Source organism: Trichosurus vulpecula, chromosome 9 (genome assembly GCF_011100635.1).
Source record: "Trichosurus vulpecula isolate mTriVul1 chromosome 9, mTriVul1.pri, whole genome shotgun sequence".
Taxonomy (NCBI): domain Eukaryota; kingdom Metazoa; phylum Chordata; class Mammalia; order Diprotodontia; family Phalangeridae; genus Trichosurus; species Trichosurus vulpecula.
The window spans coordinates 144,431,713-144,503,801 of record NC_050581.1 but is presented as its reverse complement, the minus strand read 5'-3'; the positions used below and the strand labels follow the sequence as shown (position 1 = coordinate 144,503,801).

The window sequence follows — 72,089 nt, the reverse complement described above, 5'->3', positions numbered from 1 at the left end:
ACAGCTGAGCTCCCCGCGGCCCGCTCGCGTGCCGGGAGAATGCAGCCCCCAGCCCTAGCCCCCCGCCTCCGCCCCGCCTCTGCGGGCCGCGGGTTTACTTAGAGCCCGGCAGCTGCGGGCCGAGAGCGCCAGGGGCTGCCTGGCACTACTGGGCCAGGCCAGGCCGGATCTGGCCCGGCCTAAAGTCTGAACCCCCAGGCCTGAGTCCCCGGCCTAGCCAGCCACGGGCTTCGCCCTCCCTCCTGCCACGAGGTAGTGGGGAGGATGGGAGGCGGGGGATGCTATCCCAGCGAAGTGGGGGCTGAGGTCAGCCTCGGGGGCAGAGCTCGGTGCTGGGAGTTAGGCCGAGGACCTGGAGCCCCCTGTCCTAGGACATCTGTGGATCGCAGACTTGAGGGCTAGACGGCAGAGATCTGAAGCCCGACGGGTGGGATAGGGTGGGGGACCAGGAGGACCTGGGAGGCTGAGAATGGGTCTGGGGTCCAGGCTGGGAGATTTAGACTAAGGAGAGAAGGGAGGGTGCCTGGCTCCCCGAGGCTGGGCCTTGGGGACTGAAGGCAGGCCAGGAAGGCTGGGGACTAGAGGCCAAAGCAGGGGCTGAGGACCAGGATGGGGACTAGGGAACTGTGTACGGCCGGAGGCCGGAACTAGGAGGCACTGGGTGCTGACCGGCCTGGCCAGACTTAGGAGTCTCGGGCCAGAGAATTGGGCCCGGGGAGCCGGGCCCCGACAAGGCAGCTCTGGGCAGACCTGGAAGCTGGGGATAGAAGCCGGGTGGGCGGCTGGGGGAGATCTCCCTCCCCTTCTTCATCAGGTCCCCTCCCCCTCCTTATCACCCCCTCCCCCTCCTCTCTTATCCCCCTAAATGCTGCCCTTATAGTCGCCGCCTCCCCCCCTTCCCCTCTACGCCCCCCCCCCCACCGCCCCCAGGTTCAAACAAACATCCTGGCGGCCCGGAGGAGGAGGGCGAGGCCAGGCCTTTGTCATGGAGATGCTCGGTTATCTGGGCCCGGCAGATTGTAATCTGACAGGTCATTTGCATACCGCCAGCTGACTGGGGGGCTGGGGGGACGCCGCGGCTTTGCAGCCAAATCCCCTGTCAGTCAGGGAGAGGAGGCGAGGGATGCTCTGGAGCTCGAGCCCTGTTACTGCTTTATTTTACTCAGCTCTAGGAATCCTTGCGATGTCGCGGAACGGGAGTCTGGAGCTCCACGTATAGACCTGGCCCTGCTTTATTAACTCACTGGGGGACCGCAGCTGAGACAAAGCCATTTGCCATCTCTAGGCCTCAGTTTCCTCATGTGTAAAATAAAGGATTTGGACTAGATGATCCCTAAGATCCGTTTCAACTCTACACACACACACACACACACCCCTCTCCCCACTTTCCCAGTTCAGCCAGGCTCTGGACACCATGTGGGCAAGCATCCTTTTCCCCAAAAGCTACACTGAAGGAGGTAGGGAATTTTGTCTGTGAGTCTGAGGCCTTCCATTTCTTTGATGCTGTCCTTTTCCCTCTAAAAAAAAAATCCAGAGGGTGAGGAGTCAGATAAACTCCTTTGCACTGAGGTGTCAATGACTGATAAGGCTGGCTGTGTGACTCTTTCTTAAGAGTTGATATCTTAACTGGGGCAAGAGAGATGAGGCATAGGCAGAAGGGAGCAGTTGGCTGGAGGCATCTGGGAAACTAGCAGAATTTTGTGATCCATTTGGGAGATTGAGAAGTCAGATCTCTCTTGGGAATCAGTGATAGAAGAATTATAGAATGACAGTTTGCATTAGTGTTTAGTCACCGAAGGGTCTGACATACCAAGTAGGCTCCTCCCCCAAGCTAAGGATGGAATTTATCCTGGGCCCTTTGGGGAAAATGACAATGTCATCCACCTAGCTGATGTCCTTCTGAGAATGGAAAAAATGTAAGTGCATTGGGAGGGGGGAGGCTGACCAAAACTCTAATCAGGATGGCCTATGTCCCTGTGAGAGCCCCTCCCTTTCTGGAATAAAGTAGCCAGATCTTTTGGTGTAATGGTTCTTCTAGCACCCTATTCCTAACCAGCATAACTGGGTCATTTAACCCCCACTTGTAGCTTCAGTCCTGGTCTCAACCTCGAAGTTGAATTTTGAAATTTAAAGACATAAAAGAAACCCTAAGCAGCTAGCTCAGCATTGTCAGCCCTTGGTCCTTCTCTGACTGTCCCTGGCTCTAGAAATTGAGCTCCGGCTTTATTCCCTGTGGCCAATATCTCAGCCTGGTACCCCAGTTCTAGTAGCAGGGTCCTTATCTAGTCCATCCTGCCTCATGCCTGAGTCTGATTGATATTCTATGGCTCCTGAACCTAGGATTTCACTCTACTCCACTCCATTCACCAATCCTGCTAGTGATTTGGGCACTGCACCTGTGTCTAGGTGCTCATTATCCATGGCTCCCCAATGCCATCTGCCCACCTGGATGGAGCTCCACTTTTGGATGGAGCCTGCTTGTTGGACTGCATGTCCTTTGACCAACCCCCCACCCAGTCTTTGTAGGTCTGATTGGTCTCTAAATTCCAACCACCTCCAGTTCCTCATCCCCAATCTGTTTTGGCCTATCTCCGGCAAAGCTTTGGTTATGACATTTGGAGCTACAGGAACAAGAACATTTGAGTAGATGAGTGGGATATACTAGATCATTAAGACCCAGAAATAATGAAACAAACTCAGTCTTGAGAAAACCTCAAAATACAAATTTCTGAGGGAGACTATCTATTTTTAAATTATATGTTTTTAATAAACAGAAATCTATTTTCTCTCCCTCCCACCCTTACCCCATTGGAAAAACAAAAACGAAATTCTTGTAACAAATATTCAGTCAAAGAAAACAAATTCCCTCTTTGCCTTGTCCATAAATATATATATGTACATATCTATACATATATATCTATATCTTATCCTACACTCTGAGTCCATCACCTTTCTGTTAGGAGGTGGACAGCATGCTTCATCATGGGGTCCTCTGAAATTAAGGTTGGTCATTGTTTTTATAATATTGATGTTAAATAGTGCAAATTGTTCTGGTTCTACTCATTTTACTGTTTGTTAGTTCATACAAGTTTTTCCATGTCATTTTAAAATCATCCTTTCTTTTACTTCTTACACCACAATAGTATTTCACCATATACATACAGCACAATTTGTTCAGCCATTCCCCAATTACTGAACATTTCCTTAGTATCCAGTTCTTAGTCATCACTCACACAAAAAATTTTTGTTGTACTTTTTCTTCTTTCTTTGATCATTTTGCAGTAAAGTTCCATTTGTGGTATAGCTGAATGGAAGCTAATTCTTTTTTTTAAATTTTATTTTTTTCGATAAATGAAAATCTACCTCTTCTCCCATACCGCCCCCCCCACTATGATAAAACAAGATAAACAATACCACTGCTACAAACACGTATAGCTAAGCAAAACAAACTGCCACATTGGCCATATTAAAAAAAAAAGTCTAATCAGTCCTCTGGGTTCATCACCTTTCTACTTGGAGGTGGGTAGCATGCTTCTTCATGAGTTTCTTTTCTTTTAAGCTCCTCTTCCAGATCTACCCTCTTCAGTTAGGGTTTGTTTTTCTTAAAACTAAACCCTTCCTTAATCTACCCTCTTTGTTCCCCCTTTTCCATTCTCCCCTTTCCCTCCTGTTTCCCTGTTGAGTGAAATATATTTCTGTACCCAGTTCTTTTTGTGTATTCTTCCCTTCTTTGACCAGTTGAGATGAGAACCAAGTTCAAGGATCTCTTACTCCCCCTACCACTTTATTGTTATTGGTATAAACTTTTACTTGCACATTTTAATTATCTAATTTTCCCCATCCTTCTTCTCCCTTCCTCCATCCCCAGTGTTACCTCTTCCCTTTATTTTCTATTCTTCTTTTAAGACCATCAAAACCTAGTATAACCACTCCCAGGTCCTTTGTCAAATTTGACTTGATCTACGATGCCGTGATGATGATAGAGTTCTGAGGATACACATGTATCATCTCCCTATATTAAAATGTAAACAGTTTATCTTTGGTCCCCTATGATTGCATGCTCATTTCTACCTTTTTATGTTTCTCTTGATTTCTGTGTTTATATTTCAAAGTTTCTTTGTAGCTCTGGTCTTCCCATCTGAAATCCTTAGGAGTGATTCATTTCGTTAAAGATCCAATCTTCCCTCTCCATAGGCTTATACTCAAGTTTTACTGAGTAAATTACTCATAGTTGTCAGCCTATATATTTTGCTTTCTAGTATGGGGTATTCCAAGCTCCCTACTCCTTTTTAGTGGTGGCTGCTAAATTGTATGTGATGCTGACTATTGCTCCTTGGTACTTGAATTCTTTCAAAAAGACTTCCTATTCTGAAAAAAAACTTGACATTAGGCAGAAAATTACCTTAGATTAATGACTTCTACCATATATAGCAATAAGCTCCAAATGGATCTGTGGCCTAAATACAAAAGTTAAAAGCAGTTTAGAGAATAGAAGGAGGTAAAAATATACCAACTCTATGATTTCAGGGGTAATTTTTAACCAAATAAAGGTTGCAGGTGGTTATAAAAGATTAAAGTTTATTTCAATTACATAAAATTAAAATTCTCTTGCACCAACAAAATCAATACAGCTATTATAAGAGACAATGTTCGTGGGAAAATCTTTGAATCAATTACTTTTGATATTAGTGATATCCAAGATATCAAGGGAATTGGCACAAAAAAATAAGCCATTACTTAATAGATAAGTGGTCAAAGGATATGAACAGTTTCCAAAAAGATAGATACAAACCATCAACAAGCACATAAAAATGCACCAAATTGCTAATAATAAGAGAAATGCTTATTAAAACAATTCTGAAAGTTTACCTCACATGCATCACATTGACAAAGACGATAAAAGACAAAAATCAGAAATGTTGGTTGGATATGAGAAGGCAAACATACTAATTCAATGTTAATGGAGCTCTGAGTTAATCCAACCTTTCTAGGGGAAAAAATGAAATTATGGAGAGAAGTAAATTGTTCCTATCCTTTGTCTCAGACATCCCACTAGGCATATGCCTTGAGGATGTCAGACAGAAAGAATGTTCTCATATATACCAAAACATTTGTAAGCAGCACATTTTTGGGATAGCAAAAAAATTGGAAACAAAGTGGATGCCTAGCTAAACATATTGCGGTACATGAATGTAATGGTGTATTATTGTACCATGAGAAATGATGAATAAGAACAACCCAGAGAAACATGGGATGATTTGTATAAGCAGAATCAGGAGAGTAATATACTGTAATAATAAGCAATATTAAAAAGCTTAGGCCAATTGCAGTGATTAATCTCCATCACAGAGAACAGGCAATAACAACTATCCTCTATTCAGTAAAGAGGTGAGGGATCTAGAGGACCAGGATGTTGTATAAGCTCTCCTTTTATTGTGAGGTCTAACTTTTAAAAAATTATTATCATAAGGGAGGATTTAATAGGTGGAGACATCTGAAAATGACTGTGTAGTTTTTAAAAAAGGACGTCAATAACTTTTTTTTTAAAGAAAGGACATTTGATCCTCTCCAAAGGAGTCCCACTGAAGAGAGAAATATTTTCTCAATGTCATATCAGAGGAAATTGAGGCACAGGTGGAAAATGACTCATCTGAGGTCACACAGCAAGGCAAAGTTTTTTAATCTCATCTTCTAAACCCAAATGGAAGATAAAAGTGGTAATGGAGAGGTTCACAGATGGATATTTGCCTCCATAATAGATGGGAAACTCAGGAAAGATCTGAATCTAGGCCAGGGTAGCTCAGGCCCTCTTTTTTCCCTATCTTCTGTCCCCCTGATAAATCACACTCAACCTTTGCTTTGCTGCCTGAAGAGTGAAGAGACTTCCAAAATAAATCTGGGTATCATTTGGCTGAATTTAACCAGGTAAGATGTGGGGAGGAGAGGTTCCCTCTGACCAGACCTGAGTAGGCAGGTATGGGAATAACACAATAGAAATAGAAAACTCTCTCTGGGCATCAAGTTCAAGGGTTAATAGTCTTTAGGACTGGAAGAGACCTCAAGCTATCTACCATACCTTCTCCCTTTCATAGTCAAACTTTTTTTAAAAAGCTGTCTATATTCATTGTTCATCTCCTACTAATTTCTCAACCTTTTGCAATCTGGCTTCTAACCTCATCACAACTGAAATCTCTCTCTCTAAAGTGATCTTTTAATGGCTAAATCCAACGATCTTTGCTCAGTCCTTCTCTCTGCAGCATTTGACACTATCGATCACCTCCTCCTCCTAGACTCTGTCTCCTCCCTGAGTTTTCATGGTACTCCTTTCTTTTGGCTTATCCTCTTTGGCCAACCTTCCCTTCTCCTTTGCTGGATCATTATCCGTGACCCTCACCCTCTGTGTGGATATGTGCCAGGACTTTGTCCTTTTCAGTTGATATCTTCTCTCTTGGTGATCTCATCAGCTTCCATGATGAGTTCATTATCTCTGTGCAGATAACTCTCTGTGCCTCCTCAATCTATATATCCAGTCCTTGTCTTTATCCTGAACTGTAGTCTTACATCAAGGTGACCTTTTGGACACCTTCTGCTGGATGGCATCTCACTCCTCATCACCCCTCTAGGAACCCTTGGCTTCTGTGCAAGCTCAGCCCACTTGCCACTTCTTACAGGTAGTCTCTCTAGATATTCCCAGTTATTAGTACTTAGAAATTGCCTTGTATCTAGTTGGTATATATTCTGTATTTAATATTTGGTGTGAGTGATTTCCTACAAATTTTTTTGCCTTTGTATCCCCCAAAGTCTAACATGGTGCCTGGTCCACAGTAAGCACTTACTGAATTTATGAAGTTCTTACTATATGCCAGGGACCATGCTAAGTGCTAGGGATACAAAAAGAGGCAAAATACAATCCCTGTCCTCAAGGAACTTACAATTTAATGGAATGAATTCATTAATCTAGGCGTAATGTTTCAGAATTGCCTAGGATCTCTGAAGTCATCTAGTTCACCCTTTATAGCTGTTGTGCTCTCTGTGACCTTCCTATCAACTGGTCAATTAGCCTTTTATTAACACCAGGAAAGGAAAATGCACTGCCTCCTGAGGCTTCTCATTCTACTTTGGGAAACTTACAATTATTAAGGATTTTTTTGTGTATATTTGGTCTAAACCTGACTTTCTGCTCCTTGTACTATCCTTAGGGACATGGAAAGAAGCCTCTTTCAACTCCACAAGGACTTATTAAGTACCTGCTATGTTCCAGGTTCTGTGCTAGGTACTGGAGAAAAAGAAACAAAACTAAAAAAAAAAAAGGTCCCTGCCCTCAGGGAGAGCACATTCTTACATACCACAAAGCAGTCTTTAGCACACTTAGAGTTAACAAGTCCTCTCTAAATCTTTACTTTTCTGATCCTCTTCTCTTCAATCCTTCCTTATGTATAAGGTCTTATCATCATCTTGGTCATACTTCTATGCACACACACACACACGCACACACACACACACACACACACACTCCTCCTTTTCATTTTACAGATGAAGAACCAGGCTTGGAGAAGTTAAATCACTTGCCCAAAGTTAACAGGAAGTCATTAGCAGAGTCAGGACTGGAACTCATGCCCTTTGACTCCAAATTTTGTTATCTCCCATTACAACATCTTGTCTATCGTTCATCTCATTCCCATTCATCCTATTCCTTTCTATTCCATTGCAATTAATTCCAGTAAAATTATTCTGTCCTATCCCATCTCATCCCATCCCATTTGATCCAAAAGTCTTCACTAAGCATCAAACCTCACTTTTAATACTAAACTTAGTTTCTACCCACTACCCTAACACTAAGCCCTAACCTCAATGTTGGCCCTCAACCAATCTAGCCCCATGTCTGAACAATACCTTTTTACCCCTATCACATAATCCTAACCCTTTGCCCCTGCTCCAAATCTAATTCCAAATTCTTGATTCTAACTCTGTCCAAATGACTCCCAAATCCAGGAATTTCTCTGTGGCTCTTGGATCAGTCCTTTGGACAACCAGGAAAGGGTGTTGACAAGGCTTTAAGCTAAGTCAGGCATATTAGCTAGCATGATTGTATTTCCTTAATTCAAAGGGAGCCAAGAAAAGTGATGGAACTGACCTGGAGACTCAGCCAATCCCTTCAAACCACTATCCCCACTTTCCAAATTTTAGGCACAAGGCTACATCTGACCAATAATAAAATGCAAATGTTCTCATTTTCATGAATTTACATTCTACTGCAATACAATATTAGATTTATCACTTACTTCTATGCACTGTTCTGGTATTCAAAGTCAAAATATTCAAGCAAGCTGACATAGAAACTGCTACATGGCCAGATAATGTAGTAACAGGTCATATGGATGGACTATTTGTGCCCAAACTGTGGTAGAGCCCTTCAAGCTCCTGTTGGTATGATCAGCCACAGCCAGACACACTGTACATTGACCCCAACATCTTGATGTCATTTTGCTCCTCTTCAAACACAACAACAAACAACAACATGGCCAGATAGTATAGTAACAGGGCTACTTGACTGGTAAATCAAGGGAATGGTATACAAAGTATTTGTCAGTCTCTCAGCCTACGTTTTTGGACAAGAGATCTGGGCTGAGTAATCATAGATTTGGAAGTGGTTAAATGATCAGACCCAAAGACTAGTTAGAGAACCATTGTTAACCTGGAAAGAAGCCTCTAGAGGGGCACCGCGCCCCACCCCCATCTGTGCTAGGCTCTGTGCTATTTAATATTTATCCATGATGTGGATGAAAGTACAATGATACATTATCAGATTTGCAGATAACAGAAAGGGCGGAGAGATTGCTACCACATTGGATGACAAGAGTCAGGATCCAAGTAGGTCTCAATAGGATAGAACTGATTAGGCTAAGTCAAAAGATATGAAACTTTTTGGAGACAGAGGGTAACTCCTATGAATGGATTTTAAAAATCAATTGTACAGGAAAAATAAAATGCAATTAAGATGAAAAATCAGTTGTACACATAAAGGGTGGAGAAGTGTGGCTGAACAAGAATTCTTGTGAAAAAATTGGGGGTGCCATTGACAATTTCATTCAAATTTTGCCTCTGGCACACACTGTCTATATCATGCAGGGCAAAACTCTTACCTTCTGGATGTCTACAGGCAGCTAGCTAAGACTATAATTTGAAGCAAAGATGCCTAACTGAATTGATAGAGGTGTTATGCCATCTGGCAGTCACGTGGTATTTCAATGAAATCAGAGGGTACAGCCCCTTTCGCTGTCCCTATTCACGAAGTAGAGCATATCTAGAGAGAGTGTGTGTGTCCAGGATGATGAAGGGAATAGAGACCATGCCAAATGAGGATCAATTGCAGGAACTGGGGAGGGTTTCACCAGGAGAAGGGCATTAAGTATCCAAAGGCTACCATATGGATTAGATTGTTCTGCTTGGCCCCTGAGGGCAAAATGAGGAAAAATCGGTCAAAATTACAAGAGGCAAATTTTGGCTGCATACAAGAAAAATGTCCTAATGATCACCGCTATTCAGAAGTGAAATGGGTTTCCTTAGGAAGTAATGGGTTCCCCAAAACTACAAGTCACCCTTTGTTGGGAATGTTTGGTCAGGAAGGTCTGAGTTCAAATCCAGCTTCAGATACTTACTAGCTGTGTGACTCTGGGCAAGTCACTTCACCCTGTTTGCCTCAGTTTCCTCATCTGTAAAATGAGCTATAGAAGGAAATGGCAAATTACTCCAGTATCTTTGCCAAGAAAACCCCATGGACAAAAAGTTCATGGGATCCCGCAGAGTCAGATACGACTGAACAACAACAATAATGATGGACTAGAGCTCTACCATAGTTTTTAATTCTAAGGCTGTGTGGTTTGAGAATCATTACAGGGGCACCTTTCTAAACAGTAGACATGTATCTGAAGGCATGTGCAAATTAGGGTTTTATAAATCAAATCTACCTTAAGTGCACTGAGGGAATTGGCCATTCTAAGGAACCTTACTCTAAATTCCTTAGGAAAGAAAAAAGAAACCACATCCTTAGTGTCCTTGGTGTCATGATGGATTTTCTTAGATTGGGTTTGCTTAATTCGGGGCCCAGGTCCCGTTTTTAAAAACCACATGCAATCAGTTCCTGATTCTCCATGTCCAGAGAGAATGATCTCAAATGATCTTAAATAGCAGGAAAGGATTAAGTCATTAATACTTGGCTTTAGGATACTCTCCCCTAGCTTCATCCTCTCTCACTCTTTACTGACAGAAGACAGCCCTAGAAAATTGAGAGATGATTCTCGTTGCATTCATGGGATTAAAAGGTACCAATAGACTGGGGCGGGGGGGGGGGGGGGGGGGGGGGGGCCGCAGAGCGAAGAATGGAGAGGAAGGATTGTCTGCAATTACAGAGTCTTCCCCCTTCTTTCTTCCTTCTCATCTTTTCCTTACCTTTTTCTCCTTCTTTTTCCTTACCTCCCTCTCCTCTCCCTCCACCTTTCCCTTTCTCCTCCCATTCCCTACCCATTCTCTAAAGCTGGAGTTTCCTACCTAGGTTACCCATATCCCCAAGGTGGGTCGGTATGACAAATTTGTCAAGAGGGTCTGGGAATATTTGGTAACTAACAATATTATCCTATTCAATTGAATCTCTTTGCTTCGTTTCTTATGTGCATATGCAGAGTCAACTCAATCATTTATTTCTTTTCAGATTGCATAAGGGGTACAGGAAGTTTCGCTGAAATCCAAAAGGTACAAAGCATTTTTTGAAAGATGGGATACCTAATGCATTCCCTCCCTACTGCCACTTTTAAAGTGCCCTCTCTTCCTTTAAGACTTAGGTCAGGCAGCACCTTCTGTATAAAGCCTTTCCTGATTCCCTCCAACTGCTGGTGACCTCCCTTCCTCCCAAACTACCTTGTATTTCACTACTTTGTGTGTGTATGTGCAAAATATGTATAAATATATATATATATATATATATATATATATATACGCACATAAGCATACACAAACTTTATACTTATGCTGCATATATATATTACACATACTTGTGCATTTGAATGCAAGTTCATTGTGAATCAGAATTTTTCCATTCTTTGTCCTTATATCCACAGTGCCTAGCTCATAGTAGGCACTTAATAAATACTTGATGGATGCATGGATTCCTAGCGCCCCCTCTCTTTTCTGTGCTCACCCTCAGTGCCCATTCCTGACCTAGAGACACTATGTGAACCTTATGCCTCACCCTTCCCTGCTTCTGTGGCACAAGGTTCCACTGACCAGTCATCCTGAGCCTTCAACTACAGGGCGGATCCCCTGTTTCGACTGGTACTTTCACCAGATCCATCTAGATTCCCACTTCAAGGCAGTCCAGTGGACTTTCCCTACATCCCTGTGTGTTTAGACAGGAGGCTGGAGTCTTGGGTGGGCCTGGGGCCACAGCATCCTCTCTTCCCTCTTTGCCTTCAGGGAACAAAGCCTTGTACTAGGAATAAGAAAACATCCCCAGTCCTCTCTTTAACTCTGCCACCAACATCTTGTGTCACCTTGGGTAAGTCACCTCCCCATTCTGAGCCTCCGTTTTCTTAGCTCTGAAATAAGAAGATTTTACTTAACAATCTCTACGGAACTTTGAACCCTTCCTTCCTTCTGACCAGCTATGATTCTTATAACACTGTAAAACAGCCCTCAATAAGAGAGGAAAAGGGAGCAGGGGAGGCAGCCATTAGGTCCCACGCTGGCCCCAACAACTTCCCAATGGTGGGGCTCTGGCTCTACACCCAAGTTCTGGTGAGTCTGGGAGGCCTTATCTAATCTTGCCCTGACCTTTTGCTTGGGGGAAGCCTTTATTACCTGGATCAGGTTACCCTAGCTGGGCTAGTTAGCTGGGGCTGGGCCAAGGCTGGGGGAGGGGTCTCTATGTGCCCTGGCAGGCAAGCAGGCAGGCATGTCCAGATCACCCTGGAGATAAAGAGCAGTTGGTGTTTTCTGGGTCAGTTCATCCAAACTCTGCAGCCCAGGGAGCTGGCATCCTAGTCTCCTAGGGACCTCGTTGCTCTTGGGAGAATATGGCAACTGGGAGCCTGTTCTGTTTGTAGTCATATATTGCACTCACAAACACACACACACACACACACACACACACACTCCTAGTACCACCACCACCAATGCATACAGCTCTGAGTTAAGCTGGGGTTCATTGTCCTGAGGGCTGCCTGATGCCCCCTGGGCCCCTGAACCCCTCTGGCTGGATGGAGAAGCTGCTGAAACACCCAGGCTGCTGGCTCAGACCGGGTAGAGCTGGTAAGGAGAGGTCTGAATCCTTAGAACCTTGCTCTCAGCAAGCCATGGAGGAGTCCTTCCTCCCCACGACGGGTCCTGGCCCCTTCCCCCTCCCCCACTCAAGACCAACCTAGCCCATGTCCCTGGGCCATCCCTTTGGGGGATTTCTTGCTGCCTGGAATACCAAGAGCAGTTCTGGTAGTTAAGCTCCAAGCAAGTCTAGAGAAGGATTTAGATCATAGAATGTCAGAGCTGGAAGAAACCTCAGAGGTCATCTGGTCCTGACCTCATTATTTTGATGGTGTGGTTCAGTCGTTTTCAGTCATGTCTGACTCTCCGTGACCCCATTTGGGGTTTTCCTGGCAAAAACACTGGAGCGGTTTGCCATTTCCTTCTCCAGCTCATTTTCCACATGAGGAAACTGAGGCAAAGATGGTTAAGTGACTTGCCCAGGATCACACAGGTAGTAAGTGTCTGAGGCTGGATTTGAACTCAGGAAGATGAGTCTTCTTGACTTGGCCCAGGGCTTTAACCACTATGCCACCATATTCCTATATTATATATAATATAGATTCTACATATTCCTATACTTTTCTTTCATTGATTTTGTGGACCATCTTGTGTCCCTGACTCTGCTGTAAGCAGCTCCCCATAGAGTAGGCAAGAACAAGGCTGGCTAAGCCCTGGGCAATTCTCTTTACCATCTCCCCTTCTGTGAACCTCAGTTTCCTTCTCTGTCAAATGGGGTCGATAAGGTATATACTACCCATGGACCCTGGGCAAGTGAGCCTCATATATATAACCTACATCAAATTGCTTACTATTTTAGGAAGCAGGGAGGGAGAAAAATTTGGAACTCAAAAAATTTTTAAATGAATGTTAAAAATTATCTTTACATGTAATTGGAAAAAATAAAATACGATTTTAAAAAGCAATTACAAATTCTTGATTTATCCTTAAAAATCTTCTCTGAAACTCTATTTAATCATTCATTCATCTATCTGTTCATTCATTCATTTATCTATATGTCTGTTTATTCATTCATTTTTTTGTTAGTTATTTGTTTATTCATTCATTTATTAAAGACTAGGTCTCTCTCTCTCTCCAAGGCTACAAGTACAGGGGCTACTCCTTGGCTCAATCTCATTCTGGTTAGCCTAGGAGCTCTAATTTGCTGTTTCCACCCAGGCTGCTTTGTCCTTCTTGGTGACTCCCCTCCACCCACCCACCCCCACTTCCAGGACTTCACCATATTAATGTCAAACCTAGTGTGATCCACTTCAACCATTACAGCTCAGAGCTCCTGAGCTCAAGAGATCAACCACTTCTGGAAGCTTAGATTACAAGCTGGAGCCATCCCCAGCCCATCCAGGTTTTTCTTCATTTTTAAAGTGAAAGGGTTGGATTAGGGATCCATAGACTTCAGGAGGCCCATGAACTAGAATGTGAAAAAAAATGAAAAAAAAATATACCTTTACTTTCACTAACCTGTGACTGAAATTTAGCATTTCCATAATTTTAAAATGTTATTCTGAAAAGGGACCCATAGTCTTCACAGGACTGCAAAAAGAATCTGTAACACACACACACACACACACACACACACACACACGCTTAATAATGTATGGGCTAGATGGTCTGAGATTCTTTCCAGTTTTAGACCCAGGATTGAATTACTTCCTGGCTATGGTCAAGTGGCTTAAATTCTCTGAGCCTTAATTTGTGTATCTATAAAATGGGGATAACCATACCTGTATTACCTACCTCACAGAGAGGTTGTGAGGTTCCAATTACATACGGAAAACACTTTGAAAAAATTTTAAAATTATATATGTGTGTGTGTGTGTGTGTGTGTGTGACACACACATACACAATATACATATATACATACATACATACATACATCAGTTATTATTATCTTACACCTTCCCATTAAGGACTTTTTTTTTTTATAGAGGGGAAAAGGAGGTTAGGGAAGCATTTTTTCCAATTGGTCAAAGGTTTTTGTGTGTGTGTGTGTGTGTGTGTGTGTGTGTGTGTGTGTGTGTTTTGGGGGGGTTGGATTTTTTTTTTGGTGCCAATTATAACAATTCTTTCTATGCAGCTTTGGAAAACTCGTCCCTTACTTTGAAGTTCCCACTTCAATATCCTGCCCAGGGCAGTGTGTTCCATAGGCCAGGCAGCTCCTGGACTTCTGCCCCCATCCCCTGCAACCAGCGTGACTCACTCCCCCCAGTAGTCATCAGGAGGCCAGATGGAGGGGCCACAGGCTGAAACTGACCCCCCCACCACACCCTAGAGCTGTCCCTGCACGTCACACACTTGGTGAGTCAACCCTTCCCCTGCAGGGAGGGCCACATCTGCAGCCAGAGAGGGAGGTCAGCAGTCCCTGCAAAGCACCAATTGCCCTCATGCCCAGCAAAAGAACAAAGAGATGGCTTAGGCCCGAGATGCTGCTAGAGAGTTCACATTCCGCACAGGAACCAGGGGTGTCCAGCCAGGAGAGGAGAAGACTCAGGGGACACATGAGAGCTGAGTTCAAGTATTTTAATAGCTGCCCTTAAAGAGGACATAGAGGCATTCTGGTTGACTTCAGAGGGCAAAGAGACAAACATTAGGAAAACCTTCCTCATGATTAGTGCTGTCCAAAAATGGAATAGCCTGTCTCTGGAGGGAGGGTCCCTTTCAGTGCAGAACCACAAGGGAAAAACTAATGGACCCTTGCCAGGTATCTCGTAGACGGATTTGCAGTCAGGCAGGGATGGGATGAACTAGACTACTTGGCTTCAGAGGCCTGGTCCAACTCTGTCCTTCTATGACAACCTGCTCATCTTCCTGGAGGAAAGGAGTAGAAGGCAAGTAATAACACAAAAAATAACAAAAAAAAGTCAACTTCCCCAGGAGTTGGGCAGATAAAGACTGAGAAACCAGATCTGGAGGCTCTGCAGGAAGAAAAATAGCTTCTTCTGTGACCTATGGAGGTCCCAAGGAAGTCAGGGGCTGTGGTGGGGACAGTGTGGTCCAGGGGTGCACTGGAGCCAGCTCTTACCAAGAGAGCAGATGGTTAAATGTCCGTGTGAACAACTCAGAAATCTGAAGAACACTATAATGCAGGGCTCGGTTGTGGTTTTGTCCAGACTTAGGAAAGTCTTATGTTTTCAGAAAGATGGTTGTTGAACATGAAGAAAGAAAAGAAGGAAGAAGGAAGGCAGGAAGGAAGGAAGGAGGGAGGGAAAGGGGAAGGAGAGCAAAGGAGAAAAGATGGAAGGAAGGAGGGAATCAGGGAAGGGGGAAAGAGAGGAAAAGAGGAAGGAAGAAGGAAAGAAAAGAGGAAGAAAAGAAGGCAAGGAGGAATGGGAGAAAGAAGGAAGAAAGGAAGGGGAAGGAAAGGAAGAATTTATTAAGTGTTTACTGTGTGCGAGCACCGAGCTAAGTGCTTTTTAAGTACCCTCACAAGGACTCTGGGAGGTAGATGCTATCACTATCTTCATTTTAGGGTTGAAGAAACTGAGGCAAGCAGAGGTTATGTGACTTACCCAGGGTCAGACAGCTAGTAAGTGTCCAAGGCCTGATTCAAACTCAGGTCTTCCTGACTCCGGGCGCAATACTCTGTCTACTTCGCCACCTTGTTGCCCGTGGTCGTAGATGCTTTGCTACCAGAACCCCTGGATAGATACATCTTGGTGATTGTATTATCAGAACTTCCCCCCTCAGATATGCAAATAGAGTTAATAGATGACTCTCTAATATCTAAAATTAAAGTCAGCTTTCACACTATACCTTCCATTTGATTATTTAGCCACCAGAGGATATTGATAACCACTCACTTGATCCTGTTTAACAAAACTATCTGGGTTGTGGGGAGGGTCGTACTCACTATGTAAGTTTAAGTCCAGCAGGCTCATGCTGGGACTGACAGACTATTCCTCCCTGTTCTCTTTTCCTCTCTGAATGAGGGCTGAATACAGTGTTATAAAAATCATAGCTGGTCAGGAGGAAGGAAGGGTCCAAGGTCCCATAGAGATTAAGTAGAATCTTCTCATTTTAGAGCTAAGAAAATTGAGGCTCAGAATGGGGAGGTGACTTAGCCAAGGTGACTCAAGGTATTAGCAGCAGAGCCGAGGATAAGACTAGGTATTTTTTCTTACTCCCAGTACAGGGCTCTTGTTCCCTGGTGGCAAAGAGGGGAGGGAAACAGAGAAGGAGGGGAGGCTGTGCTCCAAGTCCCATGCTCATGATGATCCTCACAAAGTCAGTGATGATCACAATCTCTCAGTTCCTCCTCTTTCTAAGGGGCAGCACCGCCATTTTTTTTCAAGGGGTCTGTGGATTTCTAGACTTACCTGATCAGAAATCAAGCCCCTACCCACCGACAAATTCTACTTCCTTGTTAACTTTGCCATATTTCAGTAAGCCCTAATCATATGACTTTGGATTAATGGAGTTGGCTCCCCAAGAAAGTAGACAAACCACACACGGTATTTACTCAGCATAGAATTGATCAGCAAACAAACTGTATATAATACCAAGAAAACAAGGTATAATAAACATCTAGCTGTCAGCTAGCTGAGAGTCTGACCCTCTCTTTGACTCCTGGGAGCCCTACTAAACAACACAGGAACCTCTTCAACTCCAGACATTCTAGGGAATGCACAGCCTGAGTGGATTTTGTTCCCCATGACTATGCCCTCTGTGATCAATGCCTACTTGAAGTTTAATTCCCAAATCCAGCCAGGATCATGGTTAGAAGAATACACAGACCTTTGATCTCATCAGTGTTGAGAACTCCCAGTATGGGGTCCTTCCACCACCGATGATTAGCAATCCTTCTGTAACTTCTACAAGAGCTGGGGGGCGGGGAGGGGTAGGACAGGGAGCTAGAAAGTGATCTGTCAAGAATCACACAGCTAGTTTATATCAGAGGCAGGACATGAACTAGGTCTCCCTGACTCCAGGGCTGGCTCTCAATCCACCACACCATGAACTTTATATTTATGTAGTGTGCATTCAAATGCTCACGACATCCCTACAAGATAGAATCTTCAAGTACCAATGATCCCCCATTTTACAGATGAAGAAACTGAGGCTTTTTCTCTTAGTCCGGGGAGAAGAGAGGACAAAGAATACAGAGACCTATAGTGTCAGATCCATGAGAGGGGAATCCCAGGGGCAGAAGGAAACTCAGGAAATAGTGAGTCCAGCCCCCCATCATATCATTCCTCTGACCAAACAGGAAAGCTCTGGCAGTTTAAAGTGATCACTTCTGAAAGTTTTGTCTGTTTGGGGTCCTTCCCAGGCCCGGACACTTCAGGCATCTTGTTACTAGAGAGGTGAGAATCATATCTGTCTCTCTTGAGTCTCTACAGGGTATCATCCAGCCTTTCTTACCACCTTCCTTATCCACAGAGTGATTGTGATGGTTTTGGTAGTTCCCCTGAGGATGTTTTTATCTCTAAATCATAGCACCATGGCTCCCCACCCCAAGGTGACCCTGCTATTAGCTCCAACCAGGTCTATGGTACTGCTGGGGTTTATCGGCTATTGAAAGTCATAGCTCAGGAGCCCCCACCAATATTCCTTTTACTAGCTCAAGACAGATGACCATGATTCAAAGCAAAGGCATTTAATGAAATAGAATAACTAGACAACAGGGAATTGAATCAGGTATTAGATGCTCTTGTGCTCATACTCAAATGACTGTCCACATGTATATGTATTCATCTCAGCTCCCACTTAACCACTTTGTTTCCCCAACACATCAGGAGGAGGATGAATCAGTCGCTCTCAGATAGCTGCTAAGGAAGTTGCTAACATCTGTAGGGACTGCTCAGATTCCCAGTAGTAGAATCAGACCATCAATAAAATGCAGGGAAGGTCTCCTCCCCCTCTTTAAAGGCAAGCATTGTTTCATTTTTGTCTTTGTAGCCCCAGAACCTCTAGAACGATACCTAGAACAGAGTAAGTACATAAGAAATGCTTAACGATGACTGGTTGATTGACGAATTGATTGGGAGCACTGGTTTTCTGAAAGAGAAACCAGAAAGGATGCCAAGGCTCAGAAGCTACCTGCCTTTTACACCCCCATTTCTTTCTGCTTAACCCCTGGCTTCTCCAACCCCGGACATGCTGCCCTGGGCCATTACAATGATAATGACTACAGTTAATTGTTAAGGGTCAATTGCTAAAGAGTGATTCAGAGGTCTAGGAAAGACTGAAGTGCTCTGGCACAGAGGAAACATATAGATGTGTGTCTTTATTGGTTCAGACTTGCCTTCGGTTTTCCGGAATCTACCATGTTATTAATTAAGTAAAGTAATAATTCCACAAGATGGAGTGTTTCTGTTTTTTTCCTGAAGAGCGATTCTAGGGAGTGGAAGTGAAGAACTCAGGGGTGAGAAGAGCAGAAATGTAGTTGTTAATATCCAATGAGAATTAAAAGACCTTCTTCCTCCCTTTTCTTCGTCTAGCTCCCAGGTATGAATGGGTAATTTCCCAGATCAACCAAGAAAGGTATAAACACACAAAAGGGAGTAGCTGCCTCTCCACAGGGTGCTCTCTGAGTTTGTAGTTACTTCAAACATTAAGTACTTACTGTCCTCTCCTGAGCCCTGACACACATGTAACTTTTACAGTGTAGATTCCCGTCCCCCATTTCATAGAAAAGGGAACTGAGACCCAGAGACGTTGTCAAACAGTGTCATACAGTGAGTCCAGGGAGAAGTCTTTTGATTCCCTGTTTTTCCAAGCAGGCCTCTGAGAAAACAAACCTTGGTTTATCCCCCTGAACTTAGACACTGTCTTTGGATCTCGGTGGGTCCTGGCAGGGTCTGATGAGGGTTGGGGGCTGGTTTCTTGGCTGATTTCATCAGGGTCGGCCCAAGCCCTGGGGGTCCCTCATGGTGAGGTTTTTTCCTCTCAGGTATGTTCGTTCTCTGTGACCCCTGAGAGTGGAGAAGCAGGAAATGAGCTACAGATTGAAAGCACGGTCCAGTGCACCGGCCAGAATAAAGCCAGGGCCTGCGGGTGGGGGACTTGAATCAAGAGAAATGTGCTTTATATGAATTTAGTCAGGAGGCCCTGGGACTGCCTGGTTTGGAAGGAGGTTGGGGATCCGGGAAAGAAGCGTTTCCCTGAGCTGCTGTTTGCTCAAAGTTGAGCAGGGACTAAACAGGAAGCAGACTGACTCACCCTGGCCCCCAACCCCAAGGTTAACCCCTGACCCTGACATTCATGCTGACTCTGGCTTTAGCCCCTGACCCCCAGCCGCTGACAATCACCCGTGAATCTGGCCCTCACTCACTCCCAGCCCTGCACCACTCACCACTCTGAACTCTTTCATCTTCCAAAGTGGACCTAAATTCCTTCCAGAAACCGTCTGGAAAGAAACATTGGCTCTAGAGTCAAAGACGGAGGTTCACATCTTGATTTTGCTGTTGACTGGCTGTGCAATCTTGAGCAAACTGTTTAACCTCCCTGGTTTCTCAATTATAAAAGTATAAAATCCATGACCTCTGAGATCCTAGATCTATGATCTTATGACCCTATGATGACAAACCTGACTCTTGAACCTGACCTCTTGACCCTTCCTGGATATGTACTCTTGCCCCATGCTAATTCCAACATCCTGTGATGAATGCATTACGATTCTTTGCCTTTCCAAGGGGCCTGAAAGTGAGAGTTACCTTCAAAATCCACATAGTGATACCTTCCTAGTGTTTCATTTGGAGAGTCCCCAGAGCTGGATTGTAAATGACCAAGGGTTGATTATTGAGGGCTTATTGGGTAATAATATAATTGGCCAAACTATTGGATGATTATGACTGGGTAAATAAGAACACCTCTCTGGATTCCTCCAGGTGGGACCCCATGGCTCTGAATCTTGGAATAAACAATTGGAAAAGAACCCAGGCTTTTAGGGGCAGCCAAGGACAAACAGAAGAGAAGATTGGTCTGGTAGAAACCCAGAATGAGAGGCCAGCTTTTTTGACAGGCCAAAAGAGTCCAGTTAGGAATTCTGCTCTGATGGGAGTTGGGCACAGTAAGAGCTAGGCAGAGAATACAGACCTCTCGGGGAATCAGGAGGAAAAAATCTGGGCCAGGAGCTTGAACTGGGGAGCTTGACACTTACCTGGATGGCTGACTTGCCTAGCAAGTAAAGTTGCAAGTACTTTGCCTGGCATTCAAGGCTTTCCCTGAGCTGGAACCAACCTACCATCCTTGCCCTAGTTGGTTCTCCTCCCTTCTATGTACTCTCTCTTCTTACTGGATCACAGGATTATTGATGGGGAGGCAGAAGGGACCTCAGGGATGGCCTACTGTAGCACCTTCATTTTGGGGAATGAGGAAATTGAGTGTGTGATTGGGGGAGGAGGAGATTTTATATTACTTGCCCAAGGGCACACCACTAACAAGTGACAGAGGTGAGATTTGAACCACCTCTCTTTCCACTGTACCCCTGAGAATGGACTGGACAACCTTCCATGCCCTGGCCCTGCCCCAAATACTTCCCACCCTCTCACCTCCATCCATGCCTTTGTCAAGTTTTTCCTCATGCATAGAATGTTCTCTCTCTCCTCCTCTTCTCTTGAGAGAATTCCTAATCACATTCTAAAGTCCAACTCAAATGCCATCTCCTCCAAGAAGTCTTCCCTGATTCCCCCAACTTGACCATCAGCTATGACCTTTCATCTTTCCCACCTCAAACTGACAACGCTTTGATTTGTCCCTCACTAAGACACTTCTCATATAACCAGGATGACGTTCCAGTTATCCGTGGGTATGTCTAACCCCAGCTATCAGATTACGAGTTCTATTAGGTCAAGAGCCATGACGTTTGAAGACTTCTCTTCCCTAGCCCCTGGTGCAGGCTCTGTACAACCTAGGTACTGAATAAATGTTACTTGCATTAAGTGAATTGAATCCAAACTGAGCTACCTCTCGTAAAACCCAACTTGGAATCTGGACGTAGCTTAATCTGTCTCTCCCCGTCCCTATAACCTATCTATTCTTCACTCTTGTGCCTTTGAAACAGAAAGGCCCAGGATAGAAGTCCTTATAGAATCATAAAATGTCACAGCTACAAGGAACCTTAGGGATCATTTAGGCCAATTCTCCACCCCATCCCCACTCTCATCTCTTTTGCAAAGGAGAGAATTGAATCCCTCATTCTGCGTATGTAACTTGCCCAAAGTCACTCAGTAAGCCAGGTCTCATAGGATCATAGATTTAGAGATGGAAGGGATCTTAGGGGCCATCTAGTTCATTTTACAGATGGAAAAACCAAGGCTGGAAAGGTGAAGTGACTTGGGTCACACGACTGGTGTTTCCTTGCTCCAAGCTTATTGCTCTATCTGCTGTACCTTACTGCCTTTCCTGAGATTCAGTCCCCTGATCCTTCCACCGTGCCATGGGACACTTCCTATGGTGAAGACTTCCTATGGTGAAGAGTCACTCCAAAAAGAGGCACAAGATGATGGGGCTGACGTTCTTCCATCAGCAGCCTCCAGCTCTAGGGTGGTGCCTGGGAAGGATGCATGCCCGCTGAGCCATCACTAGGTCTTCCCCTGATGCTTTCAGAAAGCCTCCTCCCTTGATGCTCTTGCAACAGGATTGAGTCCAAGGGTTCAGGAAGACACATTGGCCTGGGAGTCAGAATACCTGGGTTTACATCTGCGATCTATCACCAACTCAGTAGCCTGTGCCTTCGCTACACCTCGGTTGCTTCATCTGTACAATGAAAAGGTTGGATTAGATCTTCTCCACCTTCCAGTTCTAAAAGAATGTGAATCTATGATTCATGATAGGGATGGCCTCATTCTATGTTTGCTCAGATGCCACTAAAGAAGACAGGGGCAAGATTCTCTTGAATCCCTGGGGAAAGCCCCAGGGAGGCTTGGATATGGCAGGAAAGAAAGGAAGCAATTCCAGTCTACTTGGTAGGGAGAGAAAGGGGGAGAAATTCCTAAGAATGTTTGAGAATCAGCTTCACCCACCACCACCACCCCACCCCCCGCCTGGCCTGGCCTGGCCCACCTCTCTCCTCAAGTCCAGCCCACTGAAAATATGCCTCTGTGGCTGGATTTGGCCAGGAGTCCTTGCCGGGGGAGGATTTGGCCCACCCTTCTGGCTTGGAGGCCTCTGGGAGTGCAGACGCGTGGAAACAGGAACCAGATGGTCCCAGGCAGGCTTGGTTGGGGGCTGGCAGGGGAGTCAATAAGTGTAAAAGAGAAGGGGATCCTGGGGCTGGGCTCCTGGAGGGAGGGGAGATAAAGGAAATTATGAGGTCAAAGAGGAATAAGGTCATCTAAGGTCATTCTCATCCTGTGGATTTCTTCCCCTCTCCCTCCACCCAGCCATCACTGCCACATACACACTGCCATTCCTACTTCTAATGGCCCTAGAATAATTCTGGGATCTCTATTAATTGAGAATCAAGAGTGCTCTTCCTTCACTATTGACAGAGACACTAAGACATTAAGAGAGGGTCAAAGATCAGTGCTGAGTAACTAACCTCCTACCAGGTCCCAATGTCCCCTCTGGAGACGAAGATGGGGAAGAAATGACTATGACCTGGATTCTCTCCTTTCCTGATCCTCTACTCCAACACCCCTTGTATTCTTCAGCCTCTTCAAGTCATGGAGACCAAAATGACTCTCCTCCAGTTCCCCAGTGACTTCCTAAAGGCCAGAGCCAATGACTTTTTCCAAGTCTCCATCCCTCTTGACTTCTTCATAGCATTTGCCATTAATGATCTTTTTCCCCCCTTCTAAATTTTTCTTCTTTTGACCTCTAAGATATTATATTCCTCTGGTTCTTGTCCACTTCTGTGGCCATGTCTTCTCTATCTAACTAGCTCCTCTTCCTCCTTCTCTCTTAATGTTCATCCTCCAGTACCTCTCCTCTCCTCTCTGTTACAGGGATAAGAATATCCATTAAAGAGACAATGAGGTGTAATAGACAGAAGGCTACCCTTTGAGTCAAGAAAGACCCAAGTTTAAGTCCTGACCTGACATGTACTCACCTTGTGGGAAAGGAGATTGAACCTGTGATTTCAATGGAAAGAGAACCCCCTTGTTTAGCAAACTAATTCTACGAATGTGGGTCAGCACCATCTAGTCAACTTACCCAGACAGCTGCCTATGGTGCTTAGAGGTTAGGTGACTTTCCCAGAGTCCCAAAGTCATTGTGTCAGAGGCAGTATTTGAACTCAGGCTTTCCTAACTCTAAGGCCAGCTCCCTACGCCATACTGATCATAATCATAACATATCCAATAATTGACAGACTATTAAATATAAACCGATGATAGCAAGATAGTGTCTTGGCCTAGGGACATTTCTGAGTTCCATCAAAACTATGATAATAAGGTTAATAATAAAACAAGTTGCAAAACAAAACAAATGGTGTTAGTGATGGCAAAGATGATAATAGTGATGGTGAAAGTGACGATGATGATGAAGATGGGAATAACTGTAGGGATGATGGGACTATTGATGGGGATAATGGTGATAGACAACAATAATACTCACATGATTCTATGTAAACAAAGAAAACAAGACTCTACCAATTCTTGATTGGCTGAGGGACTAATGGATATTAAAACTAGTCAACAGGAATATAGAAGTTAGAAGGAGCTCTTTCCACACAAGGAATCCTGAGAACAAGGCACTATTTTGGCAGGATGCAGCCAGTCACCCACAACCTGGCACTGACCCTGACTTATCACCCCCAATCGCTAGTGAGGACAGCTCAAACCTGAGTCTGCACCTCCCTTGGGAAAGCAAGTAGATGGTGTCCGTCCTTGTACAAGAATGGCAAATGGAGGGTTAAAAATAATAATTCACATTCATGTAATCAGCAGTTCCCAAAGTTCAGTCCTCACCATAACCCTACAAGGTAAGTAACATTGACAGAATTATCTCCATTTACTGATTAATAAGATTGGGCTCGGACATCCTCATAGTCAGAAAGCTAGTCAATGTTGGACACACATCTTCTTACTCAAAGTCCAGCAGTTTTTGTTTTTCCACTATCATGAATTGATTCTCTGTCAAATCCCTGGGGACACTGGAATGACCAAGTTTGTTATAAACAAATGACGCAGAAGAGGAACCTATAAAACATGTCCCCCAGGAACCAACCACAATTCCAGAAGAGTCACAATGAAACATGCTGCCCACCTCCAGATAGGGGAGGGATAGATTTAAAGGGAAGTTTGAGACATATTTTTTTGGACATGGCTAACATGGGAATTTGTTTTGCTTCACTATACATGTTTGTTAGGGAGTTTTTTCCTCTTTTTTTCTCAGTTGGTAGTTAGGTAGGAGGGAGAAAATGCAGACCTGAAAATAAAATAAAATTGAATTTCTCAAAAAATCAGAATATGTGCCCTCTTCCCCTCTTCTCCTTCCAGTCAGAGGCATTCAATCACCTAGGAGCTCTGGGCTATCATATCCGTAGTCTTCTGCACAACATGGAATCATAGGATGGCAGAGTTGGAAGGGACCTCAGAGATGGTCTAGTCTGATCAGGACCTAAACAAGAATTCCTTCTACGTAATGGAAGGAACACTGGACTGGGAGTCAGAAAACTTGGGTCTCTGCCCCTTACTAGTCAGAGGAATTTGAGGTCATTTTTACTTCTATGGACCATAGTTTCCTCATCTGTAAAATGAAAGGACTGGACTAGTGATATCTAAAGTCCTTTACAGTGTTTACCTGAAGACCTCCAATGAGTAGGATCCATTACATTCCAAGGCTACCAATTCTACTGTTGGACACCAGGATTCCTTGTGTGGGAAAAGCTCCTTCTAACTTCTGTATTCCTGTTGACTAGTTTTAATATCCATAAGTCCCTCAGCCAATCAAGAGTTGGTAGAGTCTTGTTTAGTTGCCCGCCTGACTGGTGGACCATTTGTGTCCCTTTGACCTTCTGCATTGGCGTCCTCTTAACTCTGGGCTAGTTTCCACTCACCATCTTGCTCCGACTTCCAGGACCTGTAGGTAGAGCTTGGCTTTTGTGGTTGGCTCACCTGGCCCAAAAACCCATCTCTGTTATTTATTTATATTTTTTTATTTAGTTTTAGTTTTCAACATTCACTTTTATAAGATTTTGAGATCTAAATTTCCCCACCTCCCCAAGATGGCTTGCAATCTGATATAGGTTCCCACCTTTGCTTTAACCATACACTCCTAGCCTGTCCTCTGGGTCTGGCCCCCAGCCTGCACCCTACTGGCCTCAGTACCCCCAAGTCTGTGCAAATCACTGTAATCACCACCTTCCGTGGTCCTGGATTGGTTGTCGGACAGCCACTCTCCAGAGCACCTGCCTAGGAGCTAGGCAACTCTGCAAACTGTAAGCCTTAATTACAACAGAGATTAATAAGACAGTTACCACATGCATCAAATAAACACCAAACCCAGGGATTTATTAAAAACATATTTATCAGCAGCACTTAGGGTTAACAGATGATAATACATTTACTGCATGATTGTTGCACCTGCCAGAATATGCTTCTAATTACCAATGGATAGCACCAGTCACAGATGGGTGGGGAGCAAGTATCAAGGCTCCTATGACCCTGTGGGTCAACCCCAGGTAGGGAGTAACCTTGGATAACAAAGCCTCTATCACCCCCGAAAGGGGGTTCTGATCATAATCAAAAGTTCTACATAAGACCTTCCCCCACTCCAAGTTTACCTGGTACCGACTTTGTATATTTTTATATCCCTATTTATATGTCTATTCTCCCCACCCCCACCCCTTCTGCCCTGCCCCTCCCCCAGCATGTAAGCTTCTTGAAGGAAGAGACTGTTTTTGTCTGTTTTTATGCAGTGCCTACAACAAAATCTAGAATGTAGTAGGCACTTGATAAATGCTTGTGGAGAATATTTCTATGGGACTTTGGGCAAATTACTCTAACCTACATAAAAGGAGGGATTTGGATTAGATCAGGGGTTCTCAACCCAGGAACTGGGATCTTATCTAAATATTCCAATAATTATTTCAATATAATTAATTTTCTTTTTAACCCTACATATTTTATCACATGTATTTGAAAACCTTATTCTGAGAAGGGGTCCCTAGGCTTCACTAGACCACCAGAGAGGTAGTCCATAACACAAAAACAGGTGAAGACCCCTTGAACTAGATGAGATCACTTTAAACTCTACAAATAATTAATTCTGTTTCTTCTTTAGGGAGTTTGTCTCTGGGCAAAGGAGAACCCCAGAGAAGATGGAGCAAGGCTAGACATTTCTGTCCTCATAGTAATGGAAGCCAGTCCAAGTGTGCCCTATGGAGTCACCAAAGTGAAATGACAAGAACCCTCAATACAAGCCGATGGACCAAGGTATGTGCCACGTGTCTGCTATTTACCAGCCATGTGATCTTGAACAAGTTTCTTCCCTTTGCCAACCTCTATTCCTTTATCCGTTGAATGGGGACAATGATTCTTGCTTTGTTTACCCGCCAGGCTCAGTGAGATGATGTATGAGAATGAATTTCATGAGTAGTAAAGGTCAGGGATGGTAATGATGATGATGATGTTTCTGTCGTTGATGGTGTTGACAGGGCCAGGGAAGGTGAGCTGGGTAATGGAGCCAGTCTGAGGGAGCCCTCTCTCCAGTGGGGATAAGGCGAGCCCCCTTCCCTGACCTCTTTATTGGATCAGCCACATACCTCATACAGCTCAGCCAGTAAACATTTATAGATCCAATCCAGGCTGTGGAGGGAAGCACTCTGCCTAGATTAGAAGCTAAACTGATCTAAATAAGAGGCCGATGCCGAGATAACCTTGCTCGGCTACAAAGCCCAGACTATCGGGTGCAGGCAGATAATTCAATGAATGAGCTCTTTTCTATTGAACAACTGATGTGCAATTGATAAACTTAATTAATAATTAACTTTTTAATTAAATATCAATTTAAAACAAGTGTGGGAATATGCCCCTTGCATTTAATGTTGCTGCCTTCTCTCCTAAAGGGCCCTCCATGGGTCCTGGGGTCTCTACCTCTCCTGGCCGTGGGATGGAATCTGACTCTTCTGCCCAGGCTAGGATGATAGCATGATAAGGTCATAGATTTAGAGCCACAAGATACCACAAATGTCATCTGGTCTGATTCCCCACCCCCCATTCTACAGATGAGGAAACTGAGGCCCAGGTAGATTAAAGTGATTTGTCCAAGGTCACACAGGTAGTCAGTAGCAGTGCTAGGATTTGAACCCAGAGACTACATGGTATCCTCTAAGTCAGGAAGACCTGAGTTCAAATCTTGCCTTAGATGTCTTGATTGCATTTATCAATTGTGCACCTGGGTACACTAGCCACCCAAACCACATGGATAAGTCATTTAACTTCAGTGTCCTAGGCAACTCTTGAAAGCTCTAAGTTACAGAGGAGGTGCCAACCTGCACCTGTAGAAGGTTTTCCTCACCTGGGAGTTCCTTATGCCAAAGAAATCATTAGTCCAGTCTCTACCCATATCTTCTAAATCCAGGGTTCTTTCCATGGCATCAGTTGATGGCACCCCACATTGTGCTTGGTTCTGATGATGCCATTCAGAGCTAAACACTTGGGCTAGGTTATTAACCCTACCATTTTAGCTATGGGGAGGAGGATGTCTAGTTAAAAGAAGAACTTTCAAATTCCAGGGAATATTTATAATAAGGTGAGATATCTATGGCTGTCTGAGAGTAGGAACCATCACCCAACACCTGCCCGTGGTGTCTTTGAGCATCTCCTGTGTCCAGCTCAGATGGCACCCCTGAGGGATGTCTTAGGGGTGCTCAGCATCGGGCTATGTGACCCCATCCTTGAAGCACAGGATAGCTCTCAAACCTTACTAAACCTTACTAAGGATCACAGGACCTTCTGTTATCATGAAAGGGACCTTGGATATCATCTAGTCCAACTCTTTCCTTTTATTTTCTTTTTCAAGATAAGGGAAAGGAATGAATATTCATTAAGCACCTACTATGTGCCAGGCACTGTGGGAGCACTTTACAAATATATTTTGCCACCATCAGGCATTCTTCCAGATGCCTCCATCCCTATGGTCTCTTTCTCTAACCTGGGACCACCACTTCAAGGAGTTCCCAAATTATCCATTCTGTCTTTTCTCCAGGCTCCTGGCTTTCCATCCTGATCTTCCCTTCTAGCCCCACTTCCTAGCACCTCCCTTATATTTTGTCCTTTCCCATTAGAATATGTGCCCTGTGAAGGTAGGTACACTATTTTTGCTTGTATCTGTATTCTCAATGTCTAGTGCAGGACTTGGCACACAGTAGGCACTTAATCAATGCTTTAGCTATTGGTCTTAACCTTCAGACTCAGCGTCTCTTATCTGCTGAGGTAAAAATCCCTTCCTGGAAATTTAGTACCTGGCTAAGTCTTTCTCCTCACTTACTCTCCATACTTTTATCCCTATCTCTCTCAGCCCTTTTGGTTGTTCTGTTGTTTCGGTCCTGTCCAAATCTTTGTGACCCCATTTGGGGTTTTCTTGTCAAAGAGACTGGAATGGTTTGCTATTTCCTTCAGCAGCTCATTTTACTGATGAGGAAACTGAGGGAAACAGGGTGAAGTGACTTGCCCAGTAAGTGTCTGAGGCCAGATTTGAACTCAGGAAAATGAGTCCTCCTGTCTCCAGGTCCGGTACTCTGTCCACTGGGCTATCTAGCTGCCCTCTCTCAGTCCTATTCTCCCACAATTTATATCCTCCTCTGCCTTTACCTTCCATTATATCCTCTGGAGTTCCTGACTTATTGTTAACAAATTCCCCTTCATTCTAGATCTCTTCATCTCACACTTTCCATCTCCAGGTGCGAATGGAAACCTAGCTTCCTGTAGTGGACATCCCAGGAAAGGGCATCACTGGCTGCCTTCTCTACTAACGGACACACTCTTGTGCCCCACAAACACATCCAGCCAAGAGAAGCAAATATGGTCCTTGTTCCTCAAGGTCACTTTCAAATGACCCCTTTCTCACTTTCACTTCAACAACCTTGCCTCCTTTGAGGGTCATGCCATCCAATCAATCAATCAATCAACATTTATTAAGTGCCTACTATGTGCCAGGCGCTGTGTTAACCTCTCAGGATACAAAAAGAGTCAAAAGACCATCCCCGCCCTCAAGGAGCTTACGATCTGATGGGAGAGAAAGCAAGCAAACAAACACATGCAAAGCAAACTATACATAGGATAAACAAGGAATGATTGACAGAGGGAAAGCATGGGAATTAAGAGGGGTTTGGGAAGGCTTCCTGTTGTAAAAAGTGGGATTCTAGGTGGAACTTAGAGGAAGCCAGTTCAGATCTTCCTCACAGCCATCTACCAGCAATCTGGTCATTTTCCCTCCTTTCTCAAGGATTTCAGGACCTGGTTCACAGTCTCTCCATGCCCAGCCCTACCCTTATACTAGGGGACCTCTATAAACAAGTTGGGATCCCCTTCTCTTGAATACCCTGGATTTCCAGTTCCTCAGATTCCTCCACTCCCTTGTCCTGCATCTTCACTGACCTCAGCCTCCCCCAAGGATACTCAAATCTTAGATCTCCTCACTGCCCATAACTGGGTTTGGTAAGTATGATCTTGAATTCAGAAATTTCTCTCTCTGATGACTCACTAATCTTGTCTCCTTCAGCTCCACCACACTTAAACCTCTTCTTTATCCTTCCTATAGCCTCTAGGGTCTTCACTCCATCTTTTCCTTCCAGTCTATTACTGCTGTTTGGGATTTTCCATCTCTCCTTCACAGTTTTGACTTTATCATCGACAAGGTCACCTATACACCCACCATCCTCTGCCTTTAAAATATCTCTTTCTTTCTCCTATCATTGCTCACACCTTGCCACACCTCAGAACTGGGGTTATTCCCACCACCCACCACTTCTCTTCCTATTAATGCTGCTGGCAGTCACACAGCTGTACTGACTGGGTCTTTTATGAATTTGTTATTGAATCTCAACTGAACCCTCACCATTGGATGGCAATCCTCTTATTCTTCCTTAATGTACCTTCCTTCAGGCTCCTTGTAGTTGATTTTCCAAGACTTCACTTCTCTATTTCATACCCCCTACACAGTCTCCTTCCTACTTGACCTCTATAGAGGCCTTACCTCCGAGTTTACTGAGACTATCAGGCTTTGCTGTGAACTCCTATTCCCACCCACATTCTACACATCGAAACCCCTTTATACTATTCCCGCCCCCCATACTCTCCTCCTTTGCTACAATTTTTGAGGAAGAGATGGCCTTCTCTGCCAAGACCAACCTTTCTAATAATGCCCTGGATGCCATTTCTCCTCCAAGAACTTTCCCCTTCAATCATTCTCTCTTCCTCTTTCCCTCCCTTCTTTCCTCTCTCTCTCTCTCTCTCTCTCTCTCTCTCTCTCTCTCTCTCTCTCTTCCTCCCTCCCCCTCTCTTTCTCTTTCCCTGTCTCCTTCTCTCTCTCCTTAACCTCTCTTTTACTCTCTCTTTATCCCTCCTTCTCTTCCCTTCCTCTTTCTCTCCCCCTCCATCTCTCTCTCTCTCTCTCCCTCCTTCTCTCTCTCTGTCTCTATATCTCCTTCTCCACTGCTCCTTGTCTCTTCCTGACTACAAAAATGCCTCCATTCTTTAAAAAATTTTTTTTATTTTACCCTGTCATACCCTCAGGTAATTTGTTGCTCTATATCTCATCTTCCTTTCACAACTGACTCCTAGAAAGAGCTGACCACATATGCTGCTGCCATTTCCTCACCTCCTGTTCAATTCTCAATTCCTCTCAATCTGGCTTCTGATCCTACCACTCTACTTAAACTGCTCCCTTGAAGGTTACCAACAATGTCCTAACTGCTAAATCCAGTGGCTTTTTCTCAATCCTTATTCTATTTGAAGTTTTTGACACTGTTGAACAGTTCCTACCCCTGTATATTCTGTCATATCTTGGCTTCTACAGCACTGATTTCTCTTGGTTTTATTCCTATCGGCCTGACCACACCTTCTCGATCTCCTTTTCTAGATCAACATCTATCTTTCAGCTACTAAGTATGTATGTTCTCCAAAGATCTGTCCTGGGCTCTCTTCTCTTCTCTTTTCTTCTCTTCTTTTTCCTTCTTTTCTCTTCTCTTCTCTCTCTAGATACTCTCTTGGTGTTCAACTACAATGATCATAGTTAGGAAGATGGCCTTCTAAATCTCTTTGTGTAGTTCTACTGTCTCACCTGAAATCCTTTTCTGATTCACTCACTAATCCTGGATATCTATCTTGATGTCCCATCGGTTCTCAAATTCAGGATATTCAAAATATAACTCATCAATTTTCCTCCTAAATCTTCTCATGCCCCAAATTTCCCTATTTCTTTTAGAAGCACTACCATTTTCCTAATTCTTTCAAGTTCATAACTGTGAAATCATCTTTAATTTATTTCTTTCTCTCATCCTCTTGTCAGATTGGTTACCAAGTCTCATCACTTCCACCTACATGGCCTCCTCTCTCCGGCTAGTCCTCTTTTCTCCATCTCACACATCAGCCGCCTAGTTCAGGCTATCATCACCTCATGCCCAGTTTATTGAAAGAGTGCTCTAACTGGTTTCCCTGATTCTTGCTCTTCCAACTCCAGCATGGCCATCAAAATAATCTTCCTAAGTCTAATCAAGCCACTCCCTAGCTCAAAAGCATTCTGTTGGCTTCCTATTCTCTTTAGGATTAGATGCAATCGACTTAGGCTGTTGCTAAATGCCTCCCGCAGTCTGGGTCCAGACTACCTTTCCAGATTTATTTCACATGAGTGACCTTCACACACTACGCATTCCAACCACACTGACCTGTGGGACTCACCAATGCTCCATTCTCCTGGTTCTTTCTCCCCTCCCTGGGAAACCATCAGGTTCCATGATTCTTCAGCACACTTTGTTTCTTCCTTCTTTTCTTTCTTTGTCCTTTATTCTCCCTACCTTTCCTCTATTCCACCATTCCTTTCTTTTGTTTTCTTCTTTCCTTTCTTTCTCTTTTCTACTTTCCTTTTTTTCTTTGTTTCTCTTTCATTCTTTTTATTCCCATATTTATTGAGAGCCAGCTACATGACCCGGAGAGTCACGAATTCAAAAAAGAATAAAATCTGGTCCATGTCCTTGAAGTTTATAGTCTCGTAGGAGGGATATACAATATATATATATATATATATATACACACACACACACATATATATACATACATATGTATATATATGTATGTATATATGTATATACATACATATGTGTGTGCATATACATAATATATATGTGTACATATGTATATATATATATGTATATGTATATATGTGCATGTATTAAACCACCATACAAAGCAGGATGTGAAAGCAAACAAGAAAAGGTCACAGCACTGAGGGTCTAGAGCACAGGGACATGCCAGGACTTCAGGCTAGGGAACTGAGTCATCTAGGAGAGATGCCATTTTAACTGGGCCTGAAGAGTGAATATATTGGGAGTAGATGGAGATTGGGAGGAAAGGGATAGGCATTCTAGAGGTGAAGGGCACAGTGCTAGTAAAGATATGGAGGATGAAAAGGTCAAGAAATATTGTAGTACAGGGAGTAGACCCATTTATATCATATATATGTATGTATTCGTAAAGGCCTTTATAAACCTTAAAGTGTTGTATGCTTTGGAGGGGGAGGGGCTACATAAAAGTGAGTTAATAATAATAGGATTTGTTGTTATATTATTGTTTGTAGTCATGGTGTGAGTTGTCTGGAACTGTGAGGAGCGGAGGAAGACAGGTCTAGAGAGGTCAGACTCTGTAGGGCCTTGAGTGCCAAGCTGAGAAATCTGTCTTCTTGGCCTATTCCTGCTTTGCCTGGCCTTTCTGCTGGGACTCTTAAAGAATGACCAGGTCCCAGAAAAGCATTCTGGAGTCCTTGGGCACCTACCTGAGCCCAGACTACCCACTGGAGAAGCGGCACCAGGCTTCCCTGCAGCACCCCAGACCTTGGGTCATTTTCCCCAATGACTCCAGGGATTTCCTGAACGTATTGCTCTGGTGACCGCAACTCTCCTAACCACGGCGCCCTTTGGGGCTCAAGTGGGTTTTCGACATTCGGAGTTCCTGATCTGGTGGCACAACTATGTGGTATGTGGTTGGACAAGTTGTAGGGGGAGGTGTAGGCAGGGAGGAGGATGGGTGGCCGTAGTGGAAACCTAGCTCCCAAGCTGCAGTTGTTCTATAGCTGGGGTATGGGGGTGACAAGCAGTCCCACTCAAGTGTTAGCCCTGGGAACATAGGATCCTAGTTATAGGCGAGGAAACTGAGGCCTAGAAAGATTAAATGACTCGCTTGGGGTTGGATATCCATTAAGTGTCTGAAACAGGATTTGAACACAGGTCTTCCTGTTTCCAAGTCACTGCCAGGGAATCAAGGCCCCTAGCTTGCTTTCCTTAGCCCTGGAGAGATAGAGGACCTAGACAGTGACATTCATCCCCTATCAACTCCTGCAGAGTGGCAGAGATAAAAGAGGATTCTCTATCCACACCCGAACCCCTCCTTCTCTGGTGAGAATCCCCAAGATCAGAATTCTCCATCCTCGCGCCCACCCCACCCCAAGCCAAGCTGTGAGAGTAGCGTACCCTCACATAGGGAGAAACATAACCAAAGTCAGAGACTCAGGACAGCACGGTCATGTTCTCAGAACAACCAGGAATTGAGCGTAGCTAGAGCAAATGTGTAAGAAGTAGGAATGGACTCATGAGGGGCCTCGAATGCCAACCTAAGGAGACTGGGTTTTGTCTTGCAGATAGAGAGCCATTGAAGGTTTTTGGGCCAGGGAATAACATGCTTAATCTGTGTTTTAGGACGATTAACCTCAGAGCATGTGCAGGATGGACTGGAGAAGGGAGTGCCTGGAGGTAAGGAGGCCACCAAGAAGATTATTGTAATCATCTAGGCAAGAGGCGATGAGGGCCTGGATTAGATTAGTCATTGTCAGAGTAGAAAATCCAGGAATACCACTGAAAAATATTACAAAGAAATCAATTGGTCAACAAGCATTTATTAAGCACCTATTTTGTGCTAGGCACTGTACTGGGGAGACAAAGATAAAAATAAAAACAGTCCCTGCCCTCAAGGAGCTCATATTCTACGGAGGAAGCCAACATGTACATACATAGAAATATACCAAATAGAGATTGGGTGATTTTTCAGAGAAGGCACTAGCAACAGTGGAGGTCCATAAAGGCCTTGTGTAGAAAGTGACATGGAGCTGAGCCTTGACAGAACTAGAGATTGTGAAAGACAGAAAAAAGCAAGAAAGGAATTCCAGGCTTGGGGGACAAATGGAATGTTGTAGATGAGGTACAGCCCAGAAGAACAAGTTGGCAGGATCACAGCAAGTGTGGAGGGGAGTCAGAGACAATAAAAATGAAAGAAGGCTGGGGTAAGGAGTTTATTTTCAATCATGGAAATTGTAATAATATTAATTAGTTAATAATTAATGGTAATAATATGCAGTTAATATTTCTACAATGCTTTAAGGTTTGTAAAGAGCTTTACCAAATGGGGTGGCCCTAGAATTTGAGGAAGAACATGACATAGTCAGCTTTGAGCTTTAGGAGAATCTTTTGGGCAGGTGTATGGGATGGATCAGAGAAGGGGCAGGCTAATTAGGAGGCTGTTTGGTATAGTCCAGGTAAGAGGAAGATTGAAAATTGTCTGGATGTGAGGGATGAAGAAGAGGGAGGGATCAAGGAGGGTTTCTCTGTGTGTCTTCTCTCCCATTAGAATGTGAACTCCTTGAGAGAGAGGTCTCTCTTACTTTTCCCTTTGTGTCCCCAGCATTTAGTGTGGTGATCTCCCACATACTAAGAACTTAAAATAATTCTTGATTCATTCTTTTAAAATTTGTTTATTTATTTTTAGTTTTCAATATTCACTTCCATAAGATTTTGAGTTTCAAATTTTCTTCCCCTCCCTCTCCTCCCCCCTTCCCAAGTCATTCATTCATTCATTATGAGTCCTGGCATCACGGCTAGAGATGCCTGGGTCTCACTCTGGGGAGCGAGGAGTTTCTAGAGCTGAACACCCAGGACATATTAGCCTGTGTCCAGTGCTGGATGCAAATGGGCAGCCTTGAATCTTTGTAATCTAGAGAATGGGAGAACCTCTCCATCACTCCCCACCTTGGTCCTGTCCTGTCAATGACACCTTAAATTTCCCAGAGTAGCTCAAAGTGCCCCCTCCGGCTCAGGTCCTGTATCAAACTCATTCAACTAACATCAGAAAGAGTTAAATAAAGAAGGTAGGGGTGGGAAGGGGAGCACTGTGTTCAGTCTTCCATAGTGAGTGCCCCACCCCCAGGCTCTCAAGCTCCTCTGACATCATTAACCTGCCAGCACATCTGTCTGCAGGACTATGGGGGGGGGCAGTTAATGAGATCACCTCCCCTCCAGCTCAGGCTCCCTCCCCGGAGTAAGCGGCCCCTGAGGCTCCGTCTGGATGCTGGGCTGGCCAGGGTTGGTCAATTGAATTACCTCCATCCAAAATAGAATTATGGCTTCATCTTCAGACCTGTTAGGGACGAACACGTAGAGCCAGGTCTGCTCCAAACCATTAGCTGCTCAGGATCTCTGTGGAGAACAGGATGAGGGGAAGTAGGGAGCCCCCCAGGCTATTGGAGGAGATTGTAATTCAACTGATATTTACTGGGTATCCATTACAAACCCTGTGCTAAGCTTGATGGAGGATACAAAGGTGAATAAGACACGGTCCCTACCTTCTTGGGGGTTATGGTCTATTTCTCACCGTCCATCCTATTGCCACCCCTAATCTCCCTTTCTCTCCTCTCCTTTTCTCTCTGTCTCTGTCTCTCTCTCTTTGTCTGCCTATCTCTTTCTGTCACTCTGTCTCTTCATCTCTGTCTGTCTCTTTCTCTTTTTCCATCTTCTTCTGATCCCTTAATGTCTCTTTCCTATCATTCCTTCCTGAGGTGGGAGGCAGGAAAAATTTATGTGTATATTAAAATATTTGTATGTGTTTCTACAACATAGAATGTGAAAAATGCAGCTAAGTGGCATAAACCGAACCTCTCTCTACTCTGAAGCTTTTGAACTGGGGAGTGATACAAGCAGATCAGGGTTTTATAAAGTCTGAATAGTTGTGCATAAAGGATAGATTGAAGGGGAAGAGATCGGAGTCAGGGAGGCCAGAGAGGAGGATGTTGTCAAAGTGGTGCAGTAATGATGGGGGCAGTGAGACTGGGACGGGGGAGACAGGACAGAGATCCTACCATTTTAGAGCTGAAAGTTCCAAAGTCTCTGAGAGGGGAAGTGACTTCCCCAGGATCATACAGCTAGGATCTGAGCTAGGATTTGAACACAGCTCCTCTAATTCCAGATTCAGTTGTCTTACTACACCATCACAAGTGGTAGAGGCAAAATGGACAGACTTTGACAACAACATGAGAAGGGGTGGGAAAGAGAACATTGGAACTTTCAAATATGTTCAGTGAAAGAATGTTGTTGCCTTCAGCAGAAATGGGCACATCAGAAACTGAACCTGGTTTGGGAGAGCAAGAATGTGGGGAGTAGAGGAGACAATTCATTCAATCTGAGGCGTGTCGTGCTTGAACCACCAATGAACCGTTCAACAGGTGATGTTCAGCAGGCAGATTGAAATGTGGGTCTGTAAAACAGGCCAGCCTGAGACACGGATTAGGGGTAGCTGTGTAAAAAGTGATTGTTGAAGATATAGGAGTGGATGAGATCAATGAGAGAGTGCAGACAGCAAGAAGAGTTAGATAAAGAAGGAGGAGGAGGGAGTGAGCGGAGAAAGTGGAGGAGGTAGGAGCGTGGAGGGAAAGGGAGAGGGACAGTCAGTACCGTGAAAATGGCTCAAAAACCATCACCTGGGCAATGGCTGAACAAGTTGTGGTATATAAATGTCGTGGAATACTATTGTGCTATAAGAAACGATGAGCAGGCAGACTTCAGGAAAACCTGGAAAGACTTATATGAGCTGATGCTGAGTGAAGGGAGCAGAAGCAGGAGAACATTGTATACAGTAACAGCCACATTGTTCAATGACTGACTTTGATGGACTTAGCTCTTCTCAGCAATGCAAAGACCTAAAACAACTCCAAAAGACTCATGATGGAAAATGTTATGATAGGGAGAAAGTGTGATATCCCAGAAAGAACACTGAATCTGGAGTAGGGAGATCTGGGAGAGGTGAGGGAAAGGCAGAAGGCAGGGTCCACTGCAGGTTACCCCAAAATGCCCTGGCAGCAGCATCACTTCCCCTAGGGCTTTTTGGTCTGGGGTCAGGTCTTTAACATGCACTGAGGGCACCTCTGCCTTCCTGCCTTCATTATCCCTCTTCCAGAGGGTAGTCTGCTACTATAGTGGATAGTATGATGGACCTGAGGTCAAGAAGACCTGAGTTCCAATTCTACCACAGACATTTACTAGCTGTGTGATGGTGAGCAAGTCAGAGGCAGCTAGGTGGCACAGGGAATGGAGTACTGGACCTGGAGTCAGGAAGATCTCAGTTCAAATCTGGCCTTGGACACTGACTAGCTTTGTGATTCTGGGTAAGTCATTTAATCTCTGTCTGCCTTGGTTTTTCTCATCTGTAAAATGGGATAATAGCACCTATCAGTGTGTTTGTGAGGCTTAAAGGTTTGCTTTACAAATCTTAAAGTCCTACATAAGTTATAGTCATTATTTACTGTTTCTAAGTCTCAGTTCTCTAAGAAGAGTGCTCATCTCGTTCTGAAAATCAAAGAAGATAATAAAGCATTGAGCACAGTACCCAGCACACAGTAGGCACTTAATAAATGCTTACTGACTGACCAACTTTAAAGTTGATAAATAGAAACTTTAAAGTCCATCAATGCCAGTTATTATCTGCCACAGCACAATTGGGAGGTCTGGGGGCTAGATGGGGGAGGGTTTAGTGTGAGATCTGGACAATTGAGAATCCTCCTGGCCTTCTCGTCCTCCAAAGATGGGACATCCCTAGTGGGCCCCTCTTTCCTCTCTTTTCCATTTTCTCCATCTTTCTCCTTTCTTTAGCCCTGGCCTTAACTCTTTTTATGGCCCACATCAACCCCTCACTAGAGTCTAAACCAGGAAGAACAGACACCAAATGAGGGAGATGGCCCCAAATTAAGCCATTTTCTTCCTGATGCCATTCAAGAGCTAGAGTGAGGACTCACTTGGGAGGACAAATTTTTGCAGAGTTTTTGGTAATAGTGACTTGCGGTCCTGGGCCCTGCCCCTGAGGGGGCAGAGAGGATTCACTGGGGCTTTCTCTAAGGCCAAAATCCACCTCAACACAGGCCTAGATCAGAAACCAACCTCTGTGGGGAGTTGAAGAGGAAAGAGATATTTCTCATTTCTAAACTGAACTCATCATGTCAGGGAATTTTTACTTGTGTTGCTCCATTTTCTCCTAATCACCAGAACCTAGTTTTAGAGGGCAATTATCTTATCTCTCTGTGTTTTGTTTCCTCATCTTCCACAGCACTCTGGTTTTCTCACAGCTTTCTCACATTTTCTTTCCTTTCTGGGGACCCTCTTTCTCTCCTCTCCTCTTCCCTCTCTCCTCCTATCTCTGTCTCTTCTCTACTGCCTTTCTCCTGTCCTCATCTCTCCTCCCATCTTCTTTCCTCTCCTCCCTTCTTATCTTTTCTCTCTTTTCCTCCCTCCTTCCTCTCTCCTCCATCTTTCCCCTCCCAGTCTCTCTCCTCTCCCTTTCCTTCCTTCTTTCCTTATCATTCTCTCTTCTCTTCTTGTGGTCATCAATGTCTCTTCTCTCCACTCCTCTTTCTCCTCTCCTCTCCTCCTTTCTCTCCTTTCCTCTCTTCTCTTCTCCTCCCTCCTTCTTTCCTCCCCTAGCTTTCCCTTTCCACTCTCTCTCTGATCCTCTTCCTCTCTCCACCACCGATATCACTTCCCTTCTTCCTCCTATCTCCCCTTCTGTCCTTCATCTCTCCCTTCCCACTTTCCCCTCACTCTTGTCTCCCCCTATTTCTCAACCACTAAAAGCTCTCTCCTCTTCGTACCTCCGCCCCGCCCCACCCCCACCCCCGTTCCTGTTTTTTACTTTCTACCCTGCATCCTTAATGCCTCTCCCGCCATCCTCCCTTCCCCTCGATGCCTCTCTCTCCCCTATCATTCCCCGTCCAGTTTCTCCCGAAGCGTTTGTTTCACACTGTGTAACCCAATCTCCAACGCCCTCCTGTCCCCCATCTTCCCCCTCCCTTGATGGCTTTCCCCCCAAGTCATGCCCCTCCCAGTTTCTCTGCCCATCCTTCTCTGCCTTTTCCATGTCTCCCCCCACTTCGGAACTTCTTTTCTCTTCTTTTCTCCCTCCCACCTTCCCTCCCTCCCCTCAGAGCGCCCTTATCTGGGATTTTGGCAAAGAGCACATTTGCTGGGAGCCGATCCCCATGGCAACGGGGCAGATGGTGACTTTTGATTAGCTCTGCCTGGTTTTCTCTCCCCTTCTGCCACAGCACAATCCGTCTTTGAAATTAAATCAGCCTGCGATACCATCGCTTGTTCTGGAGAGGGGACCAGGGAGAAACAAGGCTGCGCCAGGCCCGGCCGAGAGAGAGCCCAGGGTTGGGGGCAGGTACTCAGAGCGACACCCCCCCCCCCCCGCCCCAACCCCGCCCACTCTCTGTTCCATGGCCACCCAGTTCCCCACCCATTCGGTAGCCTCTCAGACCGAACTGTCAGCCTAGGTAGCCTCTGTATATGCAGCCTCTCCCCCACCCACCCCACCCCCGCCGCCACTTTCCTCCAACCTTGCCCGCTTCCTGTTCCATGGCCACTCCGTTCCCCTCCTATTCGGTGGCCTCTCAGATCGAACTGTCAGCCCAGGTAGCCTCCCCTCCCCACCCGGTACCCCTTCCCATCCCCACGGTCTCAGCCTCAGTCACTGAGATGGGGAGGACACCAGTGACTGATGGAAATTTATCAGGAAGATGCCCTAGGCTCCAGGCACCAGTTGACAGAACCATACGCCCCTAGAGCTCCCGACCCTGCCCAGCCTCTTCCATCCCTCGGCTAGAGGCTGCCCCTGTGTAACTTCTCTATCTCTGGAAATTATTTCTGGGATTCAGGCCCAAGGACTATCCAGGTAGGGGATAAGACCCAAAGCCCCATCAAGGGCACTGGCTTCCAGTCTTCTTGGAGGCTGTACACTCCCCTGCCCACCAGGCTCAGCTCTGTTCTAGTGCAAATGGCTCTGGATTTGGCATCAGGAAACCTGAGTTGGAATTCTGTCTCTCTGCTACTTCCTCTCTATGTGACTCTGGGACATGAACTTCTTTATCTGGCTCTCAGTTTCCTCCCTGTAAAATGAGGAGCTGTACTAGATGGTTCTCCTAGCTCTAAATCCTGTAGAGTTTGGGGGTTTTGTGTAACCTAAATCTCCAGAGGAGGACCCCACTGGAATATTATTAGCATGGGATGGAGAGGAGAGAAGGGCATTGCCCACTATCTCAAGGGAGGAAGCAGCAAGGAACTTTAATCCATCCTACAGTAGGGTAAACTGAGGAACTAAGCAGCCCTGACTCCCCTCACTGCCTTGTAACCAGAATCAGAACCTGAGGGCCACGGCTGAGTCAAATGCCCAGGAAGGGCCAACTTTACCAGGTGCCACAGTGGCAAGGAGAAAAATGGTACCCATGACTAAATTAGACAGGGCTCAGATTTGTTCGAAGGACAAATGCACCCATGTGCTGTCCTAGAAGGGAGTCAGGACTGAAAACGGCTGGATTCTAGTCCCAGCTACACCATTAAGCCAATATATCAACTTAGATACATCACCTAGCCTCTCCGAAAGTCAGTTTCCTTATCTGTAAGATGGGAATTATAGATTTAGGGCTGGAAAAGGTCTTAGACCATCTAGGGTAACATCCTCCATTTTACGGAGAAGAAACTGAAGACCAGAGAGGTGACTTACCCAAGCACTTTAGTGAGTAGCAAAACCAGAATGTGAACCCAGGTCCAATGGAACTAGACCTAAGATTCTACCACACTACAAAGTTTCCGTGCCTATGAACACCTTCTCTACCTATTACACAGAGACGAAAGCATGGCTATGTTAAAGGTTAGAGGTTTGCAGAATCAGAGAATCTTAGTGTTAGAGGGAACCACCTAGACAAACCTCCCACCCAATGCAGAAGTCTCCTCTGAAGCTGAACACTTTCAGTGATGGAGACCTCAGGCGGTTCCATCATGGTTCCATCATCCTTAGAAGGGTCTTCTTTATATTAAGCCAGAATCTACCTCCCCATGACTTCCACCCAATGGTCTTTGTTCTACCCCCTGGGCCCACACAGAACAAATGTGATCCTATCTCACTGAAGTCTTTGATTCTCCAAAGTAAACACCCAGAGCTCCTCATGTAGTGAGTGAATCCTCTTTGCTACCCTGAGATAACCATCCTTCGGACCAATTCCAGTTTGTCTACACTGTTCTTAAACTGTAGTGCCTCCTACCTACCCCTTTCTTTGTAGGGTGGGAGACTATGGGTGTGGCACACTGCAGACAATGTCAAACTTTTTTCTATGTGTTGGTTAATTTTGCTGGACTGTTTCTTTTCTCCTTTTTTTTATTCTGATGTAAGAAACAATACTTTGGGAAGAAGAGTTGGTTTGTCCTTTGTTCTTGAGGAGAACCATGCCATCAGGGAAATCCTGACATGACTAGCAGTTGGTTTTGATTTGAGTGAGGGAGGGCTGTGCAAGGTCACCAGCCTCACTTTCTCCTCCAGCGCCATCTGGGTCCAATGGCCAGATATTCATCAGGATGACTGGAGATGGCCCAGGGAAGGAGAGTAGGGAAAGATACAATGGGAAATCTAACTTACACACACACAAAAAAAACAATAAAATTTATTTTTAAAAATATGGCACCCAGAACTGGACATGGGATTAAAAGTATTACCAATCCAAAGGTTTTAAGAAGAGTTGAAAATATATGGTTCCCTAATGTCATCCTAACCTTTCCAAACTGTCCCTTGGTGGTTCCAGGGCTGGAGGCCAATCAAATCCAGCAAAGGAAGAAGAAAAACCTCACACCTTTTTTTTCCTTTTAAATAGCATTTTATTTTTCTCCAATTACGTGTTAAGAGAATTTTCACATCCATTACACTTTCACTTTACTGTGAGGCCCAAGACTTCTTTTACTCAGTACCTATGTGATTTAGGCCAAGTCATCCAACTTCACTGAGCCACAGTTTCTTCATCTCTAAAATTAAGAGATTAGTGGATAGAGCACTGGCACTAGAGTTAGGAGGACCTGAGTTCAAACCTGACCCCAAACACTTGACACTTACTAGCTGTGTGACCCTGGGCAAGTCACTTAACCCCATAGCCTTAAAAAATTTTTTTAATAAAAATACAATTAAAGGATTAGATCGATGACCTCCAATTCTATGATTCTCTGAGGTCCCTCCCAAATCTTACAGACAAACTTTATAGACAAGGACACTGAAGTTTAGAAAGAAGAAATGTCTTGTCTGTGGTCATATAGCCTGTGAATGTTAGAGCTGGAATCTGAACCTGACTCTCCTGACTCCTGGTCCAGAGATCTTCCCATTGGACCATACTGCCTTTCTGGCCACTAGCCAAGGGAAAAGAAAAGAACTTTTAGAGACTGTTGGACAGTCTCCAGCTTCCCTTGAGCAGTTCCATCTCCCAGTCCTGTTAGATAGTGTCAGAAGAGAGTAGAGCAGGTACCGGCCCCAGGACGCTTAGACATAATTGGATTTCCCGAGCAGATGTCATTAGTGCTAAACAGCCTCCACTTGACTCAGCCACTCGGGCAGCCTCGGTAATTGCTAAAATTAGCAGGTCGGTAGGGGACAGAGGTCAGGTGGTTAATGTTGTGATTTAGGCTTTCATAAAGTTAATTCCCAGCTCTGAGGGCCCTAGCAAGTTTCTGCTCCCTCCCTCCCCAGGAACTCCCCAGAATATCTTTAAAATCAGGCTTCTCTGCAGAGCCCACCCTGCCCAATCCATGGCTCCAGCCAGAGATTCCAGGCCTGTTCCCCTCTCCCCAGAGCCCACCATTGTTGTGCATTGCATTAAGGCAGGCATAAAAGGTAGAAAAAGTACTAGAGTTTGCAGAGCTGGGTTCAAATCCTGATTCTGTTGTTTATTACCTTAGTGACCTTGGCAAGTCATTTAACCGCCATGGGCCTTGGTTTCCTCATGTGTAAAATGAGAAAATCAGCATAATGAAAAATGTTATCTACCTTCAGAGGAAGAATTGATGGCCTCTGAGTATAGGCTAAAGCATACTGCTTTTCTTTTTCTTTCTTTTTTTTTTCAAGGTTTCTTCCACAAAATGACTAATATGGATTTTACATAATTGTACACGTATAACCTATATAAGATTGTTTATTGTCTCAGGGAGGGGGGAGGAAAGGGAAAGAGGAATAGAATTTGGAACTCACAAGTTTTTTTAAAAGGAATATTAAAAATTGTTTTTAAATGTAATTGGGGGAAAATTTTTTTTTAAATTTTAAGCGACTCAGGACTACACATGTATAACCTATATTGAATTGCTTGGGTTCTCAATGGGGCAGGGGTGGGGGGGCTGGCGCAGAGGAAGGGAGAGCATTTGGAACTCACAGTTTTAAACACGAATGTTGAAGATTGTTTTTACGTGTAACTGGGGGAAAATAAAATCCTAAATAAAAAAGGGGAAGTAAATCAATAGATGTCAAAATGTCCGTGTGCAAAAGTTAATAAAGTGTATTCATAGGAAAAATAAAAACCAAACCAAGTCAGATTCAAAGTCTGTGGAGGCCCTTTCCAGTTCCTCATCTAAGGTCTCTGTGCTCCTTATGTCCCCTGACTTTGCTTTCTGGGGCTCCTACTCTGCTTCCCTGGGCATGCTTGCCCCCAAATCCTGCCCTGGGTTTTCCCCAGTTCTCCAAACTATAAAGTTGGAATCCATCTTTTTTTGAAAACCAGTTTTTTACTGGTCCCCCTCCTACAGAGCTCAGTGCTGGCCCCTGGGGATGACAATGCTGACAGTAACCACAGCTAGCTGATGCATAAAATTTTTCAACTGTAAAAAGTAGAGATTGGACTAAATCAGGAGTTGTTGGGTTTTTTTACTTGAGGCGATCAGGTTTATGACTTGCCCAGGGTTACACAGGTACTAAGTGTCTGAGGCTGGATTTGAACTCAGAATCTGGAGCTGATGCTCTATCTACCACACCTCGCTACCCCTAGACCAGGAGTTCTTAACCTTTTCCTGTGTCCTGGCCCCCTTTGACAGTCTGGCGAAGCTTATGAACCCTTTCTCAGAATGTTGCTTTTTTTGGAGGGGGGAAGGCAAGGCAGTTGGGGTTAAGTGACTTGCCCAAGGTCACACAGCTAGTAAGTGTGTCAGAACAATGTTTTTAAATGCATAAAACAAAAAATACAGTATTACAAAAGTATATTGAAAATGTGTTGTCAAAATATTTTTTTAAAACAAGTTCACAGATCCCAGGTTAATAACTTCTGGACTAGATGCCTTCCCTTCTAGCTCTAATATTCTATAGTGTTCTTGGATTCCGAGCCTCTGAATAGAGGGACAACATAACCAGATCTATGTTTTGGCAATCGCGCAAAGGATGGGATGGAGGAGAGGGAGGATAGAAGCAGGAAGACATGTAGACTTGTGTGGTTTGATGAAAGACACAGATCTGAACATGTTAGCCCCCTCATCAACAATCTTCAGTAGCCCCTGACTCCTCCCTCCTCCGCAGAGGAGTTCCAGTCTACCGCATATTTCATGTAAGTCTCCTTCATGCCCTTTGCATCCTACCCAAATGGGCTTCCCACCTCTTCCCCAAATTCAACATGCCAGCCATGGCTTTGCATTGCTGCACCTCCTTCTCTTGGAATCCCTACCTTCCTTTAGCTCAGGTTTGCCCACCTACAAAAAATCTTTCCTGCTCTCCATCTCACCCCCCATCATTCTCACTCCTCCTGATATTAGTTTGAATTTATGAACCCTGGCATTTTCCCAATAGAATGTAAACTTCTTCAGGGCAAGGGCCATTTATTTCATATTTGTGCAGCCTCAGTGCCTTGCCTGTAGTAGGCATTTAATAAATGCTTGTCGAATTAGAAAAACCTAAGGCAACAGCCCAAAGGATTGGTCATTAGAGGCTGTACTGGGTGGTGGTATAGGAAATGAAGAAAAGCCTCTGTATTGAACTCCTGTCGGCTCCTAGTGACCACAGTTTCCTTTCTAGTCACTCAGATGCTAGTTAGTGGTCCTTTTAATGGTACAGTTCCTACTGAAGTCCCTTGACTATAGTAGGTGCTTAAGATATATTTATTGGATTTGAGTTTTAGAATTTTGCCAAGTATGACCATGAATAAAAAATGAGTGAATGATTGAATAAATAGGGGGGAGTGAGGAGGGGAAGAAAATCTAAATACAAGGCAGGCTGGGTGCTTAAAGCACTGGGCCAGCAGGAAATTAGGAGACTTGGGTGTCCTACCTCCCTGAAGACATCATGGCAGCACAATATATGGCAGCAGCAGTGGATTTGGAGTCAGAGAACTGGGGTCAAATGCAGGGAAGAGGGGGAAAGGGCAGCCCCTTCCCCTTCTGGACTTTGGTTTCCTTATCTGATTTCTGAGCTGCCTTCAAGCTATGAAAGCCTATAGCCAGGATCTGCCTTGATGTTGGTAATGACAAGCCCTTTCCTCCACCTTTTTCTCATCTCCACCTCCTTTCCCTTTTTGTCCCCTCCTTCCTTCTCCCCTTGGCCTTCTACTTAAGGGAAAGTTATCCATTCATGTAACAGACATGTATTTAGCAACTTGAATATGCAGAACACTACATAGCTGTGGGGAGAGACAGACAAATGACTCAGTCTTTCCTTGCCCTCATGTAGCTTCTACTCTAGGAATGTAGTGCTCGTCTCCAGCAGCAGGTTTTTGCCCATGCTGTCCCCCTTGCCTGCAATGGCCTTTCTTTGAATCTCCCCAGTCCCTATTCATCTTTCAAGGCCTGGCTTACACCACTCTCCACCTCCCATGAAGCCAAGCTACAGTGAGTTCTCCTTCCTCTGAGCTTCCAGGGCCTTATTATATAACCTTTAATTATAGCCTAGTCCAATTCTAGAATTGGTTTCTCTGTAAGTCTAATCTCCTCTCCTACGTTTTGAGATGACATTCTCTCCCTGTACCATCATCCCTCTCCCCGCTCCATTCCCCCCTAACCCCAACATACATACATACATATATACATACGTGGAACAAAGTGTAAAAATGAGTAATGTGTTTGCTGATCTTGTTTTCCTGGGAAGAAAGGCTCCTACTTTTCCTCTGGTGGGAATTATCCCTCAATGTGCATCTTAAAATATTTTGTGATGAATCCCGGGAGTGACTGGCTTGTAGACACCTGAGTGGTGAAGGCTGGTTGATCTAGTGGTGAAGGGCTTCATCATTGATTAGGGCTCAGGACCCACAAGCCATCTCTGCTCTGCAAATGGAGCAGTGCTAGAGGCCTCCTTCAGACCAAGAACAGAAACTTGGTAAGGGAGCCCAAAGGAAAGCTAGGACTTTGCATGTAAAGAGTAAGCTCCTTGAGGGCAGGGACTGATTCTAGATCAGGGCCTAACTCAATGTCTCACATACAGTAGGTTAAGCCTAGTAAATGACTGTTGTATTGAATTAAATCAAAGAGATAGTCAGCCTCCAGAAAAGGCCAATCTGATTCCTCCCACTCCTGACTCATGCTCTTGAAGCCGCAGGATCTTCAAGGATGAGGTTATGTTGACGTTGAACTTAGATCAGTAAGTGAAAAAAGAGTCATTCACCTGCTAGCTGGTGAATGTGCTTCAGGCAAACTGAACAGGATAGGAACAGGTCAGAGATGAGAACAGGGCTTCCCATGGGCTGCCTGAAGCCCATGGAAAAAATCCTGGGTCCAAATAGGAAATGCCTTCCTCTAGCACAGGGCCAAGGCATCTGAGAGAGGAAAGTGAAGCCCAGCATAGACCAAAGGAGACAATCAGGGGAGGGGGCACACCTGGAAAGAATTCTAAGAAGTAGGTTGGATGAACAGACAACTCCATAATCCCATTCATTTCTATGCTTTTGGGTTTCCATGGGATTGATCTTTTTCTTAGATTCTTGGTAAAAGATTTTTTGTAAAAGACTGGCATTTGTCTAACTGAACCAACCAGCAAAGAGGAAGGTCCCACATCTGAGTCATAGAGCTAGAAAGTCATAGGATTTAGAGTCGGAAAAACCTCAGAGATGATCTGGTTCAACCTTGGCTTCATTTTCCTGAAGTGGAAACTGAGGCCCAGAGATGTACCCCTAGAAGCCAGGCATGGTGGTGGCAATTGGACAAGAATAGTCTGGGGAAAAGTAGTCAGGCTGGGGCAACTGAGACACCACCACCCCTTGAAATACTTCTCCCACACACATGAGCACATATATATTTAAGCATCTTTCTTTTCTACCTCATCTTCCATTCACTGAGTTATCTCTTGCAGACCCAAGCCCACTCCTGGGTCCATTTTGTCCCCGGCTCTGAGCAGTCCGTGTTGGCAGAGACAACATGACGTGGTGTCCAGGGGTCAGGAGGCCTGGGATCTGGTCCTGGCTCTGGCGCTCCACGACGTACATAGGGCCATACCACTCAGCCTCTCCCTGAGCCTGTTTTCTCATCTCTAAGATGTCTAAGGCACCTTTCATTTCTAATAGTCTGTGAGTTGAAACACTGTGATCATAATGGCCAAACTCGGTCTTCCTCCAAAATAAGAAAACGTACCTCTCCCCTTTCTTTGGAGAGCTCAGAGATTAAGGCCATGAAACATTGCATACTTTTAGACTCTACTGATGCGCTGGTTAAGTTTACTGAATATCTTCCCTCCTCACCCCCCTTGCCTCTTTTTTATATTCTTTGTTATAGAAGATGCTCCCCCAGGTAGGAGAGATGAGTGGGAGAGACATACTTAGGAATGAAGTTAATGTAACAAGAAATGGTATCAATATTTTTAAACCACTCTATGAGCTCAGTGAGCAGACCAGCTGAATGACAGTTTGCCACAAGCCTAGAATGACATACAGGAGTCCAAAGACCAGAGGATATGTTGACATATAACTTCCCCACCAGCTTTGTAATGAAAGCAGTTGGCTCTTGCGAACCCTGGGTCTAAAATGGGTCTGAAACTGAATGATCCCTTCTTTTCTACTGCACAACAGGAAATACATCTTATGAAGCTTTACTTTACCCTCCTCCCCAAGTAAGAAGCATCTGCCTTGTGATTCTCAGACCCTCAAAGCCCCAGTTGCCATCAGGAGTTTTCCTGATTTGCTGAGAACAGGTTTGGAACTATAAGCTGACCAATGGGTTTGCTGCATGGCACCCAAGTGAGCAATTCCCAAATAGAGAGGTGTTGCTCTGGGTCTGGCATCGCTTAGCCTTTCTTGTCATGGGCTCCAGGCCTTGGGAGGGTCTCTGAGAAGCTGTTCTCTTTAAACTTTAAGATCCATCCAACCTAGGATGGTAGAATTCCACAGTGAAACCTTCTACAAACACTTTTGATTACCTGGAAACAAGTTCTTGATATTTCATATCTACTCCCCTTCCTTATTTTAATAAGCCTTAGAAAATATACTCCTGAGCATTGCAGTTTGTGAATGATGGCAGAGAAAAGAAATGAGACAAGGGAATAGGTGCTAAAATCTGCCACCAAAATACTGAGGCAGGGTCAAGATGAAGACTGGGTGCATCAGATGTCTGAACCCGGAGTCCTAAACATGCTCAAAAAACAAAGAGGTCAAGGACCAACCCAAGAGGAGGGAACATAAACATTTTGAAATTAGTAATGGAGAAACCCTTGGTACAAAGACTTTCATCTCAGGAGAGTGTCAGCTCCTTGAGGGAAGGGACTATTTGACCTTTGCATTTGTACATCTTCTTCCAGCATCTACCACAGGCTTTGCACATAGTAGGTGCTTAATATGCTTACTGATTGATAGAATGAGAATCCCATGGTCTAGTCCTAGAAGCAGATTTGATCAGCAAAACTGAAGGCATCATCATCATCACCTCTCTAGGCTAGTGGCCCACTGGGACAACAGGAAGGATAACCAAAGGCACTGTGGTGTTCTAGAAGGAGCTCTGGATTGGAGATGGGGAACTCCTGGCTTTCCCACTTATTACCTGCATGACCCTGGACAAGTCATTTGATGTCCAAGACCTCAGTTTCCTCATTTGCAAAAAGAAGGCCTTGTATGCTTTTATGAGGGTTTTTTTTTTGTTTCATTTTATTTTTCAATGGTGAAGGAGGTAGGAAAGAGAGAAAATAAATGCTTATTAATTGAAAAAAATTATTTTTTAAATGGAAGCTTTAGATGTCCATCTCTCTGGACAGATCTCAGATGTTTCTCTTTCCCATTCTAAATGTATGAAACCCTATCCTTCTCCTGCTCCCTAGACTGTCCGGCAGTCAGTCTAAACTCAGTCATCCACTTGTTACTGGAATTAGACTTTTGCCTGGATTGTTGAAGGTTCGAAAAGCCCTTTGTTGCTTCCCTGACACTTTTACCCACCTAAATTAGCAAGGGGGTTTCATTGGGAAAGCACGGTACAGTAGAAATACTATAAGATTTAGAGTCAGAAGACTTGCTTTAGGCTTCATATTTGGCTGTGTGACTTCGGGCAAGCCAATTCTTCTCTGTGGAATTCAGTTATCTTATTTCACCAAATGAGAAGATTGTGGATACATGTAGGTCCTTTCCAGGCTCTCAAAAGCCTGAACTCCAACAAGATTGGTGCCATATTGCTCTGAATAATAAGGTATAAGAAAGTTTTCTTTCTTCCTGGTTGAGACCTACAGATCCTTGAAAAGAACCACATGAGATTGGTCTCCCCTATTCCATAACACTCCCTCCAGTCACCCCAGCCACATCATGTTACACCCCCTTGCTCTGAAATACTTAGTGTCTATGAAATAAAGTCTAAATTCCTTAGCCTGGCATTCAAAGATTTCAGTGAATTGGCCTCCACCAGCCTTTCCTGTTTTAACTCCTATTACACCCCAAATGGAGCCTTCTATTCCCATCAGATGATCTACTACTCACTCCCTCCCTACTATGGGTGTCATTTCTGCCTCTGTGCCTTAGTTGCCATTGTACATGCCCAGAATGTTCTTGCTACTCCAATCTCCGCTTGTCTGACTCCTTCCCTCTCTTCAAGTCCCAGCTTGAGAGCCATCTCCTCTGGGGATCCTCTCTGATTACTCCTGACCACAGTGAACTCTCCCTCCTCCAACGACCTTTAGAATTGACTGGCTGCGTCCTTCACAGCCTATCTTACTTTACTCCTCCTCCTCCTCCTCCTCCTCCTCCTCCTCCTCCTCCTCATTCTTACATGTCTGGTGCTTTAAGGGTTGCAGAACACTTTCTCCACAATGTTCCTGGAAGAAAAGTATCACAATTCATTGCACCCATTTGACAGAAGAAGAAACCGAAGCTTCAAGAGGTGAATTTGTCCCCATGGCTCCAAATCCAGACCTCTTGCTCCTGAACATAGGACCATAAATTTAAATCTGGAAGGGACCCCAGAGGTCACTCTAGTCTAGCCTCCTTAGGATGCAAAGAAATTGAAACCCAAACAGTGTCTTAAATAAGGCCACACAAGTAGGCAGTGTGGCAGAGCTGGGGTTCTCCCCCAGGTCCTCTGATTCCAGACCCAAGGAAAGGCTGGTGGAGGCCAAGGCTTGTTCCACTCTGTGTGTGTGTGTGTGTGTGTGTGTGTGTGTGTGTGTGTGTGTGTGTGTCTTTTTTTCCCAGCTAGACTAGAAGCTTCATCAGGGTTCTCTCCACTATTCAAGGATTCCCATCCAGGCCAATCCAACTCCCTGAAGCACAAAACAATGCTCTTGACAACATTCCAGCCTTTGCTCAAAGACCTCCAGTGACAGGGAGCTCATTACCTCTCCAAGGCAGCCTTTTCCATCCTTGAAGAGCTCTGGTTAGTAAGAAAGTTCTTCCTTACACTGAGGCCAAAATCTGCCTCCCTCTGGGCTCCCCCACACCCATTTCCCAGAATAAGGCTGTTCTTTCTTGCATATGGCAGCCCTTTTGTTGAAGATAATTATCATGGTCTCTGTGTTCTACCCACTGGCCTTCTCCTCACCAGGCTGGGCATGCCCAGCTCCTTCAACAGATCCACGAGTGGCTGGCAGGATGCCCAGAGGCCCCTCACTATTCCATCCCTGGAAGGGCTCCAGTTTGTCCCTGTCCTCCACAACCAAACACAGTGCTCCAGATGTACCAGGAGCACTTGGGGCAGAGAACAGTAGGGCTGTTTCTTCCCTCGGTCGGCACACTAGCCTTCTAATCAGATTCTTGGCAGCCATATCACACGGCTGGCCCATCTTGAGCTTACAGCCCACTGAAGCTGAGACCTCTTTCACATGAATGCTGGGTCACTATGCGCAGCCTCTAACAGAGGCCTCCAGGGGTTCACAAGTAAATAGCAAGAGCCCTCAGGCACACTGACCATAGGATCAGGGGCCCTGCCCATCACCCACCCTCACCCCCATTCTCCAGCAGGGGGTCTGGGCTAAGGATCAAAGTCAAGGGCAGCTGATAAAGTCAATATCAGCTTCCTATGTACCCCCTTGCTTCCCCCATTCCCTTCCCCTCCAGGGAGTAGCAGCCCTGCCCCCTCCTGTTGACCTGGGCCCACATGCTGGGCCTACTTCTCTAACTGCCTCTCCCCTCCCCTCCCCCCAGTGCTTCCAGATGAGGGATTCCAGGATGATCTGGGAAGAGGGAGAGCAGCATGTGGCCCATGGGCCCTCCTCCAAACAGGACCCTCGCTACCGCCACCACCACCCCTAACATGCGACATCCCTCTCCCTCCCTGAAAGATGCTTCACAAAGCTGGGCCCAGCGTTTCCATGAACTCATTTGTGGCATTTATTAGTAGCCTAGACTTGAGGACATCAAGCCAGAACCCCATTTGTGACTGGCCAAAATTCCCAGCAGGGCAAGGGCAGACAGGGGAAATCGCTGGCTCTCACTTGTTGTCCACCCGCTTGAGCTGTTCCTTCCCATTGATGGTCACTGACTTCAGCTGCCCGTCCTCCTCAACCTCCACTCGCTCCTGCCCATTCTCCACAATTCGCTTGGTGGTGATCTTGCGTCCATTGATCACCTCCGTGGATGACATCACCGACTTGTAGCCAGAGCTACCTGAACCTGAGCCCCCAAAGGACGCGGAGGAAAAGGTGGCCCTGCCTCCGTGGCCTAGGGAGTCAAAGGAGGAGAAGGCCTCCATGAAGGCAGGGAATTCCCCGAAGCCAGCAGAAAAGGCTCCCCGCAAACCCCGGCCTCTGCTGCTGTCCCGATCCCGGTCACTGCTGAAGGGATTGTCCCAGAAGTCAAAAGAGAATGGATCCATACCACCAAAAAATTCCTTAAAGATGTCTTCGGGATTGCGGAAGGTGTAGCCTGAGCTGAAGGGGCTGTTGTAAGTGGCTCCTGCCCCGCCGCCGCCAGCCCGCCAGCCATCTGACCCTGACCTGTCGTACATCGACCGCTTCTTGGAGTCAGAGAGAACCTCGTAGGCCTCAGACACCTGCTTGAACTTTTTCTCTGCCTCCTCCTTATTGTCCGGGTTCTTGTCTGGGTGCCAACGCAGGGCAAGCTTACGATATGCTTTCTTTATGTCCTCCTGAGAGGCGCTCGACTGCACGCCGAGCACCTCATAGTAGTTTACCATCCGAAAGGTGGGTAGGGGGCAAGGCTTGAGGGGCTTGGGACTCGGTTGTGGGTGTGGGGTTGATATCAGCAGTGAACGTAGCCCAAACAGTCAGTTACACCTGCTGGTAGCCCCGATCCCAGATATCCTCTCGGTGTCTACTGTCCCCCCCCTCAGCTTTCTGAGCATTTACCTTTTCATAGTACCTGCTAAAGAAGGATGTGAATAGGGGACTTCAGTGTGGAGGGGGATGGGGGAGGGGAAGGCCACCACCAACTCCTTGGTGGCTAAGGGCCCTAGGACCTCAGAGGGAGCATCTCAGCTGGGAGTTAGGGGAAAGATTATGACATCGATGGAGTCCAACCAATCGGTGGCTAGAGTTGGTGAGTGCTCTCCTTTTGCAAACTCTTGCCCCATTGGGTGGGAGAGCTGAAGCCTCACTGTGGGCCTACTGAACCTTCCTTCCTGTCCTATTTTTGTGTCTTCACCGTAGAGGAGTCAAGGACACTGGAAGATAGATATAGCTCTGGAGAGATACCAAAATGCCAGGATTCTGAAAGACACGACCTCATGTCAGGACATAGGGTCCCCATGAAACATTGCTCATCTAGGAAATAGCTATCTGTGCATAGGAAGTTGGGAGCCGGGATTCCTGAACTGGTTCAGGAAGGGAAACTGAGGCACAGGGAACCTCAGTGACCTATCTGTTTAAGGAAGGCCCCCATGAGTGGGTGGATGAGGGGGACATATGTCTTCTGGGACACTCTACTAACTGACTTAACTCAGCTAAATCACAAAGTTAATTTCTTTGAGGGGGGGGGTCAGGAATATCCTGGGATAGAATTGTATGGCATAGGATGAAATGGAATGGATTAGGATAGGAAGGAGTATAATGGAACGAGATGGATAGAACAGGGTGTGATGGGCATAAGATGAAGACAGGATAGAGTGAGTGACAACTAGGCAAGAAGAATCGAATGAGTTGGAATAAAGTGTGATGGGATAACAAGGGGTAAGATAAAAAACAATGGCAGGGAGTATGGCCCAACTACCTTCTTTAGAGTTCTTGAAGCTATTTGGCTCCTGGAAAGTTCCCAAGAGTCTGTGCCCTCAGATGCCCCATTTTCATGCCCTGACCTCTACAAACGCCACCAAACTTTGTGAAGCAAACCTCCATCCCTTTGGCTTTGGCTTGGCCATATCAATGGTTTGTCCTTTCCCTGCTCCCTCCCACCACAGTCCTCCCAACTTTCAAAGGAAATCCCCAGAGCCTCCAGCTCAGTTCTGCTAGCAAACTCTGTCCCATAGGATGGAACTGAACCACATAAGGAAATGTCCAGGGACAACCAAGGAAAGGCAGACTGATAGCTAAACCTGGAGCCATTCTCCTTGTTTTCTTTCTCTTTAGCAGGCTCCTGCACCCTAGATGTAGCACTACAGTGGTAAAACCCCAAGACTTGGCATCCAAAGACCTAGGTTCTAGCCACAGATCCAGCAATTATTAGCCATGCAACCTCGAACAAACCACCTCTCTGAGCAGTGTCTGTTTCCTCATCTGCAAAAAATAAAGACAATAATATTGACACTACCTTCCTCAAAGAGCAGCCATGAGGATTTGATGACACCAGGAATATAGAGCCCATTGTAACTGCAAAGTATTATATAAAGGTCAAGTTCACCTGCTTGTTGGGCTGGGCTCTGCAGCTGCCCCTTCGATGGCCACCAGACCACATCCGGCCTCTGAGGGAGGTTCTCGGGCTCTCCCTGATTCTTTTGACTGAGGGATGAGAAAACAACTCCCCTTAGTTTCACATTTTTTCAAAAGGAGCCTTTAAAGGGTATCTCAGGTGAGAGAAAATTATACAACCCCCAAACCACAGAATCAATGTAGTGGGAAGAAAGCCTGGAGATACGGGCTGGGAGTCCCAAAACATCCTGGCTCTGGGAACATGGGAAAGACCCTAGTCTTTCTTAGCTCTAATCTTTTCATCTCAAGAAAAGAGGGAGCAAAGGTAGTAACATTTGCATTCTATATTTATATATGTGTGTGTGTGTGTGTGTGTGTGTGTGTGTGTGTGTGTGATACAGTAGAAAGATTTGGAATCAAAGGACTAGGGATCACATTATACCTTGTGGGAATGGGGCGACTCACTTCATTTCTCTGGCCTCTGTTTCCTTATCTGTGAGAGGGTTGGACTAAATTACCTAAGGTACCTTCCAGGTCTAAGTATAATCCACTGCCACAGTATAGTTGTGGAAGAAGTGCTTTTCAAATAGAAATGCAAATTGCTTTTGTTGTTATTAGAGGTGAAAGGGACATTAGAAAATATCAAATTCAACTTTCTCATTTTACAGGAGAGTCATCTCCAGAGAAGTTACTCTTCCAAGACTATTTGGTCAGTCGAAGAACCAAGACTAGAACCCTGGTCTTCTGGTCCCAAGCCCATCACACTACCTTGCCTTTCATGGCCCAGGACTGAATAATTATGATCTAGTCATGGGTTGGCCAGCACAATTTAAACATGCCTCTTTGGCACCTCCTTTCCTGAACATGACCCATCTATTCTTGTTTCTCCATAGAATCTGCCAAGTCCATACTGAGAACGTGATGATATTGATAGAATGCTGGACTCAGACTCAAGAAGACTTGAGTTCCACCTCTGATGGTTCCCAAACTGTGTTGGCCTCTCTAAACCTAACTGCATCTATTTTTATATGTATAATATTATATATGATGGGGATAATGCCTGTTGTGCCTACCTCACGGTTATTGTGAGTCTCGGTTTAGATAAAGCGCTGTATAAATGGCAGTTATTATCATTATTATTATTAATTAACAGGAGACAGATGTGAGAATCATGGAATCACAAATTGGAAGGAATGCTGGTGGCCATCTGGTCCATGTCATGCCTGAGAAAGAATCCCCTCTACTGGATTCCTCACAAGTGGTCAACCAGTCTTTGCCTGAACACTTCAAGTGAGGGTGTTCTCCTGAACAGCTATGTATAACCAGGGCATGACAACTGGATTTTCATCCCAGGGTATGGAATTCAAAGGGGATAGATAACACTTACACACTCCTCTAGAGGCTAGAAACAACTGCGCTTTGTACCTTGTGAGCAAGACTAATAATGAGTTAAAATAAGAAGCTTCCAGGTGGCTGGCTCTACCTCCTCACCCACCCCTACCAATCTTATCCTAGGTGAGTCCCCAACCCAGTAATAGCTTTCTCCACAGTTGGCTTTGGGGTGTCCCAGAGTTTGTCTGACTCCACAATGGAGTACTATTCTGGAGTCTTCTCTCTCCCCCAAAAATCTGAATTTGTCTTAAAAAGTTAATTTAAAGGTACCTTTGAAATAACTTAAAAAGACTGTTTTGTGAAGCTTACCTTGAGTGAAATTGCAAGGCTTGGCTCTGCTCCTAAAGCAGCCTGTTCCACTTTAGTCTAATCGTCAGGAAAGTTTCCCTGTGTATATAGCAAGCCTAAATTTGTTTCTTTGTGACTTCCACTATAGCTCTTGCTTTTGGCCCGAAGGCCAGGCAGATCAAGTCCAATTCCTCTGACAGACAGAGCTCTTCAGACACTTGAAGACAGGTAGTATGTCTGCTTAAGTCTTCTCCAGTCTAAATATTCCAAGGGCCTTAGACAATTGATCCTTATATGGTGTGAATTCAAAGCCCTTTGCATTCTGGTTACTCCCTTCTGGATGACCTCAAGCTAATCCAGATCAAAATCAAAAATCAAAATCAAAACAGATCCCACCTTCCAGCTCTAATCATGCTCGGAAGTAGTAGTGGCTAGGCAAGGGAGTGGGGTGGGGGGAGAGGGGGACAGAGGAGCTCCTTTGTATGTCTATGTGCATAGTTCTTTGTCCATTGTATCTTGTCCATCTGCGTAACTGTGTCTATCGTATGTCTGCTTTTACGTCTGTTTCTTATTGCGTAGCTGTATTTCTGCATGTTTGAATCTTATAATACCAGTGACAGTAGCAATAATAACTAATCACATTTTAAGGTTTACAAGGGAAGGTTCTGTCTCTCTGTGTACACACGTGAATCTGTTTGCGTGCCTGCATGGAGCTCAGGCACACTCCTGAGTTCGCTTCATATCGTGTGAATTGTACCATGTTTGCCAAAAGTTAAAAGTCTGGCTTAAGTTGTACAGCTGGATGCTGTGGCCCCTCTAGCCTGACCTACGCAAACACATTGCCATTTGTCCAACTGCTTCTGACAGCTTGAGACAGGAGAGCAGCAGCCCAGCCACCACTCACCCTGCTGGACAGCTCCCAGGCTCTGGGGACTGATTGGGGGAGGGGGGAAAGGGAAGAGGGAGAGGCTGGGGAAAGGAAGGGAAGGGGTGGCTCTAGAACTGGGGTTCTTAACCTTTTTTGTGTCATGCTCCTGTTGGGCAGTCTGGTGAAGCTTATGAACCCCTTCTCAGAATAATGTCTTTAAATGCATAAAATAAAATCTATAGGGTTACAAAGGCAACTAATCATATTGAAATACAGTAATCAAAATGTGTTTTTTTAAGCACAAATTCACAGACTCCAGGTTAAGAACCCCTGCTCTAGAGGGTCAGTGCCCAGGCAGCAACAGAGGGGCAGTTAATATGTGACCAGAGCTGAGAGAACAGGGCAGAATCCCACCCATGCTCAACCCTACGCTGTTTCATTGACCCAGTTATTATAAGCCACTTTCCTCATCTTCTCTGTTTGAACTTTTCCCCCCATAATGGATATGTTACTCTTAAATAGAAACCCAAGACTTCATCTCATTATTTTCTCTCATCCAACCTCTTCCAAGGTAAAAATCTGCTAGAAGATGGTAAGACTGCGATAAACTGCAGTTCTGTTCAACCAAAATGGTACACCATCATAGAAGACACTTATGGAGCCTCAGCTCTATGAGAAGCCTTGTACTAGGTGCTTGGGTGGGGACAGGTAGATATACTCTTAGATAAGACTAGGAAGGGTCTCTGCCCTCAAGGAGCTTAGCCTAGGATAGTGATGACAACCACGGTTAAATATTTTACCCAATACAATACGAAGCACAATTATCAATGTCCCTCAAACCTCCCACACTCTTGAACACCCCAACCTCTCCTTCTAGCCGCCGATCTCCTTCTAGCCCCCATCTTCCATTCTCATTCAACTCATTCTCCTATCCATTTCCTAGGTCCCAGCAATCACTCTTCGGCATCTCCCCCAATTATTTATCTCTTAACATTTTTATCCTGCTCCTCTCTCTCCATGCCCCAGTCCAATAACCCACCCCTATTGTTGGTCTCCCTTCTATCTTTTCTCTGTAAACTGCTGAGCTACTCCCAATCACATCCCATGCCCTACACTCTGTGGTGGTGAAACCACTTTATATTTCTGTTTTTAAACCTTTAATTCTATTTTAGTGTGTTCTCAAGGGTTATCTGATGAAATAAGCTTGGTTTTGTAACCCTTTCAGAAAGTCGCTTCCTATCTGAGTTTCTGAGAGCAGGAAATGTGAGGAAATAAAAGAACACCAGACCCTGAGACCAGACACCAAAATATATACTTCTCTGTAGAAAGAAGGGGGATGGTGTTAATAAGTGCTTTACAAATGTCTAATTTGATCCTTACAACAACCCCAGGAGGTAGGTTATTAGCTCCAATTTATGGTTGAGGAAACTGAGGCAAATGGGTTAAGTGACTTGCCTTGGGTCACAAGGCTAGTAACTGTCTGAGGGAAAATTTGAACTCAGGTCTGCCTGACTCCTGGCCCAGCTATGGGGTGCACTTTGCCACCAGCTGCCTCTAATGTGGGGGGGGGGGAGGGCTGATGAGGGAGAATCTGGCCTGCTATGTCAGAGAGAGTCACTTTGTCAGTTGCTTTATAGAATCATAGATTTAGAATCAGAGCGAGTTCCTTTTCCCCTCACATAGGCCAATCCTTTCATTCTACAGATAAGGTCCTGTGACTTCTCCAACTACACTGAAGTAAGAAGGAGTAAACTAAATGATCTCTTGGGCCCCTTCCTACACTAACATAAGATTAAATGAAGTGATTCACAAGGGGACTGGTTGCAAGTAGCTGCAAAAGATGGGGGAAAGCCAGAGTAAGATTCTCTTTAACTCACTGTGTGACTTTGGGCGGTTCATCTATTTACCTGATCCAGGCCTTTGTTTCTCCATTTGTAAAATGATGGAGTCTGATGATATAGCTTTAGTCTCTTTCAGTTCTACAGTCCTTATGACTCTAGTCCAGTAGTTCTTAACTTTTTTGCGTGTGTCCTGGTCCCCTTGAGTACTTGTTGAAGCATAGGGGCCACTTTTCAGAACATTTTAAAATGCACAAAATAAAATATATAGGATTACAACAAAAGGCAATTATTCTAAAATAGAATTATAAAAAAATCCCTACACGTTCCTGAACCCTTGCTCTAGTTGCTGAGACCAAAAGGAAAGAAACATATGTAAAGTGACTATAATTACTTCCATCTGCCTGAGGAAGAGACGCATAGGGTTTCATGGTTTTGTAATGGTAGTAATAATTCAGAAGGCCAAGAAAGCACTCAACACCTTCCTTCAGAATACTTTAGAAGTGATATTAATGTGCATTTATATAGCAAAGGGCTTTCTTCACAATACCCCAAGTACCCTGGGTTTGACAGGGTAGGTAGCATAAGAGTTATTATTATCCCCATTTTACAGATAAGCAATCTGAGGCTCTAAGAGGTGTCTTGACCCTGGTTACACAGCTAATAAGTGGATCCTAGAGGATCATAGATCTGGGTCTGGAAAGAATCTCAGGGGCCCTACAGCCCAACCCTTCATTTTAGGGGTGAAGATCCTAAGGTTGACGGAGTCTTGCCCAAGATCTCACAGGTAATAAACATCAAAGATAAGTTTTAAACCCAGGTCCTCTGACTTGAAAGGAAGTGCTCCTTCCAACCTAGTTTTCCTAACTAAGAATCAGAACTCTAGATTCAAATGTTCTCTAAGAGAGATCACAGGCTGAAGGGAGGCCTCTAGTAAATGAGGAAAGCAGCCTTCAAGACCTTGGTTTACTAAAATGGACAGAGAACCTGGAACCAAACACAACCCAAAAGGCTCAATTCAAGATGGCTTGAAAGAGTCATTCTACTCAAGAATTAAGTAATAATTGATAAAACTTAAGGAACAAAGGTATCTAACATCCCCAGACTTTTGTATTTCTTTAACTCATGCTCTCATTTTGTAATAGACATAGGTCTATAGGAAATTGTTAGGATCAGCAGTAGTTTTCTTCTGATAGCATTATCCAAAGTTGTCCTTAAAACACTTGAGAGGAAGTAGACAGGGTCATAAGATCATAGGATTTGGAACTTGTGATTATCTAATCTATATATCCCCCATTTTACAGATAAAGAATCTTAAATTCCAAAAAGACTGAAGTGATTCACTTGAGGACTTTTTGATGGTAAGTAATAGAGACAGGAATTGAAAACAGATCTTCTGACCTTGAGTTCAGTGCTACTTCTACAATACCACATGGTCTCATCTGGTAAATCCAAAACTCTTAACACCAATACACATTACAGATATCATAAACATTACATATACCACTCCTGCTATCTATAATACCCCCATGTCTCCCCCAGAGTCTAACATAATTCCATGCACAAAATGAGTGTTTAATGAATATAAAAGAAAGGGCTATGCCCACATATCCACTACACATTGCATATATCCAACACACTTCCTAAAGCAAAGCGCCTAGGAGGGAGAATAAGTGATTTCAAGGATGGTGAAACAGTATGACTTGGTGACAGAGATAAATAATAGATCAAGGACTTTGTAAAATATTATAATCCAGTGATAGATTTTACTGTTACTCTTCAAAAGTGAGAGCTCTCTCAGAGAGAGGCATAGAGACAAATGCTGCGCAAATAATGGCCAGATAAAATTGTATGGTGATGCTGTTGCTGAAGATATCATGTTGGTGGTGATGGTAAATGGTGATGTTCATGTCAGATGATGACAATGTTTGGTAATAGTGATGGTGAATGGGAATGGTGATGATGGGGGCAATACTTGGTTGGAAGTGATGGGGATGGCTATTAGTAGTGACGATGATTAGCAGTGATGGTCATTATGATGGTGAGTGAGGATGGTGATGGTGATGTTTAGTCATTATTGTGGTGATGGTTGTTGGTTGCAGCGGTGGTGATGGCAATGACGATAAGCACAGAGTTTTGTGACAATAGTGGTGGTGACGGTGATGATGACAATATTGATCATGATGACTGTAGTTAAGATAATTCTAAGGATAATATTGATGCCAATCATCTTGATGGTGATGACAACGAGAATGAAGACCAAGAAAAGGATTATGAGAATGAAGAAAGTACCAATGATGACAATGATATGGACCACTAGGATGATGTAGATGAGGATGGCCAAGATGATCAGGATGAGGATAAGGTTGATGTTGACTGTTGTGACTTAGATACCCAGGATCTGAAGGGTTAATGGAGTGAAGAAACTGATCGGCAATGGATGATATCAACCAAGGTCAGCAGGGGGCAGTGAAGAACTTTGAGGGGCAAAATTCAATTTGTGGCAAATTATTTCACCTGAGGTTGCCCCCATATGCAGAAGAGTCAAGGGAGCCTCCTCAGAAGGACCTAGAGCGCAGGCCGTCTAAGTACATGGTCTAAGAACCAGGAAGTCAATCATACGGTATGAGTTAGGACAAAGTTGGAGTCATCCACTGTAAGTCAACCCTGTGATATGTATGCCAGGAGAGTTAATGCCATCTTGGGCCATGTAGTGATCTACAAATAGCAAGTCAATGAATAAAAGGGTGATAGTTCCACTGTCTCTGTCCTGGTCAGAACACACCTGCAGTATTGTGTTTGGTTCTGCATGTCATATTTTAGGAAAAACATTGATAAGGTCCTTGAGTTAATGTTAAACAAGAACCAGGGTGTTGAGTATAGAGAAGAGAAGAATTGAGGTAGACGGTAGCTGCTTTCAAATATTTGAAGAGCTCTCATGTGGAAGTGGGATCACGCTTGTCATGCTTAGCCCCAGAAGGCATAACTAGGAGCAGTAGAGAGAAGTTACAAAGAAGAAAATTTGCACTTAATGTAATTCAATTCAGCAAGCCTGCTAGGTGCCTACTGTTTGCAAGATACCCTATAAAGAGAAATTCCTAAGAATGACAGCTGTCCAAAATATAATGACCTGTGTCTAAAGAGCTGGTAAATCCACCTCACTTAAGGTCTGCTAGCAAAGGATGAATGAATGACTAACCACCCATAGTGGTTCAATTCAACAAACATTTATTGAAAGCCTATTAGGTACCAGGGATACAAAGATTAAGTCAGAGTCCCTGCTTTCAAAGAGCGTAAACTCTATTGGGAAAACAACATGAAAAGGAGAGAATAAGTACAATACATATATTGAATCAGGATAAGACACCTCTAAGAGTGGTGGTCTGCAAGCTGAGACAGAGGTTCCAAGAGGCAGAACTGAGAGGGCATTCCAGGCATGGAGCCCAGCCTGTGGGAAAAAAACATGGAGGTAGGAAATGGAATGCCATGTGTAAGGAACAGCAAATAGGCCAGTTTAGAAAAGTAGATTATGACCAGATTATGAAGATCTTTATACGTCAGGAGAATTTGTGTTTTGATCTAGAGTCAAGAGAGAGCAGCTGAAGCTTCTTGAGAGATATAGTCAGGCATGTACTTCAGTTTGGCAGTTGTGTGGAGAGTGGATAGGAATAGGGGAGGGCCTAGAGGCAGGGAGACTCATTAGGAAGCAATTGTAATGGTTGGGGGAGAGTTAATGTGGTGGCCTTGTGAATGAACAAAATGGAGGGGGGTGATATGAGAGATATTGTGGAGGTAAAATCACCAAGACTTTGCAGCTGAGATTAGATAAAGAAGATGGGGGTAAGGAAGAACGAACGATCCCTGAGTGACTGCAAACATGCCTTACACAGAAATAGCGAAGTTAGGAAAAGAGGTGAGTTTAAAGGAAAGGTAATGAATTCTGCTTTGGATTTAAGATGCCTATGGGACATCTTAAGGTAATGTAGCAGGAACTTGCTGATCCAGAATTACGGCTCAGAAGACAAATGGGAGCTGGACTGGGGAATTGTCTGCATAGAGACGATAATTGAACCCACAGGAACTGATGAAATTACCAAGACAGAGTAGGAAAAGAAAAGAAGAATGCCCAGGAAAACCTTAGAGGACACCCATGCAAAAATGATGGAACATGGAAAATGATCCAGCAAAGGTGACTGAGAAAGAATGATCATATAGATAGGAAGACAACCAGGAGAGCAAAGTTTCACTAATACCCAGGGAAGAGAGAGCTTCTAAGAAGAGAGGGTGACCAAAGTATGAAAAGCCACGAAATGGTCAAGAACAAGAACGAAAAAAAAAAACCCACAGCATTTGGAGAACATTGGTAATCTTTGAGAAACAAGCTTCCAATGAGGGATGAGATCAGAAGCCAAATTATAAGGGCTTGAAAAGTGAGTGGGAACAGTAGCCAACCACAACTGCAGAGGACTTAGGATGAAACATGCTACCAACCTCCACCTAGAGAGGTGATGGACTCAAAGTAGAGATTGAGGCATTTTTTTTAGTCTGATATACCAATGTGTTTTGCTTAACTGTACACCTCTATAACAGGGATCTACACATTTGTAACAGGGATTTTGTTTTTCTTCTTGAAGAGAGAAGGGAGAGTCAGGAGGGAGAGAATTTAGAGATGGAAAAAAAATAAAATTGCATTTTTAAAAAAGAAGAGTGAGAGGTGAGAAAGAAGAAGCAGCAAGCTGTAGGAATTTGGCAGTGAAAAGAAAGGGATATAGAGGGATGCAGGGTTGTAAAGACTTTTTAAAAATATTTATTTGTTTTCAGTTTTCAACATTCATTTCCATAAGTTTTAAATTTTCTCTCCCTCCTCCCCTCTCTCCCCAAGATGGCATGCAATCTGATATATGCTCTACACATTTTCACATTAGTCATGTTGCATAGAAGAATTATAGTGAATGTAAGAAACCATGAGAAAGAAAACAAAACTAAAGAGAAAAGAGTCTGCTTCACTCTGCATTCCGACCCCATAGTTCTTTCTCTGGATGTGGATGGCATTTTCCATCATGAGCCCTTTTGAAAAGTTTTAGGTCCTTAAATTGCTGAGAAGGACTAAGTCTATCAAAATCAGTCCTCGAACAGTGTGGCTGTTATTGTGTACAATGTTCTCCTGGTTCTGCTCACTTCACTCTGCATCAGTTCATATAAGTCTTTCCAGGTTTTAAAGACTTTTTTAAGGACAAGGAAAATCAGGATATGCTTAGAGGGAAGGAACAGGTAGAAAGACTGAAGATTTAAAAGATGGGAGAGAATAATTGAAAGATAAATCTCAAAGAGGAGAAAAGAGGGGATGAGATCAAGGGCCCCGACAGAAGGATGGCCTTGGCAAGGATAAGGATCATCTCTTTCTCCAAGACTGGAGGAAAGAATGGAGAAATATTTGAGGCATAGTAATGTGGAGAAGAGGGAATGCCTGAAGATGGCCTGATTTTTTTCAGAGTAGAATGAGACATGGTCCTCTATTGGGAGAGAGGGAAGAGATCAATATGGGTGACCTAGAGAGAGGAAATCTGGAAAAGATACCAAGATAATGAGTCAGAGAACAGTTAAAGAATTGGCAGTCAATAGCAAAGGCCCATCTGAGATTAGGTAGGAGAATTTATAGTAGACTCAGTGTGGCTGTGGAATTACCTGCAGCAGCTAAGGAGTAGAAATGAAGAAAGTGGATGGAGATGATAATTCAAGGTTGGAGCCTGACAGAGGTGAGAGAGGAAGAAAGTTGAACTGGTTATGATGAATAGATAGCATCATTTCAAAGAGAAGAAAGTGAAGCCAAAACAGATGATGGACTGAGAAAGCAGGAAAGGGTGGAGTTACCAGAGATTACGGAAGGACAGAGAATAGGTTTAATAGCATTGAAAAACGGGGAAAGATGAAAGGACAAGAGAGAGAGAGAAATTTCCGTTTGGGACTGTGGAGGTGTAGGAGGTATAAAGAGTCTCGGGTAACAGTGAATGGAGAGGAGACTACCTATAATGACTGCTGGGAGCAAGGGTGCAGGGGCAAGCAGAGTCTGTGCAAAATAAGCTCCAGGGAAACTCCCAAACTGCCTTGATCTAAATTGGCAGCAGAAAGCCCCAACGCCAGGGACAAAGCTGAAAGAGTGCAGAGAAATTCCCCAATCCCCACTTAACTATCATTTCTGGATTTGAGTTTGCCTCGAGGGCTTATCAATGTTACATCAAGGGTATAAATTATGGGCTGTGGTTATACGATGATTATACAATCACCAAATGAGACCCTTCTCCTTATATCTCAACTTGAGCTGAATCTCTTTTAAAGGGTCAAAGACCTCTTCTTGAATCTCTAACCATGCCAACATTAACTGAACGACAAGAATTTAGGCTACCCACAAGTTTTGAATTGATCGGATACATATGTAGTATGGGCTCTGGGGCATACTCTCCCAAATCCCCATTCTCAAGGACAGGCTGGGTTCCCAGAGGGTGGCTGGCTACTTCTCAGCTTAGGGTTCCGGAGACTAACCCTGAGGAATTGGTTGGAGTTTTTTCCCTAATCTTGCTTACAAACCACCACCATTTCACTTCCCTTGGTGATTATCCATTGATATAAATTAGCCTGCCAGACTCAATTAGCTTTCAGAAATGGATGTTTACGAATATGATAGAATAACAAAAGTTGACTTAAAACATGTCCCCCCCCCTTCTTCTCCCCACCCCCAAAATAGGGTCACACTCTCCAACAAGTACATGCAGAGTCTAGGGGGAAATGATCTTACACTTAGAAAGCTCATGTAAGCAAAAGGGCAATTGACAGTTCCTGGTGGTGGGAAATCCTTTTATCCATTTGTGGATCATTTGTGATATTCATCTTAAGCATGGTTAGCTTTCTGCTGGGCTCCGGATAGATTCCTGAAGCTGTTTTTCTTCCTTGTCTCCTGAGGCAAACTTTGCTTTCAGATGCTGCCATAACAGGGACATTGCTAGGAAACCAATGTGAGGTCCAAGCCTTTGGAACTTTTCAGGATCTCAAAGTCTTTCTCTGAACTTGTGGGGACAAGACAAAGACTCTTCTCCTTACCCAAGCAATTCCTTTTCAGGGGCTTGGCTAGAACTGTTTCCACCACTGAGCTGGCCTACTGCTCAAATACCTGGGTTCCTATCCGGTTTGCAGTTTTATACAAAATCCCCAGAACATGACTGAGTCCCTCCCTAGCCACTTCCAGCACACTTCCTGTATTGAGTCATGTAATGTTTTCTAATGACTTTCACTCTTTCCAAACTGAGTAAAGACTTTTTGCACCTAGTTTAAAACCTTACATTTTTTGATTCCATAGAGATGTTCTCACCTGAATAAAGTAGTAGTTTAAAGTAGGGTGGGATGATTGATTGATATAATGAACTCCCACCCTTATACATAAACATAAATAAGAATGAAATGGGATATTATGATGAAGTGAACAAAATAAGTATTACCCACTTTTGGCTAGCCTCAGATACATACTAGCTGTATGACTTTGGACAAGTCACTTAACCTCTATTTGCCGCAGTTTCCACAACTGTAAAACTGGGTTCATAACAATAGCACCTACCTCCCAGGGTTGTTATACAGATCAAGTGAGACATTTGTAAAAGTACTTCTTACAATGCCTAGCACATAGTAGGCACTCCATAAGTGCTTCTTTCTTTCTTTCTTTCTTTCTTCCCCAATCCCCAAACATAACTTGCTGGAGCATCTCAAACTCAACTAACCCCAAAGTTTGTCATCCTAGCCCACCCCACCCCAAACATATCCATCCTCCTGATTTGTCCATCTGGCAATGAATGGCAACATCATCCTTAAAATCCCCCAGACTGGAATTCGGAGTCTTCTCCCTCTGTCCCTTTGCTCAGGCCACTCTCCTCACCAGGAGCACCTCTGTCCTCATCTTCTAATCCTGCCTTCCTCAACTCTCTCCTCTTCCATTATTTAAGCACAGGAAAACTGAGGCCCATGAGGAGCATCTCCTACTCTTTTAAAGGAGAACAGTATTGACTGGGCTGCGCCTGTTGTTCATGAGGTATTATTTTGTCCTGTTCACTACTTTTTCTTTCCAATGAGAGTGAGGTCTGCCCAACTAGACTACACAGTGGAAAGAATGTTAGACATGGATTCAGAAAGACCTGAGTTCAAATCCCTCCTCAGTTACTCACTATCCTTGTGACCTTGGTAAAGTCACTTAACCTCTATCTTATCCCAGTTTCCCCATCTCTAAAATGGGGATAGTAATAGCACCTACCTCACAGAGTTGTTTGGAGGACCAAATGAAACAACATGTAAGGTGTTTTGCAAACCTTAAAAAGCTCTTATTTGACCTTGTCAGGAATGGTCCTCATTGATACTCAGAGACTGGAAACAGGCTAATCTCAATTTAAGAGGAAAAGAAGATAAATTCCAAAATCTGAACAGACCAGTGAGCTTGATGTTGGTCCCTAGCAAAATTCTATCATGAATTTTTAAGGAAATGGTTTGTGCGTACTTAGAAACTAAAGCTGAGGTGAGACAGCACATTAGTTTTGAGATCTGACGGTCTACCTCTGACATAATCTGTGACTTCAGGCTAATACTTTGACCTCTCATGGACCTCAGTTTCCTCCTCTGCAAAATATGGAATTTGGACTAGATAGCCTCAAAGGTCCCTTCCATCCGTAAATCTGTAACCCTAGGATCTGACCTGGTGAGAGCTTGGGGTGGGGGGTGGGGTCACTACAAACAAATCATGATAGATTAACCCCCCACCCCCTTTCTGACGGGGTTATTAGACTGGTAGTTCAGGCGAATGTTGTAGACATTAACTGGGTTGCAACCAAACAAATTCTCCCATGACAGCATTACAGACAAGCTGTGGGCTGGAATTTAAGCTGATTCCTACCTACATGCTGAAATGACTATACCCAAAGAATGATGATAACCATCTTTAAGTGGTAGGGTGTACATATGCCTTTGTCCCTGGTCCTAGAACATTTAACATTTTTACCGATGATGAAGGCACGCTATCAACTTACAGAACCCACACGAAGTTGGAAGTGATAGCTAATCCTACCTCTAATAGCAGAGCCAAGCTCCGAAAAGAAATGATACCAACAGACTGGAACAATGCCTCAAATCTAAGGTGGATTTAATAGGGATAAACGTAAATTCTTGTACTTGGGCTAGATGGTCAGTAAGGCCCCTTCCATATCTAAATGTATGAGTCTATGGTCTATGTATGGAGTATTGTGGCTCGGTTCCAGGTACCATACTTTAAGAGTGACATTAACAAAACAAAATAATATCCAGAAGAGAAGGACTAGGATAGTGAGGAAACTCTAAACCACAGAAATTACTAAAGGAGTTAAGAATTTTATCTTAAAGAAGAGAATACTTACAACTGATAGTTATCTTCTGATCTATGAAGGGTTGTTAATAACAAGAGAATAAGAATAAGAAGAGAGAGCAGACTTATTCTGAGTGGCTCCAGGAAAGAGAACTAAGGACAAGGCAGAAAAGTTAAAGGATGGTAGATCTGAGTCCAATAAAGGAAGGACTTTCTAACAACTGGTGTTTATAACAATGAAATGAAGTGTCTTGGTAGATAATAAGCTCCTCATCTCTGGAAGTGTTCAAGTAAGGGCTAGAGGATTACATTTCTGGAGGTGAAATTTGCACAAAACTTGCATCAAATAGTTATACATTGACAGCACATCCTACTAAATGCATTCCTTAGTTCCTTGTAGTGCTAATCACAGAATTAAAGACTGTTCAATCAAACAGACTTTTGAGGCTGCTTGTCAAACTCTCCCTTTTTTTAAATACTATTTTTATTTTTTTCCCCAATTACATATAAAAACAATTTTAAACATTTGTGGGGGTTTTAAGTTTTGAGCTATAAATTCTATCCCTTCCTCCCTCCCCTCCCCATTCCCTGAGATGGTAAAGCAATCTGAAATAGATTATACATATGCAATCATGTAAAACATTTCCATAAAAATAAGAAAGAAAAGAAAGGAAGTTAGGAAGGAAAGAAAGAAATCAAGAAATCAAGAAAGGAGGGAGGGAGAGAGGAAGGAAGGAAGGAAGGAAGGAAGGAAGGAAGGAAGGAAGGAAGGAAGAAAGAAAAAGAAAGAAAGAAAAAGAAGGAAGGAAGAAGAAAGGAAGAGAAAGAAAAAAGGAAGGAAAGAAAAGAGAGAGGAAAGGAAGGAAGAAAAAGGAGGGAAAATAGTATGTTTTGTTTTGCATTTAGATCATGTCAGTTCTCTCTCTAGAGGCAGATAGTATTTTTCATCATGAGTCCTTTGGGACTGTCTTGAATCATTGTATTGCTGAGAATAATTAAGTCATTCGCAGTTGTTCACCATACATTATTGCTGTTACTGTGTACAATGATCTCCTGATTCTGCTCGCTTCACTTTGTATCAGTTCATGCAAGTTTTTCCAGGTTTTTCTGAAATCATCCTGCTTGTCGTTTCTTATAGCACAATAACATTCCAACACAATCATATGCTATAGCTTGTTCAACTATTCCCCAATTGAGGGGCATCCCCTCAATTTCCAATTCTTAGCCACCACAAAAAGAGCTGCTATAGATATTTTTGTACAAATAGGTCCTTTTCCCTCTTTTGAGATCTCTTTGGGATACAGATCCAGTAGCAGTATTGCTGGACCAAAGAGTATGCACTTTCATAGCCCTTTGGGCATCATTCCAAATTGTTCTCCAGAAGGCCAACTCCCTCATTTTTTGCAGATGGAGAAACTGAGTCCCAGAGAAGTAAAGTGACTAGCCCAACATCACCAAAGGCAATATTGGCTGTAGTTCTCCTGACTCTAGGGCCCTTTGCTGGGTCACAGCCTCTAAGATTCTACAAGTGTGAAGTAACTGTTGTAGCTCAGCTACATCCCCTTCTCTCCACTGACATGGCCACTATTCTAGACCAAACTCCCATCACTTATCTCTCCTGACTATTGCAACAACCTCCTAGTTGGCCTCCTAACCCCATGGTTCTCTCGGCTCTGATTCATCCTCCACGCAGCTGCCAAAGTGAGTTCCCTGAAACATGGTTCTGACCCTGATATCTCCATATTCAATAAACTCCCATGACTCCCTATTGCCTCTAGAATCCTATAAACTCTTCTCTTTGGAATTCAAATCACTCCACAACCTGGCCCCTCCCTGCCTTTCCAGTCTGCTTAAGCATCACTCTCCCTATGCATCCTGTGGTCCAGCCATACTCTCCTATTGGCTGCTTCTTATACCGCTCCCATCTTCCATCTCTATTCCTTTTATTAGCTGTCTCTCATGCTTGGAATGCTTTCCCTCCTCATCTCAACCTCTTAGAATCTCTGGAATCAGTGCCTCAAGACTTTCTTCAGGAGGCCTTTCTAGCTTTCCCCCACCCCCACCCCCTCAGCCTTCCCTTTCCTAGCCGGGCTCTCCACAGCTGGTAGGGCCTCCCTCTCCAGGGGGCTACCTTCCATCTACACTGAATGTATTGTGTGTGGATTGCAAATATCCATGTATCTACATGTTGTCTCTTCCTTTAGAATGTAAGCTTCTTGAGGGAAGGGTCTTTTTTGCTGTTTCTTCAATGCCTAGCATTAATAAATGCTTGAGACTGATTGACAAAATTACTTTGGGAGAGCCACTTGAGCACAGAACTCCTTGCAGAGTATCTAGGACCCAGGGCAAGGGGCCCCAAGGTCCGATTAGGCAAGATAATTTTCTAAAGATCATCCTGGAATTGAAAAAGGTGGGATTTGAACCCAGAGCCTCTAACTTCAAGGCCAATACTGTACTCTTTCCATTACACTCAACCTATCCAAAGAGGAGGGAGGGAAATAGGAGAGCCCTGGAATCAAGCCCTTGTCACTAGGCTGGAATAACCAAGGGCAGGTTAGAAAATCCAATATGAGGTAAGGGACCAGAAGAAATCGAGGGAGATACCAGGAGGGAGCCCGCCCATTGTTCTATTCCCTAACTGTCCAGCCCCAGACCTGAAAACCCAGGCTTGGAAATGAGCAATGTTCTGTATCTCAGATCTCAAGTACCAACAATAAAAACCAGCCCCTGCATTCTTTGAAGAGAAAGTGCCGCTGACCGGAGCAGTGGTTATCAGCCAAGTCATTAAGATAAACCCTTAGTGACTTACAGCCTCCCACACTGGAAGCAGCTACAGTCCCGCCCTCTCTCTCCCCTCCCCTCCTGGACTCCCCTCTCCCTTCCTAGCTTCTTCCTTCAACTCATCCATCCTTCTCTCATTCTGCTACTGATCCTTCCTCTCTCTCACCTTCCCTCCTTTCCCATCCCCTCCTCCTCCATCTTCCCCCATTCTTTCCTCCTTCCCTCCTTTTTCCACTCTCTTCTCACCTTCCTCCCTCCTACTCCCCTCTCCTCTCTTCTCCTTCATCTTTACCCTCTCTCCTCTTCTCCATCACCCTGCCTCCTGCTTCATCTCCACACCCTCCTCTCTCCTCTCTGCATCTCCACCTTCTCTCCTGTATCCTCCTCTTCCCTCCTGCCTTCCCTCCTCCTTTCTCCCTTCTCTCTTCTTTCCCTGGCTTTCCATCCTCTCTACTACCCTCCTTTCTCCTTTCCCTGTAGCCCCTCCCTCTTTACTTGGCTAGGACAAAAATCAATGGGAATCCGTTGTCCCTAAAACCCCTCCCCAGGGTCCTGGGCAGCCCAGGGCTGATGGAGGTGAGATTAGTGTCCATATTTGTATTCGAATCAGCCAGGAGGCCCCTCTCTGTCTCTGTAATTAATGGAGTGGCTTTTTAAAAGGATCCTAATCATCCGTGATCCTATCTGCTTATCAACAGCGGGCCTAATTAGATGATACGAGCTGCAGTTCTGCTAATTCCCTCATCTGAACAGCACATCCTGCCCAGATAAAGTGAAGCTTCTTCTTAATGAGAAACAAGCAGAGCCCCAACCTCTCCCACCTTTATCCTGGGATCTGGGGGGGGGGGGAGGCAGGC

General features: G+C 44.4%; 1 protein-coding gene across 1 annotated transcript; it reads right to left on the bottom strand.

Annotated features, from left to right (window-relative positions):
• Nucleotides 1-49,571: 49,571 nt before the first annotated feature.
• Nucleotides 49,572-53,306, bottom strand: DNAJB8 (DnaJ heat shock protein family (Hsp40) member B8). Its single transcript, XM_036739327.1, has 2 exons — nucleotides 52,329-53,306; nucleotides 49,572-50,714 (listed from the first exon to the last, which is right to left on the bottom strand). The coding sequence occupies exons 1-2, from the start codon at nucleotides 53,027-53,029 to the stop codon at nucleotides 50,681-50,683; spliced, it is 735 nt and encodes a 244-aa protein (XP_036595222.1). The 5' UTR covers nucleotides 53,030-53,306; the 3' UTR covers nucleotides 49,572-50,680.
• Nucleotides 53,307-72,089: the final 18,783 nt, after the last annotated feature.

Excerpts from the sequence above, each read along its gene's own strand:
- DNAJB8 (XM_036739327.1), bottom strand. The coding sequence starts at position 53,029 with ATGGTAAACTACTATGAGGTGCTCGGCGTGCAGTCGAGCGCCTCTCAG. Across the intron at positions 50,715-52,328 it reads CTCAAGCGGGTGGACAACAA|GAACATTGTGGAGAAAGTGT; the intron begins GTGAGAGCCAGC and ends CTTTTCTTCCAG.